Source organism: Nicotiana sylvestris, chromosome 12 (assembly GCF_000393655.2).
Source record: "Nicotiana sylvestris chromosome 12, ASM39365v2, whole genome shotgun sequence".
Classification (NCBI taxonomy): domain Eukaryota; kingdom Viridiplantae; phylum Streptophyta; class Magnoliopsida; order Solanales; family Solanaceae; genus Nicotiana; species Nicotiana sylvestris.
The window spans coordinates 110,873,297-110,945,385 of NC_091068.1; the positions used below are offsets into that span (position 1 = coordinate 110,873,297).

Here is a 72,089-nt window from a genome sequence, read left to right on the forward strand (position 1 = left end):
TCGATCCCCTATTTGAAGTCTCATTGAAGTTGTCCTAGGTTGCCCAATACCCAAAGTTTTGAAAACCGAGTAGGGCATCAAATTGATACTAGCTCCCAAGTCACAAAGAGCTTTGGCAAAATCCGCACTCCCAATAGTGCAAGGATTAGTGAAAGCACCGGGATCTTCAAGCTTCGGGGCCATTGAATGTACTATAGCACTAACTTGGTGAGTCATCTTTATAGTTTCACAATCCATAGAACACTTCTTTGCAACCAAGTTTTTCATGAATTTTGCATAACCCGACATTTGTTCAAGTGCCTCCACCAGAGGCACATTAATATATAAGCTCTTCATCATGTCAATGAACTTTTTAAACTAATTATCATTCTTCTGCTTTGCGAGCCTTTGAGGATAAGGTGGAGGTGGCCTTGGCAAAAGAGCCTTTGCTTTTGGCACAACTGGCTCCGGCATGTCAATTATGTGTTCCCTAGACGGGTTCACATCATTTTGGGTTTCCACCTCGACTTCTTGAATATCAATCCTCACTTCATTGTTCACATTTTCATCAACCACATCTTCAACTACCAAAGGGACTTCGTCATCTTACAACTCAACATCATCATCCACGACTTGTTTTTGCTTAGAGGCATTAATAGCACCGCCTCTCCCACTTCTTGTTGTGACCGCTGTAACATGATTGTTCCCACCCTTTGGGTTCACTACCGTATCATTTTCTAGAGAACCATTCGGGTGAGTATTCAATGACTGAGAGATTTGGCCTAATTGCACCTCCAAGTTTCGGATAGAGGTGTTGTGAGAAGCTAATTGTGCATCAGAATCCGCATTCCTCTTCATCATCTACTAGAACATCATTTTAATTCTACCCATATCATTACCAGAAGAATTAGGACCTTGAGAAGGGAAAGTGGGTGGGTTGTTCGATTGTTGGTACAATGGGGGACTTTGAAAGCCTTGCCCCCGGTTGCCTTGGTTTCCATTGTTGTTCCACCCGCCTTGATTGTTGTTGTTGCCCCAGTTGTTGTTATTTCCATTCCAATTGCCTTAGTTGTTGTTTTGATTACCCCAATTGTTGTTTTGGTTGTTGTTGTTCCAATTGCCACCACTTTGTTGCTGATTGCCCCAATTTCCTTGGGGTCGCCATTGTTGGTTTGAAGAGTTGGATCTATTGCCTTGATAGTTGTTGACATATTGTACCTCTTCACTTTGGCCATCATAACCATCATTTTGACACCCATCATATTCATCAACAAATTGCTCAGAATTTCCTTGATTTTGTTGCCTCCTTTGCCTTCTCTTATTGACAAGCATACTAACACCCTCCATGACATTCACTTGGCGAGGATTCTGAACTTGTTGCAATTGTGCCTTAGCCAATTGATTAATCGTAGTAGTAAGCTCAGCTATCGCTTGCCCGTGATCATGTAATTCCTTGCGCAAATGGATAACCGTAGGGTCACCTTGAGGCATATTTGCTCTACTCTGCCATGCTGTAGAAGTGTCCGCCATTTCATCAAGTACATCACATGCCTCCTCAAAAGAAAGCTTCATAAAATTGCCCCCGGCCAATTGGTTAACAATGCATTGATTTGTTGTATTTATGTCCCGGTAGAAGGTTTGTTGGATCATGGCCTCGGTCATATCATTATTTGGGCACTCCTTCACCATCGTTCTATACCGCTCCCAAATCTCATGCAAAGGTTCCGTTGGCTCTTGCTTGAAGGCTAATATTTCATCTCGAAGTGCCACCATATGACTAGGAGAGAAGAATTTGGCAATAAACTTATCCGCCAACTCATCCCAAGTTATGATGGAATGGTTGGGGAGTCTCTCGAGCCAATCCAATGCCTTTCCCCGAAGTGAGAATGGGAAAAGTCTCAATCTCAACGCATCCTCGGATACATTCGTCTGTTTGCTCCCCCAACATGTATCTACGAACCCCTTGAGATGTTTATAGGCATTTTGATTTGCAGCGCCCGTGAAGTACCCACACTGCTCAAGTAAGGTCAACATCACATTGGTTATCTGAAAGTTGCCCGCCCGGATTCGGGTTGGGACAATAGCACTTGCGTAGCCCTGGTTCGGTAATACTCTGGGAGCCACTCTTGGAGGAACCGGGGGAGGGTCTGGAATATTGTCATTTGGATTAGCATTGGCATTCCGGCCTCTCCGTTGAGCTTGAAGTGCATGAGGCACCTCATCTTGCTCAAGATCATCTACCTCCTCCCCCACTATCACGTTTCCAAGAGGATCAATAGCGTTGTATAAAGCCATGTTAGTACCTCAGTAATGACGAAAACAAGTAAGTAACAAAGAAGGAAAGAAGAAAAATACACAAAATCGACTAAATAGATAGCCAAAACCATTAGCTCCCCGGCAACGGCGCCAAAAAGTGATCGCTGCCAACTCCACACTACTAAAAAGTAGGAAGAGAGGGTCGCAATAGCTTTTACCCGATATGAGGGTCGGGATCGATTTTCACAGGGATCTAGGAATGGAGTCGAGTATCTATCTAGACTAGAGTTGTGTAATTGTTCCAAATGTCACTTCCAAACATCTTTTGAATTTTCTTTAACAAACTAATATTATCAATTACTAATTAGAACTAAATTATGCTAATAAGAAAATTGCTAGAGTTGAATCTAATGGGTAGAAAGGCACTAGGGTAGTGACTTTCACCTAGGTGGCTAATTAACGGGTAAATTCTTCTATCTAAGGTTCGATTGACATGATTGGGGAAATATGCTATAACCGTTGCACAATTTTACCCACTCTCACACCTCTCGGTAGAGAGAGTGATTTTGCCCAATTGACTCTTTCGAGACCAAATGGGTAGGCAAATTAGCTCAAGCAACTAGGGTTCAAGTTGGGTAATTACTCTCTCGAGGTTTAACCCTTTAATTGAGACTATCAATTCTCTTGAGTCCATCCCAATTCCTTGTTGGGTAAATTTTGGAGACTTAGGCTCTCTTTCTCAAGAAGAGCCAAGTCAACTTAGCACAAACCAGTGTTTGCAACCACCAATTCATAGATTAAACCATAAAATTAACCCAAATAACAAACACCCATAGTCAATCTAACAATAGATGGCAACACCCATCAATTACCCACACTAGGGTTGAGCCACAACCCTAGCTAATGGGTTTAGCTACTCATGCTTGAAGGAGAAAATAGAGAAATAGATGAAGAACAAAACATATTAATTTAAAAGTTAATGTAAATACAAAGAATCTATCGTAAAATCTAAGTTAAGATGCCAAAAATGGCTACACAATAGCTTCTCACGAGCGCAGCTACGTTCTGGAAATAAATGATGACCTAAAAATGGCAAAATGTTCTATTTATACCAGGCTGAAAAAACTGGACAAAAATACCCATGCGGGGTCAGCGCGGGCCGCATAAAATGAACCGCGGCCATGCTAGGCTCTTGGACTTCATTTTTGAGCTCTCTAAACTTGGGCTCCGCGGACCGCGTAGAATGGACCGCGGCCGCGGAGATCTCTAATGTGGTTCACACAAGTATGACTGCGGACCACGCAGCTTGAACCCTGGCAAATTTCGCCTCTCTAAATCTCTCTTTCGCGGACCGCACATAATGATAGCGCAGCCGCGGAGCCTTCACCGCGGACCGCGAAATGTGTACTACGGCTGCGTTACCTGAAGCCCATTTTTGCAAACTCTCTGAACCACCTAGTGCGGACCGCACAAAGTCTAATGCGGCCGCACTAGGCCTTTTTTGCTCTCAGATTGCCTTGTCTTTGATACTTGAGCAGGTTTCACTCCTTTTTAGTCGATCTTTGATATTTCGTCACTTTGTTGATCAAACCTACAATCAAGCACAACTTATGAGCCTTTTGGGACTATTTTATAATAATTTATAATAAAAGCATAAGCAAAAAGGAGCATGAAACACGTTAAAATCTCTAATTATCAACTCCCCCAAACTTAAGCCTTTGCTTGTACTCAAGCAAACAAAATAAAACCCACTACTTAAGGGAAAATCCAAGTATTTCCAGCTATCCTAAAGTAACCTCAACAAGCATCAATTGGGTCTAACAATTTCCCTCAATACGAATGAATCATTAACAACATTTAAACTTTGAAAAACCATGGATCAAGTGTGACACAAGAGCATCAAGAGTTGACTCATTACATCAAAGAACTCTCTCAATTACTTTGGTCATTGTGAAACCCAAACTCACACATCCTCAACTCTCCCTAAGCAAACCTCACCTTTTTAGAGTATTAGTACACAAATCGAGGTTATTGGGAATTCACTCGTCTCTCTCAAGGAAAGGTTACAAGTCCGGCTCTAAGTACCATATGCTTACCCCTCATGTAAGTATCTACTAATGCAAGCGTCATTCAACTCATGATCATATAGGGCTTTTGTGGAGTCAATATGAAGGCTTTTGGTTCAGGGTAGGGAATGTTTTGGTCTAAATGAGTTCCATCTTCCCTTAAGCACTTCTTTTATTCATTTGGCACAATTCTCTTGACTCTTTGAGTGTCTCACTTCTTTCTAAGGGGTTAGAGAGACACATTGTCTCTCTTTCTCATGCAATTCAAAACGTTTCTCCTTTTTCAACTTTTTCCACACCTTTCTCTTTTTCTTTTCTTGAATCCCTTTTTATTCTTTTTCACATTGGGCTTTCATTTTGTTTTTTTCTTTTCTTTTCTTTTTTCATTGCCTTCCTTTTCTTCACTTTTGCACCTTTTACCACTTTGTTCCCTTTCTCGTCTCTCCCCCCAAACTTAGACTTTTGCCATTGCTCAAGGAAAGATCGGGTGCCAAGAGAGGGTATATTTTCGAACGGGTATAGGCTTATAGCATTGGTTCTTGGAAGAAAAAGGTTCAAGGCTCAAAAGGGTTAAATAGAGATTATATCATTCGTAGGCTATGGAATTGTTCAACTATCATTTGGATCAAGGAGAGCGTATAATCAATCTCAAGTCAAATTTCACTTAAGATTTTGTCTCAACAGACATTCAGGGCAAGTTCTAGACCATTGGCTCGGAACTTGGACTCAAAATTCGATTTCTCACCACACAAGCTCAAGGATTGCTAAAGACATAGAGTTGGGGGCCCACAACAACCTTAGACACGATTTGAGCACACAATGGTCCCGAAAGACCACATGATGATTGTTTGGTCAACACAAGAGTCTCAAGGTCACGGCTTTCACCATCCTAAACACAACATTTTTGTCTTTGACCATGGGATCAAAGGCAAATGTGCTAGGCCCAAGTGAAGCTTTGCTTGAGGTACCCTTAACTACAAACTACCAAAAACATAAACAAAAAACGGACCCAAACCCTTAAGAAGGTTGTTACGCCATCCATCATCGGGAAGAGCCACCCGGTTCACACAATACTCCACCTTTGGAAAGACCCGTGGCATTAAGAAAACCAAAGGCTTATTGAAAGCGCCAAAAACGAAACAAAAAGCTACGAGCCTATATAAGAAGCTAAAAACGATTTTTTTTTACGAAAATAGAAAATAGAATGAATATGTACAATAGAGGATTTGAATATACAACGGGGGATGAATATATACAATAATGTAAACTTTATATACAGACCAAAGGAAAGATAAAAGTGCGATAAAAGTAACTAAATGTAAAGTTATATACAGACCAATAGAAAATCAAAAGGGCATAAACTAAATCAGTATATATATACAATCATCCAAGGATAAAATGTAGGGCGCACCCCCTCAAATAAAAGCTGGCATTGTCTCCAATGCCAACTAAACAAATAATCACCAAAAAGTATAAGGAAAGGACATGAGGACTCCCTAAGCCGTGTCCGTCTGCATAGGATCATCAGTGGTCCCCGGGTCCTCTATATGTACGGAAACCTCAGACTGGTTCCCGATATTCTGCTGTTAGGACAGGGGCCTGGACCTGGACAGGCTGTATATCATGTACATCCTGTGACTGACTGGAGGAGGCCTCCGGTGGGTCTGCCAACTGGATGATGGACTCATCTTCACTAGGGAGCTTCCTCTTCTTCTTTGGAGGCCTCTGTGTCTGCTCCTGCTGTGGCTCTGTTGCTGGTACTGCTGCTGGAGATGGATCCTCAAATAGCAAGTCTAAAGGCAGCTGGTCTGCCTTCAGTTTGTCCACATCCGCTCTAAGCTCCTTCACAGACTCCTTGGAAGCTCGTGTTTTGCGCAACTTCTTGTGCTCCCTGGCAAGCTCCTTTAGCGCCTTGCCATGTGAATTTACTGCCTTAGCCAAGGTAGCCTAAGAATCAAGGAACTTTTGCTGGTTGGCAAGAATCTGCTTAAGTGAATCCTCGATAGACTGGGGCACCTGCACTGGCTGTGGTGCAGACTGAGCCGCAATGGTGGAGGTCAATGTAGACAACTTGGACGAAGTAATCGCCATCCAGTTGTTCAAGCTATGAAGTGTATGGCTCAGCTGGTGGGCAGTGATAGGATGGGCCCGGGAAGATGGAATCCCCGGGCCAGCTAAAGTAGAGGGACCAGTAGTAGTGGAAGGTTTGGGAGGCATGTCAGCAACTGTAGAGGCAGGCTCAGTGGAGATAGGCTTAGTGGAGGGCTCTACCGCAATCGGCTCTTCAGATTGGCCAGTTGGGGCAGAAGCAGGCTGCTTGTAATTCTTGTCCTTGGGGTTGTCTGACCCCTTCAAACTATACCACGAAAACAGAGCCACAAGTTTGACCTTGATGTCAAAAGGTCTCTTCTCCACCTTCAGCACCCGGAAATACATAGTGTGGGTGTTGGGAAAAGGGTAGTTTCGGTCATGCTTAACCCCCACTGAAGAAATGACATGAGACATCACATTCCCCACGTTGATAGGGTATCCCACCATAATCGATGCAACTAGAACAGCCCGGGCAAGTGGAAGAGTCTAATCATGTGTAGTGGGATCAAGCCGGCTGCATACAAAAGTCAACCACCCCTAGCCTCAAAGTTAAGGGTCCTCCGAAGGATTTTGGCCCCTGCTGTCAACCACTCTGGAACAGTACCCGGGATTGTCAGGTATGAAGCTAACCACGTCGAACCTCCTCGCCCATTGCCAACTTTTCATTGTAAAGGGACTCATCTTCTTCATTGAAGCCTAGGTATTCATTCAACGCCTTCCTGGTAAACACCACATTTTTGTTTCGCACCTTGGTCACTTTGGTGCCCTTCAAGATATGGGCCACATTGCTATAAAACTCTTTGACCATATGCTCATTCGCCTTCACATAATCATCTATAAAGTGCTCCCAACCCACTCGAGCTCGAAACTGTCTATGTACATTGGGGTATAGGGGTAGAAGGTCTCTGTCAATGAAGCTCCTCTCAAGAATCAACTCTCGTGACGGCCACCATTCCCTAAACTTGTGGAACGCCACCTGGCTGACGAATCTATCTTCCCAAACAACGGGATTTCTAATCCAGTCAACACCCCAACCTGAGACACACCACCCCCAGGTACCTCTTCATCTCCTTCATCCTCTCCGTCTGCACTCTCCTCGGATAATGAAGCTGTGGGGGAGTGGAGTAATCACCGATGCCGGCTGCTGAGCCCTCAGACAACTTAGAATGTATACGCTTTGGAGCTTGGGCAGGGGGTGAAAGAGGAGGAGAATCATCAGTCAACCCAAATTTGGAGACGAAGTGAGTTGGCACTAAGTCGGAGGAGATGTCTTGCGTAGACATGTACTCACTACCCGATTGGTCACAGGCTCTATCAGCAGCCTTGATTGCTTTCCTTGTGTTCTTTATGTTATGTCTAGCTTGGGGAGTGAGTTTTACCAGTTTTCCTTTGCCTCCCCGGGAGGACTCACCTCGGCTGGGTTGTTTTGCGCCTCTACCTCTTTGTTTGACCATTGTTTACAAGTACAAACATCTAGCTTTGTTAGTATCAGCACAGACAGTGAAACAAATGTGGAAAATGAATTGCAGAACAGAAGCCACAAGTTGCAGAAATAGTGCAGCACAGGCCGCACAAAAAGGAGTGCAGCCGCACTGGGGGAACCTCGGACCACATAAAATTAACCACGGTCTGCACTGAGGCAAGGTCTATAAAACCACTTCTCTGAATCTAACCACCGCGGCCCACACAAAGTAGCACCACGGCTGCGGTAGGCCAGCGCGGATCGCACAAAATGCAATGCGGTTGCGCGGGGCAAGAGGTCAATTTCCTAAAAAAATCCTCACCGCGGTCCGCACAAAGTGTTACTGCGGACCGCATCATATCACCGCGGACCGCACAAGGATGACCGCGGTCCGCGGAGGGTGCTAAGTCAAGGCACTGTGTTAGGGTTCTCAAATCTTGCAATTAGTTCAAGTGTTTTTGCCTAATTAACGTCCCTACTCAATTACCCATTTCATTACACTCACAAAGCACACAAAGATTAACAGTTAAACCAAACTAACCTAGAAATTTAAGAATTACGGGAAGAAGAAGAAGAAGCTACAGGCTAATGGACATGAAAATAAAATGAAATTATAAAATTAAACAAAGAAAAATGAGTGAAATGTTACCAGATGTGGAGATGGAATGCAAGGAATCAATCTAAGTAAGGATTTATGTGAAAAGAGAGGGTGAATAGTAGATTTTAGGTCTCTGAGAGTCATTTTTTTGAAAAGGGTAACCGGTGACCCCTGTGGTTTATTTATAGAAAAATATGTGGGACCCAGTCTTACCTACCAGCGCGGCCACACAAAATGGAATGCGGACCGCGCTGGGTTTGTTCAGAAGAAGTTTGAGAAGGTAACCTCCGCGGTCCGCACAAAACAGACCGCGGCCGCGGAGGTCCACATCGGTCCGCACAAAATGTCATGCGGCCGTGATGGCAAACTTCAGAGAGTATCTCATTTAGCCTTCACCAGTGCGGACTGCACAAAGTTCAATGCGGCTGCACTGGCAACTTCAGAGATTGTTCAATTTTTCCAAAATGTTTTGCACTATATCAACACAATTCCTGCAACATCTCACAACCAATTAGCTCAAAAATCAATCCTACACTACAAAGAAAATCAAAGAAAACAAGAAGAAAAAGACATGGGTTGCCTCCCAAGAAGCGCCTGATTTAACATTGCGGCACGACACATGTTACCATCACATCACTTTAGATAAAGAAGTGCCACCACGTGGCTGTCATCAAATTTTCCAAGATAATGCTTGACCCGGTGCCAATTAACTCGGAAAACTTCACCATTTTTGTTCCTTAGATCAAGAGCACCAAATGGGGTCACAAACACAACTTCAAATGGCCCACTCCACTTTGACTTGAGCTTGCCCGGAAATAGACGTAATCGGGAATTGAACAAGAGAACCATATCTCCAACCTTGAACTCCTTACCCCGAGCATATTTGTCGTGAAGGTACTTCATTTTGTCCTTATACAAGGATGAACTTGAGTAGGCATGAAATCTAAACTCATTGAGCTCATTGAGTTGTTCAACACGAAGATTTGCCGCAACATCCCATTCCAAATTCAACTTCCTCAAAGCCCACATGGCCTTGTGCTCTAAATCAACTGGAAGATGACAAGCTTTTCCAAACACCAACCGATACGGAGACATACCAATCGGAGTTTTGTAAGCCGTCCGATAAGCCCATAGAGCGTCATCCAACTTTTTCGACCAATCGGTCCTATTGGCATTGACAGTCTTTGACAAGATGCTCTTAATTTCCCTGTTAGAGACTTCCACTTGACCACTAGCTTGAGGATGATAGGGGTAGAAACCTTATGATTGACACCATACTTGGAAAGCAATGTGTCGAAAGCTTTATTGCAAAAGTGAGACCCATCAATAATAATCGTACAAGGAGTGCCAAACCTTGTGAAGATGCTCTTTTTAAGAAATGCAACAACATTTTGGGCTTCATTGTTAGGCAAAGACATGGCTTCAACCCATTTTGAGACATAGTCAACCGCCACGAGAATGTAAGTATTCCCACAAGAACTAACAAATGGACCCATGAAATCGATGCCCCAAATATCAAAGATATCCACTTCAAGAATGGTATTGAGAGGCATCTCATCCCTTTTTGAAATTCCGCACGCTCTTTGTCACTCATCACACCTCTTTACCAAATCGCCCACATCTTTGAACAAGGTGGGCCAATAGAATCCACAACTAAGAACTTTTGAGGCGGTCCTTACCCCACCATGATGGACACCATAGGGTGAAGAATGACAAGCCTCTAAGATACTCAATTGTTCTTCCTCCGGGACACATCTACGAATCACACCATCCGTGCAAATCTTGAACAAGTATGGCTCATCCTAATAGAAATCCAAACTATCCCGCTTGAGCTTCTTCCTTTGGTTAGAAGAGAGCTCATACAGGATTATTCCGGTCACAAGGTAATTGGCAACATCGGCAAACCATGGCATATCCTTCATTGACACCGCAAGGAATTGTTCGTCGGGAAATGAATCATTGATCTCAAGGCCATCACAAGGCCTCACCTCCTCCTCCAAACGGGACAAGTGGTCCGCCACTTGATTCTCACTACCTTTCCGGTCCACAATTTCTAGATCAAACTCTTGGAGTAGTAGCACCCATCTCATCAATCTTGCCTTGGAGTCTTTCTTTGTCATCAAGTACCTAAGGGCGGCATGATCGGTGTGCACTATAACTTTGGCCCCCATAAGATAAGGCCGAAACTTTTCCATAGAAAACACAATAGCCAACAACTCTTTCTTGGTTACTGTATAGTTCTTTTGAGCCTCATTCATGGTCTTGCTTGCGTAGTACACCAGATGAAACATCTTGTTGATCTTTTGGCCCAAAACAGCCCCAACCGCAACGTCACTAGTATCACACATGAGCTTTAAAGGCAAGCTCCAATTTGGTACGGTAATGATAGGGGTAGTGGTCAACTTGAGCTTGAGAAGCTCAAATTCTTGCATACACCCCTCATCGAACACAAACTTTGCATCCTTTTCTAGCAACTTGCACAAGGGGTTTACCACTTTTGATTTTTTTTTATAAACCTCTGGTAAAAACCCACATGCCCAAGAAAACTCCTCACCCCTTTGACAGAAATGGGGGGGGGGGAGCCTCGAAATCACCTCTATCTTGGCTTTGTCAACTTCAATCCCTCGCTTTGAAATTTTGTGACCCAACACTATACCCTCTTCTACCATGAAATGACACTTTTCCCAATTGAGTACAAGGTTGGTGTCTTCATACCGGGCCAACACTCTATCCAAATTTCCCAAACACTCATCAAAGGAATCCCCAACCACACTGAAATCATCCATGAAAACCTCCAAGATATCCTCCACCATGTCGGTGAAAATAGCCATCATGCATCGTTGGAAGGTCGCCGGAGCATTACACAATCCGAACGGCATTCGAGAGAAAGCGAATGTGCCATATGGACAGGTAAAAGTTGTCTTCTCTTGATCCTCTAGGGCAATTAAAATTTGATTTTACCCCGAGTAACCATCCAAAAAGCACGCATCGCAAGACGATCTAGCATTTGGTCAAGGAATGGCAATGGAAAATGATCCTTTCGAGTCACCTTGTTTAGCTTCCGGTAATCCATACACACTCTCCACCCGGTGACCGTCCAAGTAGGAATAAGTTCATTGTTGTCATTGGTCACCACAGTCATGCCACCCTTCTTCGGCACACATTGTACCGGAGAAGTCCATGAGCTATCAGAAATGGGGTACACAACCCCAGCATCCAACCATTTAATAACCTCTTTCTTCACCACTTCTTGCATAGCCTCGTTCAATCTTCTTTGATGCTCCAAGAAAATCTTTGCATCATCCTCCAAGATAATTTTATGCATACAGAATACAGGGCTTATTCCCCGAATGTCGGCTAGAGTCCATCTAATTGGCCTTTTCCACTTTTGAAGAACCGCCAAGGTGGCTTCAACCTGCATGTTAGTAAGGCCAGAAGAAACAATAACTGATAAGTAGAATTTAAGCCTAAGAATTCATACCTGAGATTTGGAGGAAGTGGTTTCAACTCCAATACCGGTGGCTCCTCAATTGATGGCTTTGTTGGTGGAGTTTTCTGATTTTCAAGATCCAAAGATAATTTCCTCGGCTCATAAGAATAAGAGACCATCCCATGTAGGGTATTCACGCACCCCACTCTACTAGCATCATCATTGACATCCATGTTCAAGAGCACTGCTTCAAGAGGATCTTCCACATTGATCATAGCACTGGTATCATCCACAATCACAGCTGTGACAAGGTCTACAAATGAGCACACCTTGGTGCTATTGGGTTGCTTCATAGATTTGCAAACGTGGAAAATGACCTTTTCATCTCCCACTCGGAAAGTGAGCTCACCCGCTTCAACATCAACCAATGCCTTCCCCGTTGCAAGAAAATGTCTGCCCAAGATAATAGAAACCTCATAGTCCACCTCACAATCCAAAATCACAAAGTCGGACAGCAATATGAATTTGTCCACCCAAACAAGCACAACATCAATAATGCCCAAAGGTCGCTTCATCGATCGATCCGCTATTTGAAGTCTCATTGAAGTTGTCCTAGGTTGCCCAATACCCAAAGTTTTGAAAACCGAGTAGGGCATCAAATTGATACTAGCGCCCAAGTCACAAAGAGGTTTGGCAAAATCCGCACTCCCAATAGTGCAAGGATTAGTGAAAGCACCGGGATCTTCAAGCTTGGGGGCCATTGAATGTATTATAGCACTAACTTGGTGAGTCATCTTTATAGTTTCACAATCCATAGAACACTTCTTTGTAACTAAGTTTTTCATGAATTTTGCATAACCCGACATTTGTTCAAGTGCCTCCACCAGAGGCACATTAATAGATAAGCTCTTCATCATGTCACATGCCTCCTCATAAGAAAGCTTTATAAAATTGCCCCCTGCCAATTGGTTAACAATGCATTGATTTGTTGTATTTATGTCCCGGTAGAAGGTTTGTTGGATCATGGCCTCAGTCATATCATTATTTGGGCACTCCTTCACCATCGTTCTATACCGCTCCCAAATCTCATGCAAAGGTTCCGTTGGCTCTTGCTTGAAGTCTAATATTTCATCTCGAAGTGCCACCATATGACTAGGAGAGAAGAATTTGGCAATAAACTTATCCTCCAACTCATCCCAAGTTATGATGGAATGGTTGGGGAGTCTCTCGAGCCAATCCAATGCCTTTCCCCAACGTGAGAACGGGAAAAGTCTCAATCTCAACGCATCCTCGGATACATTTGTCTGTTTGCTCCCCCAGCATGTATCTACGAACCCCTTGAGATGTTTGTAGGCATTTTGATTTGCAGCGCCCGTGAAGTACCCACGCTGCTCAAGTAAGGTCAACATCACATTGGTTATCTGAAAGTTGCCCGCCCAGATTTGGGTTGGGACAATAGCACTTGCGTAGCCCTGGTTCGGTAATACTCTGGGAGTCACTCTTGGAGGAACCGGGGGAGGGTCTGGAATATTGTCATTTGGATTAGCATTGGCATTCCGGCCTCTCCGTTGACCTTGAAGTGCATGAGGCACCTCATCTTGCTCAAGATCATCTACCTCCTCCCCCGCTATCACGTTTCCAAGAGGATCATTAGCGTTGTATAAAGCCATGTTAGTACCTCAGTAATGACGAAAACAAGTAAGTAACAAAGAAGGAAAGAAGAAAAATACACAAAATCGACTAAATAGATAGCCAAAACCGTTAGCTCCCCGGCAACGGCGCCAAAATGTGATCGCTGCCAACTCCGCACTACTAAAAAGTAGGAAGAGAGGGTCGCAATAGTTTTTACCCGATGAGGGTCGGGATCGATTTCCACAGGGATCTAGGAATGGAGTCGAGTATCTATCTAGACTAAGAGTTGTGTAATTGTTCCAAATGTCACTTCCAAACATCTTTTGAATTTTCTTTAACAAACTAATATTATCAATTACTAATTAGAACTAAATTATGCTAATAAGAAAATTGCTAGAGTTGAATCTAATGGGTAGAAAGGCACTAGGGTAGTGACTTTCACCTAGGTGGCTAATTGACGGGTAAATGCTTCTAAGGTTCGATTGACATGATTGGGGAAATATGCTATAACCGTTGCACAATTTTACCCACTCTCACACCTCTCGGTAGAGAGAGTGATTTTGCCCAATTGACTCTTTCGAGATCAAATGGGTAGGCAAATTAGCTCAAGCAACTAAGGTTCAAGTTGGGTAATTACTCTCTCGAGGTTTAACCCTTTAATTGGGACTATCAATTCTCTTGAGTCCATCCCAATTCCTTGTTGGGTCAATTTTGGAGACTTAGGCTCTCTTTCTCAAGAAGAGCCAAGTCAACATAGCACAAACCAGTGTTTGCAACCACCAATTCATAGATTAAACCATAAAATTGATCCAAATAACAAACACCCATAGTCAATCTAACAATAGATGAGAACACCCATTAATTACCCACACTAGGGTTGAGCCACAACCCTAGCTAATGGGTTTAGCTACTCATGCTTGAAGGAGAAAATAGAGAAATAGATGAAGAACAAGACATATTAATTTAAAAATTAATGTAAATACAGAGAATCTATCGTAAAATCTAAGTTAAGATGCCAAAAATGGCTACACAATAGCTTCTCACGAGCGCAGCTATGTTCTGGAAATAACTGATGACCTAAAAATGGCAAAATGTTCTATTTATACTAGGCTGAAAAAACTGGACAAAAATACCCCTACGGGGTCTGCACGGGCCGCATAAAATGGACCGCGGCTGTGCTAAGCTCTTGGACTTCATTTCTGAGCTCTCTAAACTTGTGCTCCGCGGACCGCGTAGAATAGATCGCGGCCGCGGAGATCTCTAATGTGGTTCGCACAAGTATGACTGCGGACCGCGCAGCTTGAACCATGGAAAATTTCACCTCTCTAAATCTCTCTTCTGCGAACCGCACATAATGATAGCGCGGCCGTAGAGCCTTCACCGCGGACCGTGAAATGTGTACTACGGCCGCGTTACCTGAAGCCCATTTTTGCCAACTCTCTGACTCACCTAGTGCGGACCGCACAAAGTCGAATGCGGCCGCACTAGGCCTTGTTTGCTCTCAGATTGCCTTGTCTTTGATACTTGAGCATGTTTCACTCCTTTTTAGCCGATCTTTGACATTTCGTCACTTTGTCGATCAAACCTGCAATCAAGCACAACTTATGAGCCTTTTGGGACTATTTTGTAACAATTTATAATAAAAGCATAAGCAAAAAGGAGCATGAAACACGTTAAAATCCCTACTTATCATATATTAACCGGTATAACAATTGAGCATCTAATTGCTCATGCTCTTTGTCACGACCCAAATACCTAACCCGTAATGATGGCGCCTGTCGTGGTACTAGGCAAACCAACATTTTCAAATACTTCGCCATTTCATAAAAAGATAAATCAAAGCCTTTTCACAACAGAGTTTTCATAAAAGCATAAATTAAACTCAAAATATAAGTGCGGAATAGATAGCCTGACATCGGGGTGTCACTAAGTCATGATCATCTACTACCGATCTAGAATCAGAGTTTACAATAGTCTGCCAAAAGCCAAAACAGAAAAGAAAAGATAATAAGAAAGGAGAGACGAGGACTGCGAACACCGACAGCTACCTCGTAAGTCTCCGATAGTCGACCGCTCATGAACTCAACAACCTCCGCGACCGGTCTCACCTGAATCTGCACACAAGGTGCATGGAGTAATGTGAGTACTTCCAACTTAGTAAGTAACAGAAACAAATAAAGAACTGAGAAGCAGTTACAAGCTATGCAAATAAAGCTTATTTCAGTAATTTTCAACAAAGAATAGACAAGATTTCAAATCTAGTAGTTTAAGTCAAGTCCGTTCGTGCTCAAGTAAACCAATTATCAAGTCTTCCAGAAATTTGCACAACAAGGACAGATAACAACTAAGTGCAACAATAATTGAAAGCAAGTACACCTTCTCAAAACAACAGTCACTCAACTCATCTCAACAGCTCAATCATTCGGCTCTCAGCCCTCAGTACTCACACTCAATAGGTACCTATATCGTTGCGGCGTGCAGCCCTATCCAATATATAATCAGCCATAAGACTCATTGCGGCACTTAACCCGATGTAATATAGATAATTAGCTCGAAGGCCCATTGCAGCGTGCAACTCAATCCAATAGCAGTTAATTCAATAAGTACACAACCTCAACGGGTCCCAACAGTGATATTATAAGGCCTAAATATGAGTTCCAATATGAATTGCAGTCAATTTCCATAAAAACAGAGGGAACATGTAGTTAACAGTAAACTATTCGATTCTACAGTCTCACGGGACGGACTAAGTCACAATCCCTGTGGTGCATGCTCACATGCCCTTCACCTAGCATGTGTGTCACCTCCAAAATAGTCACACGATATAAAATTCCGGGTTTCATACCATCAGGACCATATTATAATAGTTACTTACCTCAATCTACGCGAAACTCTACCAAAATGCCTTTGCCTCGCGAGTCGGCCTCTGAATGTCCCGAATCTAGCCACAAGCAGTATAATACAATTAATATAGGCTAAAGGAATCAATTCCACAAGAAAACTACTAATTTAGACCCAAAAATCCGAAATTGGCTCAACCCGACCCCTAAGCCCACGTCTCAAAACCAAGTAAGAAATACATACCCCAATTAATTCCGCAAAAATCTCTTCAAGAATCGCCCAAATCCGTGATCTTTAGTTCAAAATATGAAAAATGGGATCAAACCCTCGATTTTGAATTTAACACTGTCTGCCCAGATTTTCTTCTTCGCGAATGCGACCGTCCTCTCGCATTCGCGTAGACCAACTTAACTGCCTCTCCGCTTTACTTTTCGCGAGCGCGATGCTTTTCAAACTCAGACCTTCGCGAACGCGTCCCTTACCTCACGAACGCGTAGAACAAGGCTAGGGTCCCCAGCTACCCCTCTCCTCTTCGCAAACGCGACCCTACTCTCGCGTTCGCGATGCGCACGCAGACCAGACCTTCGCATTCGCGTCCTCTTCATTGCGAATGCGAAGAACAAATCCTCCTCAAATCACAAACACTCTTCGCGAACACGAGGCTTCTCTCGTGAATGCATAAGAGGAAACCAGAAAGATTGCAGTAGCAGTTATCAACTAACTCACCAAGGCCAAAAATGATCCGTTAACCACCCGAAACTCACTCGAGGCCCTCGGGACCTCAACCAAACATACCAACATGTTCCATAACATCATACGAACTTAGTAGAATCCTCAAATCGCCTCAAACAACATCAAAAATACGAATTGCACCCGGATTCAAGCTTAATGAACTTTGAAATTTCTAAATCCTACAAATGATGCCGAAACCTATCAAATCACGCCCGATTAACCTCCAATTTTGCACACAAGTCATAAATGACACCACGAGCCTAATCCAACTTTCGGAAATCAAATCCAACCCCGATATCAAAATTTCCATTGCCGGTCAAAATCGCCAAAATTCCAACTTTCGCCAATTCAAGCCTAATTCTACTACGGACCTCCAAATCTCATTCCGTACGCGCTCCTAAGTCCAAAATCGTCTAACGGAGCTAACGGAACCATAAAAATTCAAATTCTAAGTCGTTTATACATAAGTCAATATTCAGTCAACTTTTCCAACTTGAACTTCCAACTAAGAGACGAAGTGTCTCAATTCACTCCGAAATCACTCCGGACCCGAACCAAATAACCCGGTAGAACACAAAAGAAGTAGAAAATGGGGGAACGAGGCTATAACTCTCGAAGCGACCGGCTTGGTCATTACATTCTTACTCAAAATGGTCTAGCAGAATCATTGATCAAATAACGCCTCCAATTAATTGCTAGACCATTACTTATGATAAAAAAATTCATCTCGATATGGGGTCATGCTATTTGCATGCAACAGCTCTTGTATGGATCAGGCCACAAGTTATCATAAGGTCTCCCCATTACAATTGGCTTATGATGAGCCAAATATTTCTTATCTTAGAATATTTAAATATGTGATATATATTCTAATTACTCCATTACAATGCACAAAGATGAGTCCTCAAAGAAGATTGGAATATATATTTGTATACCCAACATTAGGAGGGAGAAAATAAACAGCTAGAATAAGAGACAGATTGAAATGCATCATCTCCGAGATATCAAATAAAGTTTTCATCAGGGAAAGTATAATACGCGCTGCACTCTTTTTCCCTTAACCAAGGTTTTATCCCAATTGGGTTTTCCTGGTAAGGTTTTTAATGAGACAACACTCAATGCGTATTACAAGATGTGTATACTCTTTTTCCTTCACTAGGCTTTTTCCTATCAGGAATTTTTTAGGAAGGTTTTAACGAGGTACATTATCTATGGACATACAAGAGGGAGTGTTATAAATCCAATGTGTGTGGATGTCACTTTCAATGTATGTAAATGTTCTCTTCGTAACTGTCTTTGGCAAATTCAATACCAAATGAATGAGTTCATTAATACATGTAACTTGTGAAGAGATTTGTAACCTATAAATAGGATGTTATTCTCCTATAGAAGATACATAAGAAGCATACTTGAAATAAGAAGAATAGTTCCCTCCTCTCTACATCTCTTATCTATTCTTATCTCTTCTCTTTTGGTGCTTTAGTTTATAATTATAATATTCGTTTTATAACAGTATAAATTTTAATCACACGATTAGACTAGCAAAGTTCTCTTTAATCTGTTATAGAAAAGTTCTAAATAAATCTATAAATATGAATAACTTATTAAACATATACTAACAGATTTTACTTAAACGTTTTTTGTTGAGTTCTTAAATTCTATGTTTTATCAATTTTTTTGTAACAATGTAAATATTACCATTAATAATAAAAAAATCAATACACCTACAGAGTACCTAAAATTACATAGCCACCTTTCTTCAAGGGTACTATAATATATAGGCCTTCAATAGAGCTAAGCTATACGAGATTTTTCTGCAGTAGTCCATGACAATAACGTGCTTTCTTTGCCATCCTGACAGGTTCTATTCTATTTATAAACTCTTTCTTTATCTGTACTACTACCATGTCTATATTTACATTGAATCACCTAAACAGTTTCCAATTTCTAGCTTTCCAAATGTGGTATAATCCTGCACTCCACTACAATCTCTTTTTTGAATTGATTCCAATGCCTGTTCTTGATCCTACTAAGTGTCTGCTGCACATCACCTTTTGAAATATGAATTCTTGCCCATTGTAGTATTTCTGCTCTAAGTTTCCTTGCCCAACTGCAATCAGCAAATAGATGTCGAGATGATTCCTCAGTCAGTTGATCACACAAACAACAACGCTCGTTATCAACATGAATCTGCAATCTCCTCAGCCTTTCCTCTTTGAGTGATCTATCTTGTACAACCATCCATGTTATAAACCTATGCCCCGGTTGTGAGATGGAGCTCCAGATCAGTTCAGCACATCTCATTCTTCCTCGAGGCCCTATTCAGATTGGTACAGCTACTCGAAAGAGAATATTTCCCTTGGGGCCCTAAGATATAATTTCCTTGTTGATACCAGTGTTGCATTAACTCTTTTAATGAGTTAATCTTCTTCCAATACTAACTGTAGTCAGTGGGAATTTGGTGACTCCATATATTATTATTATTCCTCATATAAATCACATGTACCCATTTCACCCATAGTGAATCTTCTTTGTTTGCTAACTGCCACAACATTTCTCAATAGATGCAATGTTCCATATTCTACTTTCTTTGATATTTAAACCACCAGACTTCTTTGGACAACAAACTTTTTCTCAGGCTACAGGTGATATCTTCCTCCTGCCTTCAGTGCTTCCCCATAGGTACTCTCAATATTTCTTATCAACCTCCTTCAACACACTTTGTGGAAGTATAAATGATGATCCACAGAAGCTGTGTAACGAGAACAGGACTGCAGTAACTACCTGTAGCCTCCCAGCATATGACAATTGTTTGGAGTAGACAGTGTTGATTCTGGTAATGATCTTATCAATTAGTTGATAACACTCCATCTTATTACACTTTTTAGATGATATGGGAAATCCCAGATATCTTATAGGGAATGTTCCTAGTATGAAACCAGTCTGTTGCACCAGTGTGTCCTTCATGTGATCATCCACTCCAGCCACAAAAATACTTGACTTATCCATGTTGGCCACCAGTCCTGTTACTTTGCTGAAATGTGATAATGCCTCCATTGTTATTGGGTTGGGTGTTCCTTTACAGAAGATTATCAGGTCACAAGCAAATATCAAATGAGTCAATTTTAACTGCTTGCAAATGGGATGGAATTTGAAATTTGAAAACTCGCTTATATACTTCAATGTTCTGGAAAGATATTCCATGACTAATACAAAGAGCAGGGGAGGCATTGGATCTCCGTGTCTCAATCCCCTCTTCCCATCAAAGAATCCATAGCCTTCACCATTGACTTTGATTATATGCTTAGGAGATGTAACACATAATATAATCAATTTTATGAACTTATGAGGAAACCCATATCCTTTGAGTGCTTCTTCTACAAACTCCCAACTTACCATGTCGTATGCTTTCCTTAGATCAATTTTCACCATGCATCTGGGAGAGGTCTGTCTATTATAAAGTCTTAACAAATCATGACATATAAGTACATTATGCACCATAGGCCTCACCTGCACAAAAGCTGATTGGTTCTCTGCCACAATTGACTGCAATCTTCAATCTACTAGATAACAATTTAGAAATGCACTTGTACAGAATATTACAATAGGCAATGGGTCTGTATTGGCTTGTACTTTCAGGTACCTTCACCTTTGGGATCAAAGCAATGTTGGTTGTGTTGAGTTGCCTCAGTAACTTTCCATTGTTGAGGAAAGTCAGAACTGCCTCTATAATGTCCTTCCCTATTATATCTCATGTTGATTTAAAGAATCCACTTCCATACCTATCCGGCCCTGGACTCTTGTTACTATCAATTTTGAACATAGCTTGTTTGACTTCCATCTCATAATAAGACTTAAGCAGGTCTATCTGTTGTACCACTGTTAATGTTGGACCATTACTTAGGATTCTTGTGAAAGCTTTTAGTCTATCATTATGTTTTCTTCCTAGTAGATCTGTATAGCAATCTACAAAGATATTGCAATCACATCTTGATTAGTTCGCCAGCTCTCATGATTATCCTGTATTTGAGTGATTGCCTGCTGTAGTCTCCTATGTTTTATCACTGAGTAGAAGTACTTTGTGTTGTCATCTTCAATTTTTATCCAATTTGCTTTACACTTTTGTTGCAGGAACATCTCTGCTAAGAAAGAAGAGTGCTTATGTTTTTCGAACTTAGTCTTTTCATCTTCCTAGAGTTGTACATTCAAAGGATCTGACTGCATTAGTTCCTAAGCTAGTTTCAGCAACTCCTTGTCCTCTTCTGCTTCCTTGACTATATTTCTAAATTGCTGAGAATTCAGCTCTTTCAATTTCCCTTGTAGTTGTTTAAGCTTCTTAACCACCTAAAACATTCTGCAGCCATCAATATGTTCATCCCACACTTCCTGGACCTTCTCTAAAAAAAGGATGTTGTGCCCACACGTTACTATAATATAAAGTCTTCCTCGTTTTGATGTTTATCTCATTTAAAACTATTTTAGCTGGGCAGTGATAACTAATGCCTTCAGGAAGGAATGTTGCCTTACATGTGGGCATAACGTTTAACCAGATTCCATTAATGAACATCTAATCAATTTTAGAAAACACTTTGTGATAACCATTTCTATCATTCCAAGTATGCTTGTGGCCTTGTTGAGGTAACTCTATCAAAGCACAAGTGTCCATACAATTCTGAAAGTCTAGAACTTTTGCCCAAGCTATTGGATTACCCCCATTCTATCATCCATCTTCAATATAGAATTGAAATATTCTATTATTAGCCAAGGTTTTTGACAGGTGGAGCTTAGTTGTACTAAAGTCTCCCATAGTTGCTCCCTCCTCTCTAGTGTTATGTGCATACACAACTGAAAGCATGAACTATAGTTGCAAAGGAATGTATGTTACCTCATAAGTGATCCCTTGAGCTGTGCTCATCTTTAGTTGGATTGTATAATAGTCTGGTCTCCAACTTATCCATATTCTGCCATTGTAGTGCTTTCTTCGGTTGTTTATGTTGTTCCAACCGCTAAACATTTTATTAGCTATGCTGTCAAACTTGTTGCTTTTTATTTTTGTCTCCAATAATCCTACTAGATTTACTTTTTCTTCATTGCAAAGGAGATTGACCTCCTTTTGCTTATGGGAGCATTAAGCTTCCTTACATTCCAACAAAGCATATTAACCATTCCCTGAGAGAGGAATGGTTTGGCCTCCCACATTTTCCCCTTCAATAGCAGAGACATCGCAATCCATTTTAGTCATGTGAAGAACCTGAAAAGCATTGCTGCTTGTCACCTGGTGCATCTATTTAGTTTGAGTCCTACTTGTTTGTCCTCTTAATGGTGTGATCCATCCACTCTTCTGTTGCTCTTGTTGCCTCTCTATTATGGATTCTTTTTGCCTTGTTCCAACACTTCATTAAACCTGTCGAACTTGTTGTGTATCACTTGGTTGCATTATAGGAGACTTAGTATTCTGTTTGCTAGCTTCTTTCTCTTCTTGTACTGGATTTTCCTCCTGCAGTGTGGTGTTTTGCCATTTCTTCTTTCTATATTCTGTCTCTGAGTGGCCATACTTTTTGCAATATTTGCATAAAGTTGGTTTCCAGTCATACAACACTTTTTGTTCCACCACTAATCCTCTTCTCATTCCTGAATAATACATATTCTGGTAACTCTGTATCCATTCCTACCTCTACCAGAAGTCCAGTAAAATTGAGTCCTATTTTATTCTCTATGTTTTGGTCCACCATCAATAGTTTTCCAATCAAACTTTCTATCTTACTTAGGCCTTTTGGACTCCAGTACTTGAAGTCCAATCCAGGTAACATTATCCACATTGGTACAGTGTGTAATTCTTCTCGGGTAAACTCCATTTTCGGACTCCATACTTTGACAATAAAGGACTTATTATCAAAGTGATAAATGCCTCCTTGAATTGCTTCGGTTTTCCCCAGTTCTGTATCAAATCTTACAAAAATAATCTCATTCTTAAGCATTGGGATTTTATTTATCCCATGCTTCGCACATATCCTCCGTATGTAACCATTAAGCACAAGGAATGGGGGGTGAACACCCAAAACATAACATACTAGTGCATTTCTCCAATCTTTAATTTGCGACACTATATCCTTTAATTCAATGTCTACAATAGGTGACTCACCTTGCAATTTGGGAGATACGTACTCAAGTTTGAAGCCAACATTAGACAATTTTGTGATGCCAAAATATTTCCAAATCGAACTCTGTTTCACCAGCATTTCGAGCTCCTCCTCCACTTGATCGGCCCATGACTTGTTACCACTGCTAGATGGACTATGCTGCTTATCGCCTGACTTTACTATCTCTGTCCATTGCTGAATAACTTTCAATTTGGTTGTCTTCTCTGATTCTCCTACCAAATTTACTGTTTCATTGCCATCCTTTTCCTCTAGGGTTCTTGGAGATTGGGTGTTTTGGGCCAATTGACTAGTCTGAGCTTTTTGCCCGTATTGTTGATATTGTTTTCCAAGTGTTTCCACGCCATTAGAGCCTTCTGAGATGGAACACGCGCCCTCTTCCCAATGGTCAGCGCATGTTAGTTAAAGTACACCGAGAGAACACGAGCCATCGTCAGATTAAACAACATTGTAATCTTCCAATGATTTCAATATTATTAACAAATAACAATATATTTATTTATTTATTTTTAAATTCTTTTAACGAAAGGAGAAATGAAAGAGGAGGTTACAAGGAGAATCAATCCATGACCGACAGAGTGAAAGTTCAAATAACCAATCAATTAAACTATCACAGTTTCTACTTTTATTTAGTATGTTTTAAAAAAAAAAAATTTTTATATTTAAAAATTATTTAACTTGAAACTTTTTATTTTATGTTTAATAACAATCCTTATAGCCTTAACAATCTCACGATAGAGTAAAACTACAAGTTCTATTTTCTTTATTGAAAAAAAAAATTGTGCCTAGTCATACTTAAATTGGAGGAGTAAAAATGTCAAATATATACACGGAATAAAATCAATGGGAAAAACTGGTCTAATGCCAAAACAAGGGGCGACGGTTGAAGGTTGGGGACAGTGCCAGTGGTAGGTGAGAACAACCAATACCTAAGATCTCACATCTTGTCTTCACCTACTTCTTACTACTAGGATCTACTCTTGTTGTCTGTTCTTTTATTTCTAATTTTATTTTTATTTTATATTTCAACTACAGCTCCATCTCGCTGTAATTCAAGATTCCTCTTTTCTGGTAAGAATTCCCCATTTTGCTAATTGATTCAAACCCCTTTACTTTTTTCTTTTTCAGCATGTTTTAAAATGGGGTTCCTTTCGTGGAATTTGAATTGCCAGTTGAGGAGTGACTGATGTAATATTTAGTACCAATTGATTTTTTTTTTCCTCTTTGTCCAAAATCAGGTCTTTTTTCTCTTGAAATGGAGTTTCTGGAAAGACCTGAAGCTCAATTGATTGTTGGGGTTGCTGTTGCTGTTGTTGCTGCTGGTGCTACTGCCTATTTTTATTTCTCTTCTAAGAAGTCCAAAGGTCTGATTTTTTAACTCAGTTACCTGCTATTATAGCATAACATAATGTGTCCAAAAAAATGTCAATTCAACCACTTCCAACATAAGAAAAGCTGTTAATTACACTTATGCATGCTTATTATTTAGGAAAAAGAAGTTTATGGTTGTAAATTAGTAGTCGTGTAGCTACTATTTCGTGGTGACAGAGATGAATTTGATTGGATAAACACGGTTGGCAAGGATTCATATAGCCAATTCCAAACTTGTTTGGGACTGAGGCGTAATTGTTGTCGTTGCCCTGTCTTTCTTTAGACTATGCTTTTGATCTTGGTTATACTGACTGATAGTATTTTGTTGTCTTAACAGTATGCTTAAATCCTGAAGAATTCAAAGAATTTAAGCTTGTTAAGCGCACACAACTTAGCCATAATGTGGCAAAATTCAGATTTGAACTTCCAACACCCACTTCCGTGTTGGGCCTACCCATTGGGCAACACATTAGTTGCAGGTTCGGTTGATTGAACTAGTCTCACATACCAGTCCCGACCAATTTCTGCTATTGACATTTAGAAAACATTTGGTTTCTCACTTGATCTTCAATCAATCAGGGGCAAAGATAGTCAAGGTGAAGAGGTTGTTAAACCATACACGCCAACTACTTTGGACTCGGACATTGGACATTTTGAATTAGTTATAAAGGTAAAACTTCAGAAGTATGTTTATCTTGTTCTTGCAATATTATATCTGTATCGCATTTTTCTATCTCATATTGTTGATTTTGATGGTCTGTATTTTATGAATGCACAGATGTATCCCCAAGGAAGGATGTCTCATCATTTCCGGGAAATGCGTGTGGGTGATTATTTGGTAGTGAAGGGGCCCAAGGTAGTTTTTGTAGTGCTTATGAGATATTTATCTGCATTTACTTATTGGTAATCTGTTCGTGGTCTCAGAGGGGTAGCTATGTCTCTTTTTTTTGTTTCTCTTCTTCAGTGATTCCAAGTTTGTTAAACTTTTGAATTAATATCTAGATGACTTAGAAAATGAAATAGAAGAATAAAAGAGAAAAATGTCGCAATCTCGCGATGTATCCAAGAAATTATTCTTTTGTTGTATGGCTTGGTTAGATAACTTCAACTAATTAAAAAATATATATATCTTACCAAATTTTCAAAAACACTAGGTGATTTCTTTCCATGTATCCAAGCCTTGGTGGATAGAGTTACCGGGTACCAATTGCTGGTGGGAGGTAGCAGATACCCCGTGGAATAAGTTGAGGGTGTGCATAAGCTGGCTCGGACACGGCGGTTATCAGAAAAAAAGAAAAAGAAAAGGATATCTTGCCAAATTTCACCATTCTATGTGTTATGGTTTTTCTTCGTCCATATCTAAGGTTTAGATGCAGGAGAAATCCAACATTGCTTAATTTCAGTTGGCATTGGATTCTTGATGCTAAAAATGAAAAGCTTTATCTTTTGAGTACTCACACATCAATATCCTTTCATAAATAGGGCCGTTTCAAGTACCAACCTGGCCAAGTAAGAGCATTTGGAATGCTTGCCGGAGGCTCTGGCATTACCCCAATGTTCCAGGTTTGTTCCGTTGGTTAATGTGTAATTTCATTCTTTTTTCTGGACTTACTGCTTTACTCAAATAGTTTGTCTTTCACTTTTTGTGAAAAAGAATGTAGTGGACGGAAATATTTCAAGTTTGATGTAGGGTACTACTTTTCTGTTTCTGGCCAGGTTGCTAGGGCTATTCTTGAAAATCCTACGGACAAGACGAAGGTGCACCTAATATATGCTAATGTTACTTATGAAGATATTCTTCTAAAGGTACATATTTTTTTTATCTTTATGTCATTCAATTGAAGTTCTTACATGTTAATTGAATATTTCAACGAATTTTAACTATGCCCTTGACTGATCTCCTGCTATAGTTGCTGCAATTAAACTGTATTGAGTAATAGGCTTATTGTTCATCTCATTTTGACTTTTTCCTTTTTATTTTGGGTGGAATTTCCTATTTTCCTATTTGATTCAAAAGGTGCAGGGTGCTTGATCTGTAAAACATGTGCCTATTTTAGCCCTTTGCTGAACTCTGCTTTAGAGATGAGGAGGAAATAATGTCTGATTTTATTTTCGAAACTTGAGTGGGAACTGTGTTTTGTTAGGTAGTTCAAGTTATAAAATGACTTAGAGCATCTTTGACTTAAGAGACACATGAAATCAAGTTACAGTGAGTTGTACTGAAGCCGTAAAGCATTTGATTTTTATTCTTAACTTGTTTTTCTAAAGATAAATATCTTCTCTAAAGTATCCAACCTTTGTTCTCCACCTATTTTTCTTGTATTAGTAAAAGTTATTCCTGTACTACTTTCTGGGGTTGCTACGTTCAGATTGACTTCACCTTTACTTATAAAAGTATAAGAAATACACTCCCACATATATGGATCATGTCTAAGTAATTTGTAGTTTTGTTATAAATGTTACTTTCTCAAAAAAATCTGTAGTATTTGTTATACAGCCTTTGACTGCATAGAAGTGTTAAACTCTTTCGCACTTTCTCACTTCTCCCAATTTGTTATTGAACTTTACCTGCATAGTGATCCTTTTATGTGATGATCCTTTTCTAAATGCATTATCAACTTTTCTGTTTATATGGGGGACGCCAAAGTTCTATTTTTAAGGAAACTATTTCAGGGGTCAGGGAGTAGATATGTGTCTGAAGCTCATTCTTAATATGCCTATTCCTGTGTAATGGTTAGACAACAACAACTACTACTACTACTATGCCTCAGTCCCAAACAAAGTTGCTGTTGGCGATATGAATCCTAACTTCTTTCTTTAAGCTCAACTCATCATTTTCATGCCAAAATAAAATAAGAATATTAGTGAAAATAAGTTTATATGTATAAATAAGTAATAACATTAGAAGTTTTCTAACAAACTTAAAGCCTATTCCTAACTAGTATCACCTACATGGATCTTTTTCTTCCACTGTGCCCTATCTTTAGCTAAGTCTGCATCGATTCGAAGTACTTGTATGTCGTTCGAGACAACTTCCTTCCATATAATTTTAGGTCTACCCCGTCCCCTTTTAACACCTTCCCCCACCATAGCTTCACACCTTTTAGCAGTTTGGGAGGACATTGTTGAACAATTTTTATGCTGAAGTTGATGACTCCTTGAGGTGTTGATAATTTTGCTAATCAGTATTTATTTCTGGGGGTTACCTTTCTTGACCTTTTTGCTAAGATCAAGCGTAGTATTTTTTTCTATGGAAAGGCATATAGCTTGAAACTACTGAGTGTCCGCACCTGAATTTCTCTTACTTGGCCTGCAGGAAGAGTTGGAGGGGCTTGCTGCTAACTATCCTGACCGTTTCAAAGTTTATTACGTTTTGAATCAGGTTAGTTCTATAGCTTTATTTCTGATTTGGAATATGAGGTGCCTATAGGCTTTTTTCTCCTTCTGGCTATAATATTTGTGATTTTGTTTAATTGACTGTTCTGTATATCTTGCAAAATTCTCTTCTCTGACATGTCGTCTATATTGCGATAGCTAATTCAATTACTGTAGTTTGTAGTGATATTTTTAGAATCTCCAAAACTGTCAAATGATTTCCGAGCATCTCTTTACTGATTTTGTAGAAACAAAAATGAAAATTTGATCTAACATGACTTGTTCGAAAAGTTGTACTTAAATTCTCGACCGGGGGAGGCACTTAACTTTCTTTTTATGTCTCATTGGAGAAGTGTAGCATATTAAACTTGTTATATTTAATAACCTTTACAATTGAGGGATGCTAACAACATTTTTCAATCGACCTACTTAAATTATTCTTAAGAACTTTCAACCAGCAGTTATTTTCTTTTTCTCTTACCTTTATGGTTTTCGTGTTCCAAACAAGATAGGGCTCAATGTCGATATGGTACTATGCTAAAAGAATCAGGTAAAAGGTGACGAACAGGTGTAGGATAGTTGGGGAAATGTCATACTTCCACCTGTAAGATATAGGGTACAAGCTCTCAAAAACAAATTGAACTTTTAGTGAAGTGATTTCTTTCTTCTTTATTTTCTTTCAAAATTGCTCCTTGTTAAAGGTACATTTCTCTTGCAAGTAGACATGCTTTTACATCCTACGTAATGAATTAAATGATCTAATCTAATCGTTCTCTTAATATATCAATAGCCTCCAGAAGTATGGAGTGGTGGTGTTGGATTTGTCTCCAAGGAAATGATCCAGACTCATTGCCCTGCACCTGCAGCTGACATTAAGGTATTACATTGTATCTCTCAAGTTGCTAAAAGCAACCGATTCTAGTATGATAAGTTTTAATAGGAGAGATAGGTAGATTAGCTTTCGAGCTCTGATTTCATATTAAACGTGCAGATACTGAGGTGTGGTCCACCACCGATGAACAAGGCTATGGCTGCTAATCTTGAAGCCCTTGGATATACCCCGGAGATGCAATTCCAATTCTAACTGCTTCTTCTTTTGTTTTAATTTTTATCCCCGCATTACTCGAAAGGGGTTACATTAGTCTTGAAAGAAGACATTTCCATTTGCTTATTATAGGTCTGTTGTTATAGGTCTGTTTAATGGAGTTTCAGCAAAGCGACTCTACTTTCGAATTTGAATAACATCTCATCCTTGAGTAGATATGCCCTCTCTGCTATTCTGGTAATGCTTCTTTTTCAACAATAAAGTCACACCGAGTTGATTGCAGTCTTGTTTATTATCCTTCAAGTTGTTAAATGCAGAGAGAAGTGAACATGCAATTTGTAGTATTTGCCTTGTTATATAAAGAGCGAGTGAAATGTGATATTTTTAGTGCACATTGTTCGTGCATTGGATAATTCACCGGGTTACTCTTTCCACCAATACTTGGACGGATGAAAAATGACATTGTATAGACGCTCTCAAAACAATAACGGAAAAATGTATTTTTTTTTTGTGTGTGTGTATATATATATATATATTATACACTTTTTCGGTTACCGTAAATAGTTTCTGGAGCGGGCCATATGTGAAAAATATCTTCTAGGTTTTTTTTGCCTCTTCGGGATTTTGAGTGGTTACCTATTTTTTATTCCAACTTCATTGTTGGTTGGGATACAATCTTTTTTGTTTTTAATTGACTAATCAATAGTACGCATGTTGCGTGTGTACCTTGTTTAAATGAGTAAATAGTTTTAAAAAATTAAATAAATATTTTATTTAAAATTATGTTTAAATTATAAAATTAAAGTGCAAGTCTTGAAAATGAAGAATATTGAACTCAATAAGGACAAATAGTTTCACAAAGAAGTTCTCAATCGGGTAAATATTATGAAAAAGAAAAAATCATTTGTCCATGTACAAAGATTAAACTATACTTATTTATCACGATTAAGTGACAAAAAAGGTAAAATTTTATATTAATTAACTATGATTCGATAATAATATTAAATATAAAGATAGATATCATAAATATAATATGTGTTGTAATATTATAAAGCATATTATTTCTATGCTTAGCTATGAGATTTATAGTATCTACGCAAAAGGAAGTTCGTGTATAGATAGATTAACGTGAATATATGAATAATACTGTTGTAAAACAAAGGGGCTATTTTCCTTATTTGAGGTAAATTAAAAGTGAATTTTAACTTCTAAATTATAGGATCTAAGGGAATATATAATAATTAAAATTTAGTTGATTTCAAAGTTCAAAATATTAGGAAAATGAGTTAAATGTCTATTTTGTCTAATATAAAATCTAATTTTAAAGGGTAAAAAAGGCGAACGACATTTCGCTAAGAGCCTTCGTGCTTTTAATATAGTACTAGTTACTATCAACGTGCGTTGCACGTTAATAATGACACATAATAATTTAGTAAATTATTTATATGAAAAATAGTAAATTTAATTAATCTATATATACGCACACACAAAAAAAAATTATTTAAATAAAAAAAATATTATTATATTCACGTAATACATGAACTCAAAATGATTGGACATCGTCTGAACCTACAAAATGATCAATCTAGTTCAATACTACTATGTAGTTATTGGTTTAGAAATATACAATGTGATGATAACTTACCTAAGACTTAATTTGTAAACAATTTTTTTTTGTGTACGACCCATTCAGATGCTTTGGTTGCTCAATTATGAGACCAAAACTAATATTATCATTGAGCTTGATAACCAATTATTTTGGAAGAACAACCAATAACAGTTCTGTTATATGTTCAAGACAAACAACATCTACTCTAAGTATAAAATTAATTTTATTATCTAATACGATAAATTCGCTTAATTAAAAGAAAAAATCTAATGACTTTTAATCAATTTTTCTTCCTTATGAATTTTTTATTTCGCCACTTTCTTCCATTATCATAATTTGACAGACCCTACGCCACTCTCATCACCCCAATTTCACACACCACAAATATTGTACATCACAAAGTCACAAACACCATTTTTTTCTTAAGCCTATCGTTATATTTTACTATGATCATACCTCAATGTTGAATATTTTCTCTAAATAAATTCTGTTTTGTAATGATTTAAGTACCAACACCACCACCAAACAACAAATCGTTTCTCTCATTCTATTTTCTCAACATTCACTATCAATGAAACAAAGTTTAAGGAGCTATAAATATTTTAGGTATTTTTAATATTTATTCTAAACCCTAAATATTGGACTCTTCAAATTTATAAAAAATTTACTTAAGAAATATCGGAGAAGTAACTTCACAGTATTTTTTTGTATTAGGTAAAGTTCTGAATATTAAAGTATATCCAATATAAAAAAAATGTATATCAAATAGAAAGGATAATTTTATGTTAAAAAGGAAAAAATATATTTTAATTTGCAATGAAAAGGATAATGAACCGAAATTGGAAAAAAATTCAACCTCCAATAAAGACGATCCGTTAGAGAAACTCATATATGCACTAAATATTTATCATTTAGCTAAAGTTCTTAACTACAATTTACATTACAAAGATCTGTTTGCTCCCTAACAATAGCCTAACAATACAAAACACAAAACTTATATAGACAACATATTGATTTCCTATTAAAATTAAGAATGGTCTAGCCAACCATCTAGTTTTATCCCCCCCCCCCCCCCCCCGATTAAATTCTATTACAATTGTATATCCTAATGTGTAGGTTTACTTTATAGAAGTGTTTGGCTCCTCAATAAGTTTCTCAAACTAAATTGGAGATACATTTCAAATTGAAAAAGGAAAAACAAATCAAGGTATTCAAATTTATATGAGTACATATGATCCAAAAAGAAGTATGTCTGCATACGATCGAAGAAGATGTCCAAAGAATAATATGATTACTTTGTCCTAATCGAAAAGGAAATTCTACCCTTGGATAATTTACAATTACATCCTTAAATTATATAAATATTTAAGGGCATAAAAGTCTATCAACATTTCAAGAATATTTTAGTCATTCAACATTTAACATAAAATATTCGTACTTTTATAATAACTAGTCTCTATGTTCGTGTGATGCACGAAATATCTTACCAAAAGTATTAAACAATCAATTGCGTAAATATTCTAAAATTATTTGTTACTAAATATGTATGAACTTCAATAATCAATTCCTAAAAAAAAAAATATATTTCAAGCCAACTCAATAATAAATTTTTGATAATAATCTAATAACAATGGAACTAAACATTTTGAAATTTATGCTAAAAGTTGTAAAATCACTTAAACAATGCAACAATACTTCATAACAGAACAAGTATTCAAAACGTATAGTCTTGCCATGTAATTATAATATTTAACGATGAGGATATATCAAAGTCATATGTCTTTAGATTAAGATACATTAATAACGAAAAATATAGAGATAGCCGTTCTTACCTTCTATGACATTACTTTTTTTGTTGTATTTTATCCTATAGCAAGTATTACGAAGCTTATATGTCATGATTCTTAAGCAAGGTAGTTAATGAAATTTTAACATTAAGCTAGTATCAGATATCACGTATAAGGATTGAGCTATACCTGTGCATGATTCAAATTTTATAGTCGAAGTTGTAACTTATCACCTTTATTTTAGTTGGATCGAATGATTAACTCAAACCTTTAATCACTTCTCTTCAAGTGTATCAAGTAAAACTTTTTATGTTAAAAGAAATGTAAACTTTCATGTGACAAAATCTAATAATTTCAATGTGTTATCTAAAAGATTATAGAGACATGAACTCAAGCAAACTTAAACTACTAAAGAAAAATTTGAATTACTGAAGGAATTCATGATTCCGGCATAAACCTAATATTTGGGAAGGCAAATAATCATAAAATATCCTTTTAGCCTTGTTATATACGACAATAGTCTTTGAGCAATGGAAAGTTTAAATACATCTAATTAATTTATTGGATGGATATTTTATTTGAAAAACAAAATGTGTGAATAAAATAATATAGCTATTTTTACACTTTTATACCCGAAGTTAACCCCAAGCATGCAAAATCTTATAACCAAAGTGAGATGCACCTACACAAAGACAACATAATGATCATTTAGAAAAGAACTAAACAAAAGATTAAATAGACAAAATCAAAAAAAACCACCGTCGGTTGGCATCTAATACATAAGAAACTAAAGATAATCAACATATAATTAAAAGCAAGAAAGAAGCCAAAAATTACAAATAAATTCAATTTTTCTACGTTGATCTCCAAAGATTTTAGAATACCCTTCCGTATCTTTTTCCCTATTAAAGATAAAAATTTACAACAACATAAAAAATAGTTCTTTAATATACCTTATTTTCTCCAAAAATAACAAAAGTATTTTTTTAATTTTGTATTCCAACATCCCAAGAATGTGTGCTGCTTGACGTGACTGCAAGAACGTTCATGAGTCTATCTGCATTATTAAAAAGCCAACACTTAAAAACCAAATAATGGAAGATCAAAGTTAGTCGAATCAAAGAAAAAAATATATAAGTAGGAACAACATGCATGATCACCAATGAGGATGTGATCGTCTTTGTATCTATGTAAATCTACAAACACATAATGAAGGTTGAAATAACTGAAAACTTTTGTCCTATATAATTTTATGGAACAAAAGGTGTTGATTTCTTTAGACTTCTTAGGATCCATGTTCTCTTTAATTTAATGAGAAGTTGCATATATGTAGAGCCTATTCTAATTAAATTAAAACTTAGTATTTCTTTACCATTCTCAAACAACAAAACTTCTATTGCCAAGTGAACGAATAAGAAAGATTCCTCGATCTTGTACAACCCTGTAAAATAAGGTTAATTTGATGTGTCGGTGATGAGCAATCCAAAACCATTAAGACGACAAAGAATTATACCTAATATCAAATTTATAGGATCGTCATAGGTATAGTTTAAATCAGTAAAGAATTGCACCCTTGAGTGATTTACAATTATACCTTAAATTATACATATATTTAAGGGTATTAAAGTCGATCAATGTTACAAGGATATTTTAATCATCCAACATTTAACATAAAATATTTGTACTTTTATAATAATATATATTAGAAGATATAGATAGATATAATTGAATAGATATATTAAATTTAATTATATGTAAAAATCTATGTAAGCATATAACCTATGAAAGTGGTAACTAATACCTCTCTCTAACTTAAATCCTCTCATCTTTTTGACTCGCATAAAATCTTCCTAATCCATTTGGGACTCTGAAAAGGGGAAAGCAAATCAAAAAAGTACCAAAGAAAACACAGAGACAATTTAGGTTAAATATTTGATGCCTCCTTTACTTTACTTGTAGATAGACTCGAAAGCGAAAACAAGAAATCAAGAGGATGAGAAACCGCTATATGGAACTGCATGGAGATTTAGTTGTGGAGATCATCTCCCACTTGCCTTTGAAGCGATGTAAAGTTCTAAGCAAGAACTTTAATACTAGGATTTCTGATCCTAAATTTTCTCAAACGTGGTTGTTCCAACATCAAAAGGTCATCTCTATACTCAAATATTCATGGGACAGAGTATCTAAGAATTTCATAAAGTCAATCATTATGAGACGACTTTACCTGTTCAGGTTGAGGTTTTAGCCTCATGCAATGCAAGGGTCTACTTAATTCTCCTTAACTTTCATCAAGCTCGGAGTTTCTGTGTTTTCAATCCTATATATAACTGGGGCTCACCAATTAATTCGACACCCAAATACCAAAAAATATTATCATACAATTGGTGATACAGGCTTGGCTGTTGACTATCCTACTTCAGATCAATATAAGTTGGTAAGAGTAAAGAAAACGGGTATAAATTTCAGGTATTTTCATCGGAGGGATCAGGCGGCGTGTGGAATGAATTCCGATCTAGAATGAAGTTTGGCAATACTTTCAGCTATTTGATTGCCGGTAGTAGACCTGTTTACGTGCATGATTCCTTGCATTGGTTCACATGTGACCGTCGTATTCTTGCCTTTGATACAAAGAGAAAAGAGGCTATAATTCTTAACTTCCCCGACTTCATCAACCATACTCATGATTTCATTTACGATAAATGGTTAGGGATAAATTTCATTTACCCTTATTTGCACCTTGGAGGAATCTATAGTCATTATATTGCTGCTTATGATTACCTAAGCAACAATTGGAGAGTTTCCCACAACTTCATTACGATATAATTATTGTTTCCCAGTCTGTTTCGACAATAAACAAGCGCTTTTTCTTGTAAATCGTTTCTTGGAACAATGTAATGAACTGTACGAGTATAATCCTAAGATGAATGGGTATAAAATAGCTGCAGTTTTGGACAAAAGCTATGTTCCTATATATTATCTCCACTATACCTTCGAACCAACATTAACCAGTGTTCATAAGACGCTCTAAGATACAGTCACTGATACATCTGTCAGCTATTACTGTAACGTTAGATGAGCTCAGAAGATTTATTAATGACAGATAAGTACTAGTTTCAATTTTGTAGTATTTTATTAGTTCTTACTATACGTCCTAAAGGAAATTGAAGGTCAGGGATTAACCATTGTTACTATTCCTTTCAAGTTGAATGTCTTTTATTTCTAAAACATTTTTTGTTCCTTATCATCTGAATTGATACAATCAGCATGTTCATGGGATTTAATTGTTCAAAAAGATGAAAAATTTTATACTACCTAAAAGCTTTCATTATGTTATGGGGATTCATCAGTTTATATACTAAACATTAAATCTTTTTAGCCTACTTGCACAGTATAATTTTCCTGTGAAAAGCATTCAATTGAACCCCCTTCCTTAACACACTCGCATCCTGACAGAGCAGACTTGTTTGAACCTTCTTTCGTCTTTTTATATTTTGTTTATGGTTTTGGCATCACATTTAGAAATCAATAAGGGTATATCACTAAATTACCTTAACTTTGAGAAATAATGACTATATATATATATGCCTTGTTGGAGTAATTAGGGTGCAATTGAAAAAAAGTCCGTACCTCCTTGGTTTACTAATGTGATTATCGGTTAAAGTAACATATACAAAGAACAAGGAGTAAGATTTATCATCTTGTTAAACTTTCAAGTATAATAAAGTTTTTCTTTAAGAAAATATTCACTTCCTGATACATGTTTTTTGGATTATGCTCACCTTTCTCTATATAACTTAAAACCAAATATTATTTTACCCTTCTATTAATTGATTGTTCTTACGAATTTTCCTAATCAATTTGGGACTCTGAGAAGCGGCGGCAAATCAGAAAATACAGAGACGTTTTAGGTTAAATATTTTATGCCTCCTTAATTGTAGACTCAAAAACGAAAAGAAGAAACTAAGGGCTTGAGAAACGACTATTTGGAACTGCATGATGATTTAGTTGTGGAGATCATCTCACACTTACCTTTGAAGCTTGCGGTTCAATGTAAAGTTCTAAGCAAGAATTTTAATACTAGGATTTCTGATCCTAAATTTTCTCAAACTTGATTGTTCCGATATCAAAAGATCTCTACAGTACTACTCCTAGTAGGCTAGTATCCAAGTATTTCCATAAAATCTCCACAAATCCTATTTCAACCGGTCATTGTGAGACGACTTTACCTATTAAGGTTGAGATTTTAGCCTCGTCTAAGGGTCTACTTCTCCTTGGCTTCCACCAAGATAGAGGTTTATGTGTTTTCAATCCCATATATTTGGGGCACACCAATTAATTCGACACCCTGAGCCCGCAAATTATTCTTATAAAAATTAATTGGTGATATAGGATTAGTTGTTGATTACCTATTAAAGTAGGGTATGTTATCTAGTCAGGGGTATTTTAGTCTTTTTAGCCTTTTTTTGCACACATGCTGTATATAATATAACAACCACTCTGTATTAACAGAGTCGGTTGCGCACACATAATGAAATCATGCATCTTCTTCCTCATTCATCTTTTTCTTCTCTCTCTACATTGGTTTTCTTCTTAATTACATGCAATTGTGCATTCCTATAGATCTGTACTCAGATTCTATCACTACCCTACTGAAAATCAATATAATTTGGTAAGAGTTGGGAAGCTGGCTGAAGAAGAAGGGTATAAATTTTAAGTATTTTCATCGGAGGGATCAAGCAGCGTGTGGCATGAATTCCAATTGAGAAAAAAGTTACGCAAGACTTTCAGCTATTTGGTTGTTGGTAGTAAGCCTGTTTATGTGCATGATTTCTTTCATTGGCTCAGATATAACAGTCGTGTTCTTGCCTTTGATACAAAAAAAAGAAGAGGCTATAATTCTTAACTTCCCTGACTTCATCAATCATATTGATGGCCACAACTGCCCTAAATGATTAGGGGTGGTGCAAGGTTTACTTACCCTTATTTGCACCTTCCAGAAATCCATGGTCACTGCTGCTTATGATTACGTAAGCAACAATTGGAGAGTTTTGCACACTTGGCCAACTTTATTACTGGTTTGTACGGCTATAGTTATGGTTTTCCAGTCTGGATCGACAGCAAACAAGTGCTTTTTCTTGTAGAACATATATACCTTGGAACAACATGATGAACTGTTCGAGTATGATCCGACCTAAGATGAATGGGTATAAAATTGCTTAAGCTTTGGACAAAGGCAATGTAATTAGGTATATGCCTTCGAACCAACATTATATTAGCCAGTGTTCATAAGTCACTGTTAGATACAGTCGGCGCTGAACATCTGTCAGCTATATTACTGCAATGTTAAATGAGCTCAGAAGATTTATTACTGACACTACCGTAGTATTTTATTAGGCTTTAGCGGATTAAGTATTGTTTATACTCCTTTCAAATTGAAAAAACTATTTTTTCCCCTTTCTCATACCAGCTCCCAGATGAGAGGTGACAAAATTTTGAGAGGGGTAGGCAAGGCATATAAGTAAGCACATCGAGGCAGATTTAGGATTTCTAGTACATGGGTGCACTACAAAAAAAAGAGGAAAAAATATATTAAATGAGAATTAATCCATATTCCTCTTGATAAATAATTCAACCTTCAATTAAGTGCACCATTCAACCTTCTTGGATGCCAACAATTAATATTATACTAATTTTAAAAAATATGTACATAAAATATCTAATTTTACGGAAAGACCGTGGGTTCACGTGGCCTATAGTCTCTCCAATAAATCCGCCCCTTAAAGCACACTATACGCAGAAGTCTCTCTCGGTAGACTATTTCATTACATGACAACTGACTCATGAACTGATGATGCAAGAGTATATCCATATATGTTTTATGGTTTTCATTATCTTTTTAAGAATATCTCCATGTATATATAGGTTGAATGGCTGGCTAAGGAGACATAACTGATCAGGACTCTAAATTGAACTACAAAATTGCCACAAGACGAATTGAATAATGAACAAAGCAAGACAGATATATACAATCTTTATGTTATGTGAGAATATATAAAACTATTCCAAAATAATTAGAATTAACATTGTTTCGCACCACATTAGGATTACAACCATTAACATTTCTGGTAAATACAATTCCTACGATGTCTGCCCACATTACCTTGTTTACAAACACTGGAGAAACTGCCAAAATTTCAGTCCTATCAAAAGCTCCTTTTATAGCTCCTTCCTTTGCAATGAGATTCGCTACCTAGTTCTGCTCCCTGAAGCTATGCCCTAGTACTGGATTTCCCAATTTCTCCGTTAATGAACTGCAATAAAAAATAATAGAATTATAATGAAGATTTCCATCTTTTATCATATAGTAACTTGTTCAGAATCAGTATTAATCTCAAGGGGAATAAGGTTATGATCAAGAGCTATTTTTAGTCCCTGTCAAAGGGCTTGAAGTTCTGCCCTAACACTGGTAGTATTTGGAAGACCCTTCATGAAACCTAACATCCAATCTCCTCTATTGTTCTTGAATACTCACCAACTCCCCTTTTCCTATTTTCGGACATGCAGCCCCGTCGGTGTTGAGTTTGTAGGAGCCAATGGGTGGGGTTTGCCATTTGGTGTAGATTGTGATTATGCTTTTTTTAACTGTGTTGCACTGCTACATGATAGTATTCTATAGCTCTAGCAATAGTTTGGCCAATAGAAGTGTAAATTCTCTTTTTTACAAAGACATTATTGTTCCTAGTGCGCCAGATGCTCCAAAAACAGAAAGGTACTAGGGATTTCTAGTCAATTATGTCAGTAAAATGCATATTTTTAACCTTGTTCCAGGTTTGTTCTCAGCTATGCATGGAGAAGGAGAGGAGGGGGCAGCATGCATGGTTAGTGCATTCCTGAGACAATTTCAACCTGAAAAGTTTCATATTAATGCATTCAAAAAAGATGTGGTTGATATCTTTCATCCTTGAGCTGCAGAAATAGCATGCGAGGATTACATTTAAGCCAATGTTGTGTAGGTGTTTTCCTATTGATAATTTGTTGTGTTGTATGAGCCAGGTGAATATTTTAATTTTATTTGGGACCTTAAGTCTCCAAAGCCAGTTAAAGTGGTCAATTTGGCCACTATTGTGCTCCAACTCAGAGTCAATGAAGGAGTAGATAGTTTTTGTACCGAAGATCCCATTACCAGTGAGGTTCCAGATGAAATTGTCATCAGCATTGGTAGTAGAAGGGATGAAAGTGGAATGAATAACATTGGTAATGTCCTGGGAAAAAAGGCAATGTATGACATTGAGGTTCCAACCCCCATTGGTATATATGGAGTTGATTTTCAAGGTTAAATCATTATGTTGCCAGGGGCCATGGAGGATGGAGCTTAGTAGTTGCATTTTGGGATCCAATTATCAATAAAGAAATTGCTTTGTCTTCTTCATGGACTATCCACCTAGAAGCTTTAGTGCATACCCTCCAGCTGTAAAGATCCGACTGGTCAATTTGAGTATTATAGTCTCGTTCCCCCATTTATTGCTTATTCTATGTTCAGTTGTTGTTATGTGACTTGTCGGGGTGGTTAGTTTAGTTCCGGGGATGTTTCAGAATAAATTGGGACACTTAGTCCCAAGGTTGGAAGCCTAAGTAGAAAGAGTTGATTAGATGTTGACTTATGTGTAAACCACTCCAGAATAGAGTTTTGATGGTTCCGATAGATCTATATGATGATTTTGGCTTGAATTAGCGAAAGTTGAAAAAGTTGAAGTTTGGAGAGTTGAGAAGTTTGACCGAGAGTTGACTTTGTTGTTATCGGGTTCAGATTTTTGTTCCCGAAGTTAGATAGGCCCGTCATGTCATTTATGACTTGTGTGCAAAATTTGAGGTCAATCAGAGTTGGTTTGATAGGTTTCAGCATCGATTATAGAAGTTGGAAATCCATTAGTTTCATTAGGCTTCAACTGGGGTGCTATTCATGTTTTTGATGTGATTTGAGTCCTCGACTAAGTTCATATCATATTTTAGGACTTGTTGGTATGCTTGGATGGGGTCCTGGGGACCTGGGTGTGATTCAAATTGAAAACGGATTGAATTTTAGACTTGTGTTAGAGGTGGGTGATCAGGTCTGGTGCAACCGCACCTGCGAGAAACAGGTTGCAGGTGCGGAGCCGCAAAAGCAGCCAAGGGGTCACAGATGTGATTCTGGGTGAGTTGGAGTGGTTGCACAGGTGCGAGGGAGATTCCGCACCTTCGAGGTTGAAGATGCACAAGAGTGGTCGCAGAAGCGGAAGAGAGGCTTGAAGGGCAGTTCCACAGAAGCGCACACACAGGTGCGGGCAAGGGACCGCAAAAGTGGTTGGTCGGGCCATAAGTGACTTCCGTAGAAATGGAGTTTTGACTGCAGAAGCGGTGAAAGGGCTCGTAGGTGCGAAATGCCTGGCAGATTATATAACGATGAGGGTTAGAGTATTTTCTTCATTTTTGGCTTTGGGAGCTCAGATTAAGGCGATTTTAAAGGAGTTTTCACTAGATTTCAAGATGTAAGCAACTTCTGATATTAATATTGAGTACACATTGAATTTTTCCCATAGATTTGGTGTTTTTGAGGTGAAATTTAGGAATTTTGACCCATATTTTGGAGAGTAATATTTGGGGATTTGTGTTTTGGTATGGTTGGACTAGTTGTTGAATGGGTGTTCGGATTTTATAAATTTTATCGGGTTCTGAGACGTGGGCTTCGGGTTGACTTTTTTGACTTTGGTTAAAGAACTTAGCTTTATCATATGAAATCGATTTCTATAGCTTGTATTGATTGTATTAAGTTGCTTGTGGTTAGATTCGAGTCGTTAGGAGGCCGATTCGCGAGGCAAAGGCTTGTTGGAGAAGGGATTGCGCGGTTTGAGGTAAGTAACACTTCTAAACTTGGTACTGAGGGTATGATCCCTGAACTACGTGTTATGTAGTTGGTGTTGAGGTGAAACACATGCTAGATGATGGGCGTGTGGGCGTGCACCGTGATAATTATGACTTGGTTATTTCTGTGGTACTGTGTAGTTATCAAATCTTGCTATTATTCATGTAATCCCTATGTGTTAGAGAAATTGAACTCCGATCCATGTAAAGAATCATGTTTAGGCTCTATGCTTGTACTGTTGGGACCCACCGAGGTCATTTCTGTTGTTGAGATATTTGCCTAAATTGCAATTATGTACTCAATCATATTCATCATTTTTATATCATATCTAAATCTTTGTTATCATTTATTGTTACATCATGTATTATTGTTTGGGCTGATTGGCATGAAATTTGTGAGCCCGAGAGACTGGAGAGATTGGTGACTGAGTTGAGGCCGAAGGCCTCATTGTGAGTGATATTGATAGGATCGGGCTGCATGTCGCAACGAGTTTTACTGATTCATGATGGGATCGGGCTACATGCCACATCAGGTTTTATTGATTCATGATGGGAACAGACTATATACCGCAGTAGGTTTTATTAGCGATTGGGCAGGATCCGCCCCTCCAAAGTCTGACATACCAGCAGTGAGTGCAGGTAATGTACAATGCTAAGTGATTGAGTGTGATGAGTGAGAGTTAAGACTATCAAATTGAGTACTCTAAGAGCGTGAGTACATGAGAGTATCATTGTGATGCATTGCATTTGACATGCATATTTGTTTATGTAGATGTAGAGATGTAACATTCCTCATGATAGCTATACTTGACATATTTTACTGGTATTAAGCTTAATTGTTGAATTTAAAAGCATGTCTATATTTTCGTATTGTGTATAAGCTGATTATGAGATATCTTTGAGTATTACTGTCATTTCCCTATTATACATGTACTATTATTATCTGGATTTGGACTGTACCTTTCTGAGCTCGTCACTGCTTTCAGACCAAAAATTAGTCTAGTTACTTATTGTATATTGAGTCGATTGTACTCATACTATACTCTGCACTTCGTGTGCAGATCCAGATACATCTGAACCTGGTGGTTGCTAGACTTAGAGAATTATCTTCTTGGAAACTTTTGAGATAGCTGCTTTGGCGTTGTCACGACCCGGATTTCCCACCCTTGGGAGTCGTGATGATGCCTACTCATGAAAGCTAGGCAAGCCGCGTATTATAAATTCACTAACTCTTTTATTTAGCCTTTTTTAACAATTTAAATCAATATGAGATCAACAGTGAAATATTAACAATAATTAAAGACATGCGGAAGACGTAATTATGATAACTTAGCCAAAAACAAGTACGACAATACCAAGTACATCTCTACCTGGAACCGGTGTCACAATATCATGGTCCATCTACGAATACTACATACAAATGTGTGGAAAGAAATGTACAATCTGTCTCTGAAGTAAATGAAAACAGAATATAAAGATAGAAGAGAGCACCGAGCTTGCGGACGCCTGCAGGACTACCTCGGGATCTCTGACTAGACTGAAGGCAGCCACCCAAAGCTATGGTCCAAAAGCTGCCGCTCCGGGATCTGCACACAGTGTAGAGTGTAGTATCAGCACAACCGACCCCATGTGCTGGTAAGTGCCTGGCCTAACCCCGGCGAAGTAGTGACGAGGCTAGGACCAGACTACCAAATAAACCTGTACAGTTATATAATATACAACGGAAAATAAAACGGAAATAAACAAGTAAATATAGGAGGGGGAACATGCTGCGGGGGAATATCATTACCAACAGTAATTTAAGAGAAAGGCATAAGGACAATTTAGAATTTACACCAAAACAATAAAGAACGCGTAACCAATCTATAAACACTTTGTATTATCTATTGTTGTGGCATGCAACCCGATCCAGAACATAATAACACTGTTGCAGCGTGCAACCCGATCCAATTATATTGTTGTTATGGTGTGCAACCCGATCCAATTATATCATTATTGCGGTATGCAACCCGATCCAAACATAATATTGTTGCGGCGTGCAACCCGATCCAAATATAATATTGTTGCAGCGCGCAACCCAATCCACATATACAGTTCAACACCAATCACAGCGAGAGTCTCGGCAAGGAATCAATAAAGAAACAACACTATCCCGGCAAGGGAATCGATAGTATAAGTAAATACGTCCCGGCAAGGGAAAATCAGCTATAACCAAACTTGTTCCAATATCTAACTACCTCAACTAGCACCAATACTCAATCATAAGTAGTTTCCACGAGAATAATCATAATCCTTGCTCAACACAGAGAATCAACAACTTAGGCATTCATAGTATTTATTAAGAACACAACAATTTCAATTTAAGACTTACGACCATGCTTGATACCAACGTATAGATACACGTCACCATGCCTATACGTCGTACTCAACAAGTAACATGTAGCAAATAAGACACAACTCCTAATCCCTCAAACTAAGGTTAGACCAAACACTTACCTCGAACTTCTCACAGCCAATTCAAGCCTCAACACCGCTTTTCCTTTTGAATTTGGCTCCAAATCATTTGTATCTAGACATAATCGACTTAAACATCAATAAACGCTAAACAATTTAATCCCAACACTTAATTATAGATTTCCTATCATTCTTCCCAAAAAGTCAAAAATCGACCCCGGGTCCGCTTGGTCAAAATACGAGGTTCAGACCAAAATCCGATCACCCATTCACCCACGAGCCCGAATATGTAATTAGTTTTGAAATCTGACCCCAAAACAAGGTCTAAATTCCATTTATACAAAAAGCCCTAACTCTACCCAAATCCCTAATTTTCTACCCTTGAGAGCATGATTTAGGCTTAGAAATCTAATGGGTGTTAGTGGAATTGAAGGAAATGGTCTAAGATTACATACCTATAAATTGGTGGTGAAGTTCTCTCTCAAAAATCGCCCAATTTGGAGTTTGGAAGAAGAAGTTATGAATTTTGGGTTTAATCCCGTATGTGTTCTGTTATTGTTTAAATGACTGGGCAAAATTGGTCTCTGCGATCGCGGACAAGTGTATGCGATCACATAGGGTAAGGGAGGATTGGGCACTGCGATCGCGGACTGGGATGTGTGATCGCATAGAAGAAAATGATTCTCTTTCCAGGCTTGGTTTAACCCATTGCGATATCGGAAGAAACAATGAAATCACATAGAACAATTTTGGTGACTTCCCATAATTTACTCTATGCGATCGCATAGCACAATATAGGACCCCCTGAAATTTACAATATGCGATCGCGAACATTCCTATGGGATCGCATAGCACAAGGACCTGGACAGCAACAGACAGCAGTTTCTGCAATTTTCCTAAGTTCAAAAACCTTCCGAGAACTTTCCGAAACTCACCCGAGCCCTCGGGGCTCCAAACCAAACATGTACACTACCTCAAAAATACCCTACGGACTTACTCGTGCGATCAAATCGCCAAAATAACATCAACAACTATGAATTTAGCATCAAAATCATGAAATCACTTAAGAACTTCAAATTTTTCCAATTTTCTTAAATACGGTCCGATTCCCGTCATTTCAAGTCCGTTTCTTACTAAATTTCACAGACTCAATTTAAATCACATAAAAGACCTATACCGGGCTCCAGAACCAGAATACGGGCCCGATACCATAAAATTTTAAACACATTTTATTTCCAAAACTCATAAATAATTCCAGAAAATAATTTTCTTTAAAAATTCATTTCTCGTGCTTGGGACCTTGGAATTCGATTCCGGGTATATGCCCAAGTCCTATATTTTCCTACGGACCCTCCGGGACCGTTAAATCACGGGTTCGGGTTTGTTTACCCAAAATGTTGACTAAAGTGAACTTAAATTCATTTTAAAGTCAAAATTCATTGATTTCACAGATTGTCACATAATGGCTTTCCGGCTACGCGCCCGGACTGAGCATGTAAAACGAGGTAATGCTAAAGAGGTTTTTAAGGTCTTGAAACGCAGAATTTATTTCTAAAACAAGTGATGACCTTTTGGGTCATCACATTCTCCACCTCTAAAACAATCGTTCATCCTCGAACGGACATAAAAAGGAAGTACTTGAGTCGGGGAAGAGGTGGGGATAACGGCTCCGCTTGTCAGACTCGGACTCCCAGGTCGATACCTCAGCAGGCTGACCTCTCCACTGAACACGAATAGAAAGAAAACTCTTCGATCTCAACTGGCGAACCTGCGGTCTAGAATAGCTACTGGCTCCTCCTTATAAGACAAGTCTTTGTCCAACTGGACAGTACTGAAATCTAACACGCGGGATAGATCGCCGTGATACTTCCGAAGCATGGACACATGAAACACTGGATGCATTGCTAATAAACTCGGCGGCAACGCAAGTCTGTAAGACACCTCCTCCACTCGATCAAGAATCTCAAACGGGCCAATGAACCTAGGGCTAAGCTTGCCCTTCTTCCAAAATCTCAGCACGCCCTTCATAGGTGACACTCAAAGCAATACCCGCTTACTGACCATGAAAGCCAAATCACGGACCTTACAGTCGGTGTAACTCTTTTGCCTGGACTGAGCTATACGAAACCTATCCTGAATAATCCTGACCTTGTCCAAGGCATCCTGAACCAGTTCCGTACCTAACAACTGAGCCTCCCCCGGCTCGAACCATCCAACCGGCGACCAACACCGCCTACCATACAAAGCCTCATAAGGAGCCATCTAGATACTCGACTGGTAGCTGTTGTTGTAGGCAAACTCCGCTAAAGGCAAAAAATGATCCCATGAGCCTCCAAAGTCAATGACACAAGCTCGGGGCATATCCTCCAAAATCTGAATGGTTCGCTCGGACTGCCCGTCCATCTGAGGATGAAATGTTGTGCTCAACTCAACCTGTGTGCCCAACTCTCACTGAACTGCTCTTAAGAAACGTGAGGTAAATTGCGTACCTCGGTCCGAAATGATAGACAAGGGCACACCATGAAGACGAACAATCTCCCGAATATAGATCTAAGCTAACCTCTCGGAAGAATAGGAGACTGCCACATGAATGAAATGTGCTGACTTGGTCAGTCTATCAACAATAACCCACACTACGTCGAACTTCCTCCGAGTCTATGGGAGTCCAACAACGAAATCCATAGTGATCTGCTCCCACTTCCACTCGGGAAGCTCAATCTTCTGAAACAAACCACCAGGCCTCTGATGCTCGTACTTAACTTGCTGATAGTTCAAACACCGAGCCAAATATGCAACAATTCCTTCTTCATTCTCCTCCACTAATAATGTTGCCACAAATCTTGATACATCTTAGCGGCGCCCGGATGAATAGAGTACCGGGAACTATGGGCCTCCTCTAAAATCAACTCTCGGAGTCCATCCACATTAGGAATACAAACGCGACCCTACAATCTCAGAACTCCATCATCTCCCAAGGTAACCTGCTTGGCCCCTCCGTGCTGCACCGTGTCTCTAAGGACACATAAATGGGGATCATCATACTATCGATCTCGGATACGCTCCCATAAAGAAGAGCGAGCAACTGTGCAAGCTAACACGCGGATGGGCTCAGAAACATCCAACCTCATGAACTGATTGGCCAAAGCCTGAACATCCAAAGCAAGCGGTCTCTTGCCAACCGGAATATAAGCAAGACTTCCCATACTGGCTGACTTCTTACTCAAAGCATCAGCCACCACGTTGGCCTTTCCCGGATGATATAAGATAGTGATATCATAGTCCTTTAATAACTCCAACCACCTTCTCTGCCTCAAATTCAACTCCTTCTGCTTGAACAAATATTGCAGACTCTTGTGATCCGTGAACACCTCGCATGACACGCCATATAGATAATGCCTCCAAATTTTCAACACGTGAACAATGGCTGCTAACTTCAAATCATGAACCAGATAGTTCTTCTCATGAATCTTCAACTGACGCGAATAATAAGCAATGACCTTGCCATCCTATATCAACACCGCACCAAGCCCAATACGAGATGCATCACAATAAACTGTATAAGGCCCTGAACCTGTGGGCAAAACCAACACTGGTGCCGTAGTTAAAGTTGTCTTGAGCTTCTGAAAGCTCGCCTCACACTCATCCGACCATCTGAACTGGGCATCCTTCTGGGTCAACCTAGTCATCGGGGCTGCAATAGATGAAAATCCCTCCACAAACCAACGATAGTAGCCTGCCAAACCCAAGAAACTCCGGATCTCTGTAGTTGACGCGGGTCTAGCCCAGTTCTTAACTGCCTCTATCTTTTTTGAATCAACCTGAATGCCCTCTGCTGATACAACATGACCCAGGAATGCAACCAAACTCAACCAGAACTCGCACTTCGAAAACTTACAACTGACTGTCCCTCAAAGTTTGAAGAACCATCCTAAGATGCTGCTCGTGCTCCTCCCGACTACGGGAATAGATCAAAATGTCATCAATGAAGACTATCACGAACGAATCCAAGTAAGGCCTGAACATTTAGTTCATCAAATCCATAAAAGTTGTTGGGGCATTTGTCAACCCGAATGACATCACCAAGAACTCATAATGCCTGTACCGAGTGTGGAAAGCTATCTTAGGGACATCGGATGCCCTAATCCACAACTGATGGTAGCCAGATCTCAAGTAAATCTTCAAAAATACCACTCTGAAGCTGATCAAACAAATCATCAATCTTTGGCAATGAATACTTATTCTTGATTGTAACCTTGTTCAACTGCCGGTAATCTATACACATTCGCATCGATCCATCCTTATTCTTAACAAATAACATCGGCGCACCCCAAGGCAATACATTGGGTCTAATGAAACCTTTTTCAAGCAAGTCTTGCAACTGCTCCTTCAACTTAGGTAGGGCCATACAATATGGTGGAATAGAAATGGGCTGAGTGCCCGGAGCCAAATCAATGCAGAAGTTAATATCCCTATCGGGTGGCATACTTGGCAGGTTTGAAGGAAATACCTCAGGGAACTCACGAACAATAGGAATAGAATCAATAGAAGGAACCTCGACACTATAATCATGAACATATGCCAAATAGGCCAAACACCCCTTCTCGACCATGCACGCTCACATAAGAGATAACACTACGGGTAGAATGACCAGGAGTCCCTCTCCACCCTAAACGAGGTAAACCTAGCAAGGTTAAGGTCATAGTCTTGGCATGACAGTCCAAGATAGCGTGGTAAGGTGATAACCAGTCCATCCCCAATATGACATCAAAATCAACCATGTCCAGAAGTAATAAGTCTACACGAGTCTCAAGACCCCCAATCACAACTATACACGAACGATGGACTCGATCTACCACAACAGAATCACCCACCGGTGTAGACACATATACAGGAGCACTCAAAGAATCACTAGGTATGACCAGATATGATGCAAAATAAGATGACACATAGGAGTATGTAGACCCTTGATCAAATAAAACTGAAGCATCTTTGCTACAAACCAGAACAATACCTGTGATAACTACATCAAAAGCCTCGGCTTAGGCCTGGCTGGTAGGGCATAACATAGGGGATGGGCCCCACCACCCTGAACCACATCCCTGGGACGGTCTACTGCTAGCTGGTCTCCACTTCTAGCGGCCTGACCTCTACCTCTAGTACCTCTACCTCCACCTCTAGCACCTCTACCTCCACCTCTAGCTGGCTGAGTGGGCTGTGGAACACTCTGTACCTAAGTCATAGCACGGGAACCTTGCTACTGCGACTGAATACCCACTAATCTTGGACAAGCCCTCCAGATATGACCATATTCGCCCCACTAAAAACATCCACCTGAGTGTCGCGGCTGAGGAAACTGAGTCTGACCCTGGCGACCTGAATGACCACCCTAAAAACTCTGGAGCGGCGGTGCACTGATAGGAGCTGGTGGTGCACTATAGAGCTGCTGATCAGAATACTGCATATGAGAACCACGGCCACCTGAAGCACCATGAGAAACCTGAAGTGCTGACTGAAAGGGCCTAGGAGGATGACCTCTACCATACGAATCCCTGCCTCCAGACGAGGCACCACTGAATCTGCCTGAATGACAAGACCTTTTGTCAGACCCCTGACCACCCCCTGCGACAGAACCATCTCAACTCTCCTGGCGACATTGGCTGCCTCCTTAAAAGAAATCTCACTCCTTGTCTCCTTAGCCATCTGAAGTCGAATCAGCTGAATAAGTCCCTCAATGAACCTCCTCACCCTCTCTCTCTCTCGGTGGGAAGTATGATAAGAGCATGACGGTCCAAGTCGATGAATCTGGTCTCATACCGAGTAACAGTCATAAAGCCCTACTGGAGATGCTCAAACTGCCTCCGATAGGCCTCTCTCTGAGTAATGGGGAGAAACTTCTCCAGAAATAGCTGAGTAAACTGCTCCTAAGTGTCACACCTCCTTTTTACACCCAAGGGTATATGGGAGTTTTTTCAATTAAAGTGACATTAATCGAAATGAGATTATTTAATTTATCAGAGTCGCCACTTGGAATAGTTTATTTGGTGTCCCAAGTCACCAGTTTATTTTAAAATCCCAGATCGAGGAAATTTCGACTTTATTCTAAAAGTCTGCGAACCAGAAATTCTAAGTAAGGAATTCTGTTAACCCGGGAGAAAGTATTAGGCATTCCCCGGTTCCATGGTTCTAGCACGGTCGCTTAAACTATTAATAATTGGCCTATTATCTGATTTGCTACACATTTTAAACCTATTGTGCATTTTTAAACTTTATACCTGCTTTTAATTAATTTATTTTTACATATCGAGAATCGTATCACGGGAACCGTACCCACGATCTACGACATCTTTAATTTTTTAAAGATTAAATTATGGTCGGGTCACATAAATGTACCCCCGGATTTTAGTAAGTTGGCATCATAACTACGTCACGGGAACCGTATTCGTAACTATGATAATTATTTAGTTAACGCGCCTAAAGCAGACTACGAAAGTTCAAGGCATTTCTAAGCTAATTTTGTATTTATATGAGGGCCACAAATTATAGGATTTTATTTGTGTATGGCACACCTCAAATTATTCTCTAAAAAAAAGGATTAACTCTTGATCTAATTTTGTGAGGGCCATGTATTATAAGTTTTAAGCATGGCACGCCTCAAATTATTTTTAAGAAAAAGGTTATATATTTTTAAAGGCAAACTAAAAGTGCTCCTATTTTCAATTTAATTTAAAACTAGTTATCACAATCACGTCACGAGAACCATACCCGTAGTTGTAATAGTTTAATGTCGTGCCTAAAGCATACTACAGAATATTTAAAGTATTTTCTATACTAGTTGGTATTAGTATGAGGGCCATGAATTATGGGGTTTGATTGCAAATGGCACACCTCAAAAAAAAATGTTTTAGCAAATCCCACTATAAACGAAAATCTCTGAAATGGGTCCAAGACAAAATATCTAGGATTTTCGGAAGTCATTGTGACTTCAAATCTATCCGCCTTCCTCTGTTGGGCCCAGCCATAAGTCCAATAATTTTAATAATAAAAAGAGCCTTGACAGTTTGTATATTTCAATTCATCATAAACAAATTAGCAAAACTAAAACCTAAAGAAATAAATACAATCAAGTTAGAACTCAAAACGGGTGAATTGAGTCAGGATATAAAATTATGAATTCTAAATATAGGAACGTGGGCCAGATATATGATATCATCTTTTAAACCCTCGAATGATCTACTGAAACTCCTCATTGGGCTGAGACTGATGTCAGCCAAGCCCAACGTAATAGATTGTTACATAGAGAAGCCCTTTATATAAATGGCCATATGAATGGAAATGAATCAACATGCCAAAAATACGGATAAGACAAAAGGTGACTATTAAAAGCTGACATTTGCAATTTTTCCTTTTCGATCAAAAATCTTAATACTCACACCTTATAATGTATACAAAAATTACCCTCAAATATTCTGCTAGAAACCTTTACTGGGCTGACGACTAACTTCAGCCAAGCTCAATACAATAAATTGGTTCAAAATTCTTTGTACAAATAGTCAGACTTGTGATAATTAAATAACACAACCAATGTACAAAAGGAAATCAATGACTTTCTAATGTATATGAAATCAAATAACAAATTAAAACTTATACATGGTCTAAGTAAATCTTCAGCTTCCAAACCCTTTTCTAGCAATTTTAAATCCTTTCTTCGGCTTTATAGCTTACCCATCTAACCAATTAGTGGTCAGATCTGCAAACTTCAGCCAAGTTATCAATAGTAAACAACTTTCAAATCTTCAAATTAAAACAAATCTACATCTCTTATATAAAGACTGCCATAATAAAGCTCCTGCTACTTACAAGTTCAATTTGTATTTAACAGGGACATGAAATTGATGAACTTCTTAAACTAATAACCTAAGCTTATAATAATCATTCAGAGATGAAAGAAGAACCAATTTTATCAATTTTAGCATCATTCCTGATATAAAACCAGCCTATAACAAAATGAAACTCTAACCATGAATCAAGTATATGAAGGACATCAAACATGACCTTCAACTCAAACATCATACACATGATATAGATTTTAGAGAAAAGAGTCCAAGTAGTTTACATAAATTAGAATATCAACAGGATTTCATTCAAGGAAAACTCAGCAAAAAGCATACAAAAGATCAACGAAAGTACTTATCAAAAAGAAAACAACAGCCAAAAGAATGCAAGGAAATCTGCAGCTCCTAGCTCAAGCTCAGCAATAACAACACTGAATAAACCCCAATATTTTGTTTCAGCTTCTGAAAACCCCAGCAAAATTACTCCAGAATAGAAAAGAAAATCAAAATTTCTTAAGAACACTTTTTGAAGGTTTTGTTTTCAATCCTTTTCTTTTTTCACCCCTTTTTCTGTGCCCTAATGATTGGAAAAGGATCTTTTTATAGAGGATATTTAGGGCAGCAATCCTGTTTTCTTTTCACTCAAATGCACCCTTTAACTTTTAATTTAAAACACCTGCACCCCTGCCCCCAAAGAATTTTCCCCCTCTTTTATCTCTAATATGATCCTTGTCAGCTTTCTAGAAGCTTCCCATAAACTTCCCTTAAACCTTATCTAATTTCAAACCCCAGCACCCACGTATTTACCCCTCTTTTCTTTTTTGTTTTTTTCACTGTTCTATCGGTTTAAACCCAGTGGTACTGGACTTGGGCCATTTTAAAACTTTAAGCCCGGTAATTCTTGGGCTTTCGTACCAAGTCTGAGTTTCAAAACCCAAAATCTAATAAACTTATGCAGAAAAATAGAACAACAATTTTAAACAAAGGCTACTGATGCATCTTTTTTTTAAGAAAAACATTAAGAAAATAATTAGAACTAATTAACAAGCTATTAAACATTGATTAGTCTATTGTGCCCCAAAATTATTCTAATTACTCTTAGACAAAAAAGAAAAAAAAATAAAAAGGTTCCAGTAAATGAATGTGAAGAAAAGGGAAAGAGAATTATACCAATTAGATTGCTAAGAGCTTCGACAACTTCAGAAAAGGTAGTAATGACTCCGTTTGAGACTCCGATGAGCACAAAACTCGGCTGATGGTGGGAATTACTACATGAATATTAGACGGACTTTCGTCCATGGCCAATGCTTCATGCAACAATTTCCACCACATGCCTCAGACAAAACGAAATATATGGTTGAAGAAATTGAATCGTTTAAAACCATTTGCCAAAAATCTAGCCAAAACTATGAGATGAGGTGTTCTTGACATCAAACGGAATTATTTTGTTGAAGAAACTGGGGGAATTCATGGGGCTTTTCTATGAATTGAGGGCTAAGTCAAAAAAATCGAACAAAAAGTCAAAAGTTCGAATTTTTATTTCTTAGATTTCAAATTCGGAGAAAACGAATGATTATTTGGAGAAACTAATGGTGGGATATGGACGAGGAGATGATGGAGGTTGCATAGTTAAAATTTGGAGGCGTTTGGAGGTGCTCAGCCTCCGTGAGACGATTTTCGGGCGGCGGAGATACGGTGGAGGCGGGCGGCAATTTGAGAGAGAAAAGGTGATTAGTTTTTAGGTTTAGGGAGTGAATTAATGAAGACTAAAGGATTTTGGTCATTTAATGGGGGAATAAGTGAAACAACGTAGTTTTGTTACACAACTACGTCGTTTTGGGGATGAAGGGTCTGAACGGGATTAAATGGATTAGGCTTGGGTCAGTGGCGGTTTTGGACGGGTTTTGGGCTAGGGAATTGGGGAACAAATTGAATTTCAGCCAAAAACAATGTATTAGAACCTTCAATTCATTTTTCTCTCCTTCTTTTATTATTATTTTTAATCTCTTTTTTTTAATTAAAAGAAAAATCCCAAATTAATATAAATTAATCTAAAAAGTGGAATTAAACTAGTTGCCTAATTACAAAAATTATAAAAATCAACTAATCCTAAATTAAAAGTGAAAAAATCAATAATTCTCAAAATAAAGGAAAAAATGTCAAAATGGGCCATTTTTGTGATTTTCATTTTTACTAAAGCAAATAATTAATTAATTAATCCTAAAAATGTAAAAACAAACCTAAATGCAATGCATGATATTTTTTTGGCATTTTCATGATTTCTAATAAAATTAAACATGCACATAAATACAAACAATTAATAAAAATCTACAAAAATTCCTAAAAAAGGAAAATAATTAAGAAAAAATCTATTTTCTTGGATTTTATAGGAGTAGTTCGTATAGGGCAAAAATCACATGCTCACAACTGCCCCTCTTTGCTCGAAAACACGAAGGGTTTTCGGGCAAAGATAAAATGAGCAATTACGAGCGATTTTTGCATGTTTGAAATTCCATGAGAAGCATCTCTTGAAAAAGTCTGATCGAACCTTGCTTCAGAGGTTGCCTCCATATCCTGGTGCTATAAAGGAATCAGGTTAGTGTAGTTCTGGAAGTTTTGGTAGCTGGGACTACCGGAAAACTGTGATTTCACTGTTGTTGTTGTTGTTGTTTCTGATTTCTGAGCTCCTTATTACACCAAAATAAAAGATAATAAGCTAAACTATCTAAACCTATTAACTACGAGTTACAAGATTCCTATCCATAAATCTTCTGAAGCTTGATCTTGAGTTTTGGCTGGTTTTTCCTGCAAACTCCGATCTAAACCTTGATGCTCGTTAGCTGCGAACGCTCTTTCATTTTTCTTTAGCTCTTTGGATCAAGGCGGGACATGCAAAGCTTGTGACTTCAATCATATCTTGGGTAGTCCGCATCTTTTCTCACAGAATTCAACTTCTTTTCTTGTTTCTTCTTTTCTTTTATTTGGGTTGAAACTTCTTCTTTTGGTCACCTCAAACCTTGTGCCTCACGATAAAAACCTACTCAGGCACCAAAGCAAACAAACAAACAAAATTTTTCTGCCCCAATTTTCACTAGGAAAATTTCGTGAGTTATTGCAACAAATCTAAGCTACTTCTTTATTGAAAGCAATAAAATCAGGATTGTGTATCCTTGAAAAAAAGAGATTCAGGGAGTGGAGCCCTATATCTATAATGAAATCAACTAGTGATTGGGGCCCTAAATTGGAAAGATTGCTCGGTTATGTTGGAAAGATGACTAGGTTATACCGAAAAGGGTAAAAAGGTCCTCGGGTTATGCCGGAAAAGAAAAAGGCCTATGCCAGGGAGGTCCACGGGTTATGCCAGGAAAGGTCATCAAGTTATGCCGAAAAAGAGAAAAGGTCCTCGGGTTATGCCGGGGAGGTCCATGGGTTATGCTGGGAAAGGTCATCGGGTTATGCCGAAAAAGAGAAAAGGTCCTCGGGTTATGCCGGGAAAGGTAATCGGGTTATGCCAAAAAAGAGAAAAAGTCCTCGGGTTATGCTGGAGAGGTCCACGGGTTATGTTGGGGGAGTCATCGGGTTATGCCGGAATAGGAAAAGGTCCTCGGGTTATGCCGGGGAGGTCCACGGGTTATGTCGAAAAAGAAAAAGGACCTCGAGTTATGCCGGGGAGGTCCACGAGTTATGCCAGGAAAGGTAAAAAGGTCCTCGGGTTATGCAAAAAAAGAAAAAGGCCCTCAGGTTATGCTGGGGAGGTCCACGAGTTATGCCGAAAAAGAGAAAAGGTCTTTGGGTTATGGCGGGGAGGTCCACGGGTTATGCCAGGGAAGTCATCGGGTTATGCCAGAAAAGAAAAAGGTCCTGGGGTTATGCCGGGGAGGTCCACCGGTTATGCCGAGAAAGGTAAAAAGGTCCTCGGGTTATGCCGGGAAGGTCCACGGGTTATGCCGGGAAAGTCATCGGGCTATGCCAGAAAAAGGGAAAGGTCCTCGGGTTATGCCGGGGAGGTCCACGGGTTATGCCGGGGAGGTCCACGGGTTATGCCGGGAAAGTCATCGGATTATGCTGGAAAAGAAAAAGGTCCTCGGGTTATGCCGGGGATTAATTAGGGAGTGGAACTCTATAACGGAAAAGACTACTAGGTTATGCTGGGAGTGACTAGGGAATGGGATCCTATGTTGGGAGAGCGTAGCTAGAGACTGGGGACCCTAGGCTACCATGATTTTGGAATTTTTCTTCTTCTTGTTTTCATTTCACTTTTAATACTTTATTCAAGAGAATGCATGAAAAGTTTGAAAGGGACTTCCCTTTTTGGGTTAACTTCTGCCGCAAGACCATTCTGTTCTCTGCGCACCCTGCTTTTATTGCACCTACTTCTTGCGAGGTTATCTTAGATTGCACATGTTTTCAAATCAAAGAACAATTTTTCAGTTTGAAACGGTGGTTGGTTCTGTGGCCTTGATTGTTTTGATCACTTGATCTCGGCCCAACTCTTTTGCTGAAATCCTTTACTGCTTGTTGGCTTTCTGGGGACCGATTTCTCTTATGAAAACTAGGTATCTTGACTTTTCCCAAAATTTCACATGACTGTTAACCCGTGGGGCTTGGTTTTTTATTTCATTTTGCCTTTATGGGCACTTGACTTTGAATTCTTTCCTTTTCAAGAACTTTCGACTCTGGAGCATCGGCCATCACGGCCAGTCGAGGCCGACTTGATGCACCTGCTGAGGCTGAGTGCCTTTTCCTGAACTTTGCTTTTGCTAAGCAGAAAACTGTAAAACGAATCTTGCCATCTTTTCTTTGTATTAGATTCGGAGGAGGATTAAACTGAAAGAGATTCAAAGAAAAGTAAAGAAAGGGAAGGAAAATGAATTTAAAGAGAAGTGTCCCTTTTGGGGGAGGAAAGAAGGACTTATCTAGAGTGCATACAGATTTCAATAGACATGACATGCTTCTTGGACTGGATACCCGATCTGTGCAACTATCCAACTTCTCATAAACTCATTATGACCCGTGTTTCAAAATCGGGAAACCTTGCCAGGACTCTTTCAGTGCCAATGGTTGTAAGGGATTCCTTCTTCTCTATCAACGACGCCCTTTTCGAGTTTTCGCCAATCGACCTCTCTCATTTCACTTCTCACCGTCGCCTTATAGTGCTCTTTTACGGGTTTTCACTAACAAGACTCTCTCATTTTCAATTTCTTTACTTACCATCGTCTTACGGTGGTCATGTGGGTTTTCACCGATAAGACTCTCTCATTTTATTTCTCTCATATGGTTGTATTGGTTCCAAGTAGCCGCATTATCCGATTCTTGAATATTCTCACCGCTGGATCAGAAAGGCTTGAACAGGATTTAGGGTAAAAAGAGTTTGGATTGAATTACAACTTTGGAGCTTTTCCGGCAAACCGTCGCCGAATCATTACAACATCTGCCCCAGTTTCACTTTTTTGGGAAAATTGGATTTTTGTTTTGGTGTGACTGAACCTCAGAGAGAGGCTGCCTATGTATCCTTTCGGAATCAAGTCGAACGTAGTTCAGGGAAACTTTTGCTTTTGGTTTTCTTTTTGTTTTTATTTGATTTTTTTTACAAACGTTTTCAGGTTCCAAAGAGGGTAATCAAAGAAGGGTAACCAGCTCAAAAGGTTAGCAAAAGGGTTGAAGTGTTTGGGGTAGCAAGAATGAAAGCCTCCGTCATCCCACTCGGATAGTATCGATGCTGCAGAAAATTAAACATAATACCTTTTGACTGCATCTGCATTTATAGCTGCCTCGAGATCATTTCCTTCAATGTCGCCCAAGTACAATACCCCTTTTGGAAACAACTTTCTTATAATGTATGGGCCCTTCCAGTTGGGGGCGAACTTTTCTTTTGCTTCCTTGTGATGAGGGAGAATACGTCTCAAAACGAGTTGACCCACCTCAAAGTTCCTAGGCCGCACTTTCTTATTGTAAGCACGGGCCATTCTTTGTTGATACAACTGCCCGTGGCAAACTGCGACCATCCGCTTTTCATCAATCAAGGTTAACTATTTCAGACGGGTTTTGACCCACTCACTGTCCTCAATCTCAGCTTCAACAATAATTCGAAGAGAAGGGATTTCAACTTTTGCGGGTATTATGGCTTCAGTGCCATAAACCAATAGATAAGGGGTTGCTCCGACTGATGTGCGCACAATTGTGCGATATCCCAACAATGCAAACGACAACTTTTCATGCCATTGCCTAGAACTTTGGATCATCTTCCTAAGAATATTCTTGATATTATTGTTTGCTGCTTCAACAGCACCATTAGTTTTGGGCCGATAAGGGGTAGAATTTCGATGTGTGATCTTAAACTGCTCACATATCTCCCTCATAAAGTGACTATTCAAGTTCGCAGCATTGTCCGTAATGAGAGTTGTAGGGATGCCAAAACGGCAAATGATGTGGGAGTGCACGAAGTCTACCACTGCTTTCTTAGTGACAACTTTGAGAGTAATTGCTTTAACCCACTTTGTGAAGTAGTCGATGGCAACCACTATGAATCTATGCCCATTGAAGCTTTTGGCTCGATTGGCCAAATGACATCCATACCCCAGGCAACAAATGACCACAGTGCTGACATAGGATGCAGTTCTATAGGTGGCGCATGAATCAGGTCACCGTGTACCTGACACTGATGACATTTTCGGAAAAAACTAAAGCAATCTTTTTCCATAGTCATCCAGTAATAGCCTGCTCGAAGGATTTTCTTTGCCAGGACGTATCCATTCATGTGGGGTCCACACACTCCTGCGTGCACTTCATGCATAATTCTTCCGGCCTCTTAGACATCCACACATCTTAACAAATTGAGATCTAGAGTCCTTTTGTACAAGACCTCCCCGCTCAAGAAGAAACCGCTGGCAAGCCTTCTAGAGGTTCTCTTTTGGTCTCTATTGACTTGCTTGGGATATTCTTTCGTTTTCAGAAATCTCTTGATATCATAGTACCATTGATGAACATTTGGTTCCACCTCAACCGTATGGCAGTAACCATGCCTTTCTCGGATTTGGATTTCTAGAGGGTCAATGTGAACATTGCTTGGATATGGCAACATCGAGGCCAAAGTAGCGAGTGCATCGGCTAACTCATTGTGAAAAAGGATGTACTTGAACTCAACTGACTTGAACCCCTTGCTAAGATCTTCCACATGTTTCCTGTAAGGAATAAGCTTGACATCTCGAGTTTTCCATTCTCCCTGAGATTGCCAGATGATCAGATCTGAATCTTCCATGATTATCAATTCTTCCACATCTTGGTCGATTGCCATATTCATGCCCATAATGTAGACTTCATACTCGATAGTGTTGTTTGTGCAAAAAAACCGAAGCCGGGATGTGGCTGGATAGTGTTGACCAGTGGGTAAGATCAAAATTGCCCCAATCCCGACACCTTTTGCGTTCACAACTCCATCGAAGAACATTTTCCAAGCATTGGTGTCTTCTGATGTTACCTCAACTGAATTCACCTCTCGTCCGGGAAGTAAGTACTCAAAGGCTCATATTCATCATTAACAGGGTTTTCAGCTAGGTGATCTGCTAAAGCCTGGGCTTTCATTGCTGTGCGGGTGACATAGACTATGTCAAATTCAGTGAGCAGGATCTGCCATTTTGCTAACCTCCCTGTGGGCATCGGCTTTTGGAATATGTACTTTAAAGGATCCAGCCTGGTGATGAGGTAAGTGGTATAGGCCACCAGGTAATGCCTAAGCTTCTGAGCGACCCAAGTTAGGGCGCAGCAAGTCCTTTTCAACAGGGTATATTTGGCTTCATAACTTGTGAACTTTTTGCTCAAATAGTAGATTGCCTGCTCTTTCTTCCAGGTCACATCGTGTTGCCCGAGGACACAGCTGAAGGAATTTTCCAAGACTGTCAGGTACAAAAACAAAGGCCTCCCCGGTTCAGGTGGAACCAAGACTGGTGGGTTCGACATATATTCTTTAATTTTGTCAAAGGCTTCTTAACACTCGTCTGTCCATTTAATCGCTGCATCTTTCTTCAATAGCTTGAATATGGGCTCACATGTGGAAGTCAACTGAGCAATGAATCGGCTAATGTAGTTCAACCTTCCCAACAAACTCATAACCTCTTTCTTGGTTCTCGGAGGAGGCAAATCCCGAATAGACTTTATCTTCGTTGGATCTAGCTCGATGCCCCTCCGACTGACTATAAATCCCAAGAGTTTCCCATACAGAACTCCAAATGCACATTTAGCCGGGTTTAGCTTCAAATCATACTTGCAAAGACGCTCAAAGAACTTTCTTAGGTCTCGAACATGGTCATTCTGTGTTCTAGATTTAATGATCACATCGTCCACATACACCTCGATTTCTTGGTGCATCATATCATGAAAGATGGCAGTCATAGCCCTCATATAAGTTGCTCCGGCATTCTTCAAGCCAAAAGGCATGACCCTGTAGCAATAGGTGCCCCAGGGCGTTGTGAATTTTGTCTTTTCTGCATCTTCTTCATCCATCAATACCTGATGATAACCATCATAGAAATCCACGAAAGACTATACCTTATGTTTGGCACAGTTGTCAACGAGGATGTGGATGTTTGGCAAAGGGAAGTTGTCTTTGGGACTTGCTTTGTTTAGATCTCGATAGTCAACACACACCTGAGTTTTCCCATCTTTGTTTGGCATTGGGACCATATTGGCCAGCCATGTGGTGTATCGGACCACTAGGATCACCCCCGCCTTCAACTGTTTTGTGACCTCTTATTTGATCTTGTTACTGATATCAGTTTTGAACTTTCTTTGTTTTTGCTGGACAGGGGGATAATCGGGGTAAGTCGGTAGCTTGTGTACCACTAGATCAACACTTAATCCTGGCATGTCATCATAGGACCAAACAAACACATCTTTGAATTCAAACAAAAGTTGGATCAGGGCATCCCTAGTTCTTTCATCTGTGTGAATGCTTATCATGGTTTCTTGGACCTCTTCTGAATTACCCAAATTTACTGGCTGTTTCATTTAGATTTGGCTTAGTCTTATTCTCAAATTATTCCAATTCTCGATTTATTTCCCTAAAAGCCTATTCTTCATTGTATTCCGGTTCTTGATTCATTATTTCACAATTAGACAATGTGTTTGGATCTGGGCATGAAGTCCTCAAGCATGTCATGTTATTTAAAGCCACATTATTAGAACTGAAAGAAAAAATAAGAAAAAGTAATAAAAATCAGAAAGAATAAAGAGATTCATGAACGATGAAATATCGATTTCATTTAATTGAATTTTGAAGATAATAGGGTTTACATTAGAATTTAAAGACAGTAGTTACACCCTAGAATAACTCGTGATGTAGAAAAGGTGGCAAGACTGGACTACCGGGATTCCCGCCTGACTGGGAATGGAGTAGCCTTCCAGTTTTGCAACTTGGCATTAGGCCCCATATACAGCACCTCAGCGGTGATCGAGCCTTCTCCCGGCTGGACCATATGGGTTTCATACAACATCTGCCTCATAGCTCCACATATTTCTTCAATTTCTTCGGTCGTAAAGGCCTCATCTTCCTCTTCTGTGTACTTGGGCTTGACAAATGTTTCGAATAGATGCGGGATTGGCTGAGGCAAGACCCAACCGTTGTTCTTTTGCTCATTTGCCCATGTTTCATCAGCTGGCGTGGCTTGAAAACCCACACTGAAGAACTTCTTGTTGGCAGCTAAAGTGGTAGGTTCTGTGATACCTTGCAATGATGCCCCAAATCCCTTCCCAAGCGTATAACCATGCTTGATCATCTCAGTAGAGACCATGATTGATGCATTTGAGATAAAGGGTTGAGGACACGGGCTTCCTTCTTCATATTGGTCTGCGACCACAACCTGAAAAGCTTGATAGACTATATGTTCAATACCTTCCCTAGCTTCGAGACATGGGACTGACGGGTCCCGGTAAATTGACTGCTCGTCTTCTCCATGAACCACAATTTCCTGATCTTCATGTTCAAATTTCACCATCTTGTGGAGAGTGGAAGGTACAGACCCCGCCGCATGAATCCAGGGCCTTCCCAAGAGGAAATTATAAGAAGTGTCCATGTCTAGGACCTGGAATGTCACCTCAAAATCCACATGACCAATAGTCAAAATCAAATCGATCTCGCCTATGGTGTCTCTCTTGATGCCATCAAAGGCACGCACACAGACATTGTTAGGCTTGATTCTCTCAGTCCCGATCTCCATTCTTTGCAAAGTTGAGAGAGGGCAAATATCAACTCCGGATCTGCCATCCAGCATGAATCTTTTTACATAGTACCTCTCGCACTTAACTATCAAATGGAGGGCTTTGTTGTGGGCAGCCCCTTCCGGGGGCAAATCACTCTTGCTAAAGGAAATCTAATTGACTACGAAGAATCCTTCTGCCATCCTTTCTAGTTGTACGACAGTGGTTTCAATCGGAACCTAAGCTTCGTTGAGGGTCTTTATCAGTACCTTCTGATGCTCACTCGAGCTTATCAGTAGAGACAAGAGTGAGACCTGAGCGAGATACTTCGGGAGTTGGTCAATTACCTCGTAGTACGCAGTTTTCATTCTTCGGAAGAATTCCTCTGCCTCTTCGGCACTAATTGGCTTTTGGAGCGGGAAACGCTTCTGCTTGGCATTGTTCACTTCTTCCAAATTAAGGTACTTTCCGGATGGGTTGGTTTCATTTACTTCCCCTGCGATTTCTTTCCCCTTGTACGTTACAATTGCTCTGTTGTAGTTCTAGGGAATTGCAGTGGGATCTTTCATGGGCCTTTGTGGTGCGCGACTAATGACCACGGGCTCGTTCAGCCTAGGTGGAATCACTGGTCCCCGTACCACGTAAGTCCCTTTGGGTACATATATCTTGGGTCCTTTGTTCAGCTCGAACCTCTTAGGAGGACTTATGCCAATTGTTCTTTCATGTGAGCTCGGGGAACATAAAGAATGGAGTCTTTAGGGGGTGCTGCCCCTGTTTTGGTTTCCACTATTTTTTCTGCACTTTGAGGGTGGATTTACTCCTCTTCTCCCCCTTGTCTTGCTTTGCAGCGGCCTTTGGCTTCTTCTCGACATCAGTGATAGCAATGATGGCTTTTAAAGCAGGATCAAACTCCTTATCTTCGCAAATCATCCCAATAACTGGCCCGTTGTTGTGAGCCGATAATGGGTTGTTGGTCACATTAGGGATTTCTTCATCCTTCAGCACTATCCATTTTTGCTCTATGAGGTTTTCAACCGCCCTTTTTAGAGTCCAGCAGTCTTCAGTGTCATGTCCTTCCACCCCAGAATGATAGGCACATCGGGTCCCGATCGGTAGGAAGGGGACTCTTGATTTTGTCTATTCGGTGATACGGTTGGAGCAAACCCATTTGGACTAGTTTGGGGAAAAGGCTAGAGTATGATTCACCTAGGCATGAAGTTTGTTCTCCTGGGTGGCTCCCGACACGGGCATTGTAGGGGAAATTATTTTGTGGAGGTCGGGGATTATACTGAGCTTGGTGGGGAGGATTATTCCTAGGAGGTAGAGTTCTATTTTAGTAAAACTGTTGTTATGGCCAAGCGTATGGCTGGCGTTCATTACCGCGTAAGGCTGGGGGGCCATAGCATAAGCCATATCCTGGTGAGGATAATAATGTTGTGGTGCGCTTGGAGGGAAGTAACCTCTGGGTGGACGAAGGTTTCTCAGACCTGAAGCTACCATCGCTACTTCTTCCTTCTTCTTTCTGTTCGCTACACCTCCGGACCCGCTTTGAATTGCTTGGAATGTAGCTCTTATGGCAGATTGGCTCAACATGCGCCCTATTTTCAGACCATTCTCGACCATCTCACCAATCTTGATGGCCTCAACAAATGGTTTCCCCATTGCAGACATCATATTCTGAAAGTAGTCAGCCTCTTGGGCTTGTAGAAAAACACTAACCATTTCTGTTTCTTCCATCGGGGGCTTGACCCTGGCCGCCTGTTCGTGCCATTTAACAGCATATTCTAGGAAACTTTCCGATGACTTCTTCTTGAGATTCGACAGAGAATTCCTGTCGGGAGCTATGTCTATGTTATACTGAAACTGCCTGACAAAATCTCGAGCCAGATCATCCCAAATGTGCCAACGAGATATGTCATGATCCATATACCACTCAAATGCAATGCCAACTAGACTCTCTCCGAAATAAGGCATTAGGAGCTTTTCTTTTCTGGTTGCCCCTCTTAATTGATTGCAATATCTCTTAAGGTGGGCTATGGGATCCCCGTGCCCGTCATACTTTTCGAACTTTGGGGTCTTAAAACCCAGGGGCAAATGCACATGTGGGAACATACAGAGATCAGCGTAGGATACACTCTTTTGTCCGCTCAAACCTTGCATATTCTTAAGGCTCTGTTCCATGCTCCTCATTTTCCGAGTGATTTCATCCTGCTCAGGGTTCTTTGTAACCTTCTCATGTCCTGCGGTAAACTCATACCGGGGTTGTTGAGGGTAAGAATTGGTGGTGAAATGGGTAGGTTCTGGTGGAAAAGATGGTACTTGGAAAGTGAAAGATGATTGATCAAAGCTTGGCGTGGGCACAGTTGGCTGTACTGCATCCGAGGTTGGTGGTGCAGTAACTATGTTGGAGGCCACTCCCGAAACTACCTGGGGGTGAACCTCAGAAGGTGCTTCGGTGAAGTGAGCTGAGATGGTGGGGTATCCAAGTGGGGTATTCGAGTAACTTATTGGGATGTTGGAATTTCCACCTGCTCTGGGAAGTAACTCGGGGAAACCAGGTATGTCACTTGGCAACTCTCGACCATTGGACCAAGCATCCCACATTTCCAAAACGCGGAGGCGCAAGGCCCTATTGTCTTCAGCAACTGCTGACTCTGAAGTTGGATTAACTGATAGTGGGCTATCCTCTGAGATGGGAATTGTTGGGGGATGACCTTCTGATGACATTTCTACACTGCCCTTGGATCTTGTAAAGTATGGGTGTGAAGCCAGGTTATCACAAACCAACCACCTTAAAAACAGAACCTATACTCAACAGTAGATAACAAATCGATTAGTTTGAAGCAATTAACACATAGGAAATCGCACATTGGGGGTGTGATGCACCTATACAGTTAAATGTGTTTCTAAATTTTTTGCAACGATTGCATGTCTCATCCCAGCTTTGTTTATCTCCCCAATTTTCTCTTTTGCACTCTCATTTTCTCTCTTGTTTTTATTCTCTTTTCCTTGGTTTCTCTCTTTTCTTTTTGGTTTTTCTTTTTGGTTTTCTATTTTCCACATTCCTCTTTTATTTGAGTTATTTACAAAAATCATGACCGGATCCGATGAGGATTGCCTACGAATTACGACACCGCGTGAATCAGATCATCACGTAGTTCAAGAAATAAAATGCAAAATAAATAAAAGATTTTTGGTTTTTTTCAAATTTTTCATTAAAACAAGACCTTTGATTTTCTCTATTACAAAGACTCGATCCTACATACTTGAGAATTGAAAACTAAAATAGACTCAAAACAGACTTTAGGAATGAAAATACAGACTCGAAAAAAAGAAAACAATCAGGAGTACATCAGTGCCTCCAATCCTATTCTAGGAACACCAATTGGTCTTGATGCGGGCCTACGCGCCATGTCATCCTGGAGGCGGTAGAGATCATCCATTATCTGGCGGACAAAGATCATTACTGTGGCAAAGAACATGGACCTGGTCATGTCCTTACACTCGTTGCATTTTATCACAATGTAGTTGGTGATTCTTCTAACCCTTTCCCTGATGATGACCTTCTCTTGCAACAACCGCCCAATCTGCTGAGATCTAGCCTCCAAGACCTGAGTGGCAGTATGATTCTATTCTTAAAAATGTTGTAGGTATCCCTCTAGCTGTTCCATCAAAGCGTAGCAATGTTCTCTCTCGGCTTTGAAGCTCCTGGCTTGTTTGGCCATCTCGTTCTCGAGGGTGGTTAGCTTTTTCTTCAAGTTTGTGACTTCTCCATCGTATTTCCTTTTTAGTTGTTGAACAAACTCTTCCCTTCCCTCGGCGTTCTTTGCCAATTGTGCCCGAGCTCTTGCCAAACTGCCTTTGGATTTTTCTAAATCATCTCCGTACTCACATATTTTCTTCCTGAGGCCATTAATGAGTCTTTCATCTGCTCGTCTTCTTTTAGTATTCTCAGCAACTACCTTTATCCTTTGGATCTGGGCCTGGAGAACTTCATTTTCTTGGGCTAATTTTTTCTTCTCACCCTCATCTGCAGCGGCTTGCACATCACTATTGAACTTAAGGTCTCTGATCTGCCCCTCTAACCTGCTTAAGGTGGCCCGATATTCATTTTCTTTTGTCAACCACTCCCACTGTTCTTATGATGCCTCAACAAATTCTTGGAGGTGGGGTCTTTTAGCTGGTCTTCCAAACTCAACTTTTCTTTTGTACCAGGGGAGGTAACCGGGTGAGACTTCACCTCTGGATAGATCATATACTTGGGTATTTGCTATCAGATATTGGCACTCGCTCCAAATCTGGTGAACCACTGTTTCGTGAAACTGGCCATCAGAACGGATCTCGACCACATGAAGGCTAATGTCTTCATCCTTGGGCACCATTTGACATGCTCAAAACTAGGTATGGGGCATAAGGCTGGATACTTCTGAGACCCATCAGGAGGAAGTGGGGACTGGTGGCTAGCATGTATATGATTTTATCAATAGGAAGCCAACCTAACGTTTTCTATTTGATTGCAGTGACGGAAAGGAGGCAAGATATCCATTCTGCGACCTCTTCTGGCATGTTGAACCCGTCGACCCTTGTATAAAACTCCTCTATGCAACTTTCCCCCGTCGACCCATAGTTCATGTACTGAGGACGATGACATATATGCTCAATCATCCACATTTGTAGCAACAAGTTGCACCCTTCAAAAAAGTCCGCTCTGACTTTGCAAACTGTGAGAGCTCGGAATATTTCAGACACTATCATGGGTGCGAGGGTTAGTAAGCAAAGTGTTGACAACTCAGGCTATCCATACGTCGATATTCCTATCTTTCCTGGGAAACTCTAGAAGGCCCAAAAATACCACCATGAAAGCGAAGCATCTATGTTCTTCCCATTTTAGTCGATTCCCTTTGCTGCAAATTTTGCTTTCTGGATTGTTGAACCCCCCTATGTGTCCGTATTGCTGGTATATGAACTGTGGAGTGGAAAAACCAGCTGCCAAATCTGGGTATTGGACCCACTGCTTATCTTTAGCAAATCTAGAAACTTGTGCGAAGTGACGACTCTTGGGACAACCAGGTATTTATGTCTCAAAGCTTCGGTACTCCCAACATAACCGGCTATCTCTTCCAAAGTGGGTGTGAATTCAAAGTCTGAGAAATGAAACACGTTGTAAGCTGGATCCCAAAACGTAACCAGTGCTTTTATTACGTCTCCTCTAGGCCTGATCTTCAATAATCCGGTGAGACCCCCCAAGTAATGGTTGACCACATCTCGTACTGATTTACCTAAATCTTCCCACCACATATATAATTCCAAAGAAATCTTGGTCATGACCTTCATTGGCTAGTTTTGACGCATGCTCATTCTGCACATTTAAATTAAGGTGATTGGTTTAACACCGAGCGAATTTTACAAAGGAGGTCAATTTTGCAAAAATTCAAATAACACGACTACTTTTGCAAATATAGCCCTTCAGCACTTTGAAAAGGAAGATTTTAGGGCTGTGCTTGCTAGGTAGCCAAAAATTTGAAAAAGGGCAATAGTGGTTATTCTTGCAAAAATAGCCTCTCGGCGTCCTTTTGGGGACATTTTGGGTTTATTTAGACAGGAACGACATTACCTAATTTTATTTATGACAGAATAACAACATTTCATTTTTGGGTTATTTTTGCAAAAAATGGAGTTGGACCTGGTGAGGGTTGCCTACGTATCCCACATCTAGTGAGAATCAAACTTGTGTAGTTCGGTCAGTTTTGACATAATAAAATATTTTGAAACCATTTTCCTTTTTTTTTCTTTTTTTTTTCAAAATTTCGGCAGAGTTTCGGTATACTTTGGACAACAGGTTTTTTCAAAGGCGGATAATTATCTCTATCATACCTCAATTTTATTTTTTCCAAATTCCTCCCTATTCTAGAAACTGGTCAACATGCAAACCGAAACAAATAATTGCACAAGTAGCACGCAAAAATGCAGCAGGATGGTCTTTTGATTCTTGGGTCCACCTGTCCTAGATGGACCCAACCCCTGTGTTGAGTCCCCAAAGTCAAATGCACATAATGCAAACAAGCGTTCCTACTAGAGATCCGGCATGAGGCTGAGTTTTTCTAAGTTTAAAAACCTGGGTATATTGTTCTAGAATTGGTGTACCCGAGCAGACAACTCGAGCTGGGGGGGGGGGGGTACATACCGAGAACCAAAAGGCCATCCGGCTTTGTAACTTGTCTGAGCCTCTTTCTTATTTTAAGGTATGACACTAACAGAAAGAGGAGTCACGCCAGCGTGCACATCCCCGAAGATGAGAAGAGAAGGATTTCGTAACAGTTTATATACAGTTCAAATAATATCAAAACGGTAAAAGCGACATTTAGCACATTAAGCCCAAACATGTAATAAACAATCAGATAATAAATAAAAGTCAACTATAAAAGTTATTCTAAGCTCGAATTCTTGAACCCTGAACCAGAGATTCTAGGTTTGTTCCCCAGCAGAGTCGTCAGAGCTGTCACACCTCCTTTTTACACCCAAAGGTATATGAGAGTTTTTCCAATTAAAGTGACATTAATCGAAATGAGATTATTTAATTTATCAGAGTCGCCACTTGGAATAGTTTATTTGGTGTCCCAAGTCACCAGTTTATTTTAAAATTCCAGATCAAGGAAATTTCGACTTTATTCTAAAAGTCTGCGAACCAGAAATTTTAAGTAAGAAATTCTGTTAACTTGGGAGAAGGTGTTAGGTATTCCCGGGTTCCGTGGTTCTAGCACGGTCTCTTAAACTATTAATAATTGGCCGATTATCTGATTTGCTACACATTTTAAACCTATTGTGCATTTTTAAACTTTATACCCGCCTTTAATTAATTTATTGTTACATATCGAGAATCGTGTCATGGGAACCGTACCCATGATCTACGACATGTTTAATTTTTTAAAGATTAAATTGTGGCTGGGTCACATAAATATACCCCCGGATTTTAGTAATTAGGCGTCACAACTACGTAACGGGAGCCGTACCCGTAGCTATGACAATTATTTAGTTAACGCGCCTAAAGCAGACTACGAAAGTTCAAGGCATTTCTAAACTAATTTTATATTTATATGAGGGCCATAAATTATAGGATTTTATTTGTGTATGGCACACCTCAAATTATTTTCCAAAAAAAAAAGGATTAGCTCTTGATTTAATTTTGTGAGGGTCATGTATTATAAGTTTTAAGCATGGCATACCTCAAATTATTTTTAAGAAAAAGGTTATATATTTTTAAAGGCAAACTAAAGGTGATCCTATTTTCAATCTAATTTAAAACTAGTTATCACAACCACGTCACGGGAACCGTACCCACAGTTGTAATAGTTTAATGGCGTGCCTAAAGCATACTACGGAATATTCAAAGCGTTTTCTATACTAGTTGGTATTAGTATGAGGGCCATGAATTATGGGGTTTGATTGCAAATGGCACACCTCAATAAAAAAATATTTTAGCAAATCCCACTATATGCGAAAATCTCTGAAATGGGTCCAAGACAAAATGTCTAGGATTTTCCGAAGTCATTGTGACTTCAAATCTATCTGCCTTCCTCTGTTGGGCTCATCCATAAGCCCTATAGTTTTAATAATAAAAAGAGCCCATGCAGTTTGTATATTTCAATTCATCATAAACAAATTAGCAAAACTAAAACCCATAGAAATAAATATAACCAAGTTAGAACTCAAAACGGGTGAATTGAGTCAGGATATAAAATCATGAATTCTAAATAACGTGGGCCAGATGTATGATACCATCTTTTAAACCCTCGAATGATCTACTGAAACTCTGTATTGGGCTGATGACTGATGTCAGCCAAGCCCAACGCAATAGATTGTTACATAGAGAAACCCTTTATATAAATGGCCATATGAATGGAAATGAATCAACATGCCAAAAATACGGATAAGACAAAAGATGACTATTAAAAGCTGACATTTGCAATTTTTCCTTTTCGATCAAAAATCTTAATACTCACACCTTATAATGTATACAAAAATTACCCTCAAATATTCTGCTAGAAACCTTTACTGGGCTGACGACTAACTTCAGCTAAGCCCAATACAATAAATTGGATCAAAATTCCTTGTACAAATAGTCAGACTTGTGATAATTAAATAACACAACCAATGTACAAAAGGAAATTAACGACTTTCTAATGTATATGAAATCAAATAACAAATTAAAACTCATACATGGTCTAATTAAATCTTCAGCTTCCAAACCCTTTTCCAGCAACTTTAAATCCTTTCTTCGGCTTTATAGCTTACCATCTAACCAATTAGTTATCAGATCTGCAAACTTCAGCCAAGTTATCAATAGTAAATAACTTTCAAATCTTCAAATTAAAACAAATCTACATCTCTTATATAAAGACTACCATAATGAAGCTCATGCTACTTACAAGTTCAATTTGTATTTAACAGGGACATGAAATTGATGAACTTCTTAAACTAACAAGCTAAGCTTATAATAATCATTCAGAGGTGAAAGAAGAACCAATTTTATCAATTTTAGCATCATTCCTGATATAAAACTAGCCTCTAACAAAATGAAACTCCTAACGATGAATCAAGTATATGAAGGACAACAAACAGGACCTTCAACTCAAACATCATACACATGATATAGATTTTAGAGAAAAGAGTCCAAGTAGTTTACATAAATTAGAATACCAACAAGATTTCATTCAAAGAAAACTCAGCAAAAAGCATACACAAGATCAGCGAAAGTACCTATCAAAAAGAAAACAACAACCAAAAGAATGCAAGGAAATTTGCAGCTCCTAGCTCAAGCTCAGCAATAACAGCAGTGAATAAACCCCAAAATTTTGTTTCAGCTTCTGAAAACCCCAGCAAAATGACCCCAGAATAGAAAAGAAAATCAAAATTTCTTAAGAACACTTTTTGAAGGTTTTGTTTTCAGCCGTTTTCTTTTTTTCACTCCTTTTTCTGTGCCCTAATGATTGGAAAAGGATCTTTTTATAGAGGATATTTAGGGCAGCAAGCCTGTTTTCTTTTCACTCAAATGCACCCTTTAACTTTTAATTTAAAACACTTGCACCTCTGGCGCCAAAGAATTTTCCCCTCTTTTATCTCTAATATGATCCTTGTCAACTTTCTAGAAGCTTCCCATAAACTTTCCTTAAACCTTATCTAATTTCAAACCCCAGCACCCACGTATTTACCCCTCTTTTCTTTTTTGTTTTTTTCACTGTTCTATCGGTTTAAACCCAGTGGTACTGGACTTGGGCCATTTTAAAACTTTAAGCCCGGTAATTCTTGGGCTTTCGTACCAAGTCTGAGTTTCAAAACCCAAAATCAAATAAATTTATGCAGAAAAATAGAACAACATTTTTAAACAAAAGCTACTGATGCATCTTTTTTTAAGAAAAACATTAAGAAAATAATTAGAACTAATTAACGAGCTATTAAACAATGATTAGTCCATTGTGCCCTAAAATTATTCTAATTACTCTTAGATCGAAAAGAAAAAAAATAAAAAGGTTCCAGTAAATGAATGTGAAGAAAAAGAAAAGAGAATTATACCAATTAGATTGCTAAGAGCTTCGACAACTTCAGAAAAGGTAGTAATGACTCCGTTTGAGACTCAGATGAGCACAAAACTCGGCTGATGGTGGGAATTGCTACATGAATATTAGCCGGACTTTCGTCCATGGCTAATGCTTCATGCAACAATTTCCACCACATGCCTCATACAAAACGAAATATATGGTTGAAGAAATTGAATCGTTTAAAACCATTTGCCCGAAATCTGGCCAAAACTATGAGATGGGGTGTTCTTGACATCAAACAGAATCATTTTGTTGAAGAAACTGGGGGAATTCACGGGGCATTGCTATGAATTGAGGGCTAAGTCAAGAAAAATTGAACAAAAAGTGAAAAGTTCGAATTTTTATTTCTTAGATTTCAAATTCGAAGGAAACGAATGATTTTTTGGAGAAACTAATGGCGGGATATGGACGAGGAGATGATGGAGGTTGTATGGTTAAAATTTGGAGGCGTTTGGAGGTGTTTTGCCGCCGTGAGACGATTTCCAGGCGGCAGAAATACGGTGGAGGCGGGCGGCGATTTCAAAGAGAAAAGGGGATTAGTTTTTTAGGTTAAGGGACTAAATTAATGAAGACTAAAGGATTTTGGTCGTTTGATGGGGGGAATAAGTGAAACGACGTAGTTTTGTTACACAACTACGTCGTTTTGGGGATGAAGGGTCTGAACGGGTTTAAAGGGATTGGGCTTG

At 39.3% G+C, this 72,089-nt stretch overlaps 2 protein-coding genes and 1 long non-coding RNA gene across 4 annotated transcripts; 1 reads left to right on the forward strand and 2 right to left on the reverse strand.

The window, feature by feature from the left end:
- Positions 1 to 14,495: 14,495 nt before the first annotated feature.
- LOC104244121 (uncharacterized) lies at positions 14,496 to 23,803 on the reverse strand. The gene is made up of 3 exons (XR_715400.2): positions 21,973 to 23,803; positions 15,563 to 15,628; positions 14,496 to 15,099 (listed from the first exon to the last, which is right to left on the reverse strand). It is a non-coding gene; the product is annotated as an uncharacterized lncRNA (long non-coding RNA).
- Positions 23,804 to 24,075: 272 nt separating this feature from the next.
- On the forward strand, positions 24,076 to 29,318 carry LOC104244119 (NADH--cytochrome b5 reductase 1). 2 transcript variants are annotated; one of them, XM_009799441.2, is made up of 11 exons: positions 24,076 to 24,157; positions 24,281 to 24,316; positions 24,484 to 24,609; positions 24,954 to 25,095; positions 25,196 to 25,286; positions 25,395 to 25,472; positions 26,099 to 26,179; positions 26,333 to 26,422; positions 27,933 to 27,998; positions 28,782 to 28,868; positions 28,983 to 29,318. In XM_009799441.2, exons 3-11 carry the CDS (start codon positions 24,501 to 24,503, stop codon positions 29,073 to 29,075), a joined length of 837 nt encoding a protein of 278 aa, XP_009797743.1. In that variant the 5' UTR covers positions 24,076 to 24,157; positions 24,281 to 24,316; positions 24,484 to 24,500; the 3' UTR covers positions 29,076 to 29,318. The 2 variants fall into 2 exon arrangements, with proteins under 2 accessions (XP_009797743.1, XP_009797745.1); XM_009799443.2 differs by having other exon boundaries at positions 24,076 to 24,153.
- Positions 29,319 to 58,424: 29,106 nt separating this feature from the next.
- On the reverse strand, positions 58,425 to 59,063 carry LOC138883538 (uncharacterized). The gene has a single exon (XM_070164231.1). The coding sequence runs from the start codon at positions 59,061 to 59,063 to the stop codon at positions 58,425 to 58,427; it is 639 nt and encodes a 212-aa protein (XP_070020332.1).
- Between the last annotated feature and the right edge of the window lie 13,026 nt (positions 59,064 to 72,089).

Bases quoted from the DNA above. Each gene is read 5' to 3' on its own strand.
- LOC104244119 (XM_009799441.2), top strand. From the start codon at position 24,501: ATGGAGTTTCTGGAAAGACCTGAAGCTCAATTGATTGTTGGGGTTGCT. The intron at 24,610-24,953 runs GTCTGATTTTTT...TTGTCTTAACAG, and splicing joins CTCTTCTAAGAAGTCCAAAG to TATGCTTAAATCCTGAAGAA. The intron at 26,423-27,932 runs GTACATATTTTT...CTTGGCCTGCAG, and splicing joins ATGAAGATATTCTTCTAAAG to GAAGAGTTGGAGGGGCTTGC.
- LOC138883538 (XM_070164231.1), bottom strand. From the start codon at position 59,063: ATGTTCTTCGATGGAGTTGTGAACGCAAAAGGTGTCGGGATTGGGGCA.